The 72,089-nt window shown below is 39.5% G+C and overlaps 1 long non-coding RNA gene across 1 annotated transcript; it reads left to right on the top strand.

Annotated features, from left to right (window-relative positions):
* Positions 1 to 22,021: 22,021 nt before the first annotated feature.
* Positions 22,022 to 50,136, top strand: LOC119714492 (uncharacterized). The gene is made up of 3 exons (XR_005261746.2): positions 22,022 to 22,200; positions 46,288 to 46,390; positions 47,105 to 50,136. It is a non-coding gene; the product is annotated as an uncharacterized lncRNA (long non-coding RNA).
* The last annotated feature ends 21,953 nt before the right edge of the window (positions 50,137 to 72,089 follow it).

Here is a 72,089-nt window from a genome sequence, read left to right as displayed (position 1 = left end):
GGCCTGATCACCTGCTTGCCCTGCAAGTGCTGCATGATGACTCTCAAGAGAATCTGCTCCATGAGCTTCCCTGGCACTGAGGTCAAACTGACAGGCCTGTAGTTCCCCGGGTCTGCCCTCTGGCCCTTCTTGTAGATGGGCGTCACGTTTGCTAGCCGCCAGTCAACTGGGACCTCCCCCGATAGTCAGGACTGTTGATAAATGATGGTAAGCGGCTTGGCCAGCTCCTCTGCCAGTTCTCTCAGTACCCTTGGGTGGATCCCATCGGGCCCCATAGACTTGTGCACATCCAAGTGCCGTAGCAGGTCACCAACCAGTTCTTCACAGATAGTGAGGGCCACATCCTGTTCCCCATCCCCTTCCACCAGCTCAGGGTACTGCGTATCCAGAGAACAACCAGTATTGCTGCTAAAGACTGAGGCGAAGAACGCATTAAGCACCTCTGCCTTTTCCTCATCTCTTGTAACTAAGTTTCCCCCCGCATCCAGTAAAGGATGGAGATTCTCCTTAGTCCTCCTTTTTGTGTTGATGTATTTATAAAAACATTTTTTGTTATCTTTAACGGCAGTAGCCAGATTGAGCTCCAGGTGAGCTTTGGCCTTCCTAATTTTGTCCCTGCACAGCCTCGCAACATCCTTATAGTCCTCCCTAGTGGTCTGCCTTCTTTTCCAAAGATTATAAACCCTCTTTTTTCTCTTAAGCTCAAGCCACAATTCTCTCTTGAGCCAGGCTGGTCTTCTTCACCACCGGCTCACCTTTGGGCACGTGGGGCAGACCGTTCCTGTGCCATTAAGATTTCTCTCTTGAAGAGCGGCCAGCCTTCCTGGACTCCTCTGCCCTTCAGAACTGCCTCCCAAGGGAGTCTACCAACTAGTGTCCTCAGCAGCACAAAGTCAGCTGTCCGGAAGACCAATACAGCGGTTTTACTGGTCCCCTTCCTGGCCTTGCCAAGAATAGAGAACTCCACCATTTTGTGGTCACTCTACCCAAGACAGCTCCCGACAATCACATCCTCCATCAGTCCTTCTCTGCTTGTGCAGAGAAGGTCTAGTGGGGCGCCACCCCTGGTAGGTTCACTAGTCAGCTGCGTCAGGAAGCTATCTTCCACGCTCTCCAGATACCTCCTAGACTGCTTTCTCTGGGCTGTGTTGTGCTTCCAGGATATGTCAGGGAAGTTGAGGTCCCCCACGAGGTAAAGCGCTGATGATTTCACAACTTCTGTCAGCTTCCTGTAGAACTCCTCATCCATCTGCTCATCCTGGTTTGGCGGTCTATAACAGACCCCGACCAGGACGCTAGCCTTGTTGTCCCTGCCGATCCTAACCCAAAGGACTCGACCTTGTCATTCCTAGCCTTGAGTTCTACAACATCGAAAGACTCTCTAATATAGAGAGCCATACCACCACCCTTGCCATGCTGCCTGTCCCTTCTGAAGAGCTTATAGCCAGTCATTGCAGCACTCCAGTCATGAGAGTGGTCCCACCACATCTCCGTGATGGCAACCAAGTCGTAGCCTGCCTGCTGCACGATGGCTTCCAGCTCCTCCTGTTTGTTACCCATGCTGCGTGCATTGGTGTAGATGCACTTCAGCTGGGCCATTACCTTATCCTTTTGATAAATGATAAATTTTGATAAATAATTATTTTATGCTAATAAAGACCATCACTTTTTGTTAATAGTGATATGGATAGGCAAAATGAAATGCAAAAGAGACTAAACATGAGAGTGTAACAGGCTACATTCTCAAGTGAGTAAAGCTGAAATGCTTTTTTTTGTTTGTTTTTTTTGTTTGTTTTGTCTCTCGCTGCAATCACCTGCCTTCATTACACCTGAGGTTATATATCTCCTTACAGGAGAGCTTTGTTAGAAGCATGATCGTGTTAATACAGCAACAGTCACTTAAATTATAGAACGTACATGGATGTTTTCCTCTCAGTTGAAAGATTATAACCAGATGAGATCCTCAGGTAGTCAACAGAACATAGGTCAAATGAATTTGGACCACTATTCCCAGAAAATATTCAAGGAGAGGACAATAGCCCAGAAAACATGCCTTTATCAGGAAAAAGATAAGCAGTAGAAGAAACATTGGGAGGAATTTGAATATCAACTAACATGTAGTGCTTGGTGGGTGCAACAATAGTGCATCAGTAGGTTCACCACAAAGCTCTACCAGTAGAGAGTCAGCGTGTATAGGAATTAGTTTAGGTGGGCGTGGAAACTCAGTGTGGACCATGAGAAAAATCAAATAAAAGAAATCATCTAATATAACATTTCAAAGTCAATTTAATTTAGTAACAAGTTAACATATGTTGATGATAATTATATATATTGTGCTCATTATCTGTAAAGATGAAAGTTGAGCTGATGTAGAGCTTTAACCTGGAAGTTTTAATCTGGTTTGTTTATCACTCTTCTGCTTTTATCTCTCTCCACATTTTAGTTTCTAGGTTTAAAAAGGAGGTTTTGGGGGTAATAATTACCAAATGGTGATAGTCTTATGCCATTATATTGATACAACCAAATTCAAACTTAATTCTATTTCAATCTACTTTTTTTTTTTTTGTCTGCAGTTTACAGTATGTACAAGCCCCCAGTGTTCAGAAGTTTTCTACACTTCTTTGTGCTCTTAATGTGAAGAATATGATTTTTTTTCTACATTTTATTGTCTACAGAGATGACAGATAGAGGATGCAAATGACTGACTACCTCTATGCTGTATCTGATGTGTGGGTGTAAGAGCAGGTTTACACAGAAAAAGCTGCCACCTCTCCATCACATGGCAGATTCATAATATGTAGGCTGCATATGTGGGCAGGCATGAATGGGGCGCAATTTGCTGAACTAACTCAAACATATAATTTGCATATATTTCAGTTCTCTTTGAAGCCATACAAGCATATATGTGTATACCTTACATGCAAGTGCATATAAATTATTTTCATGGCGAGTTCCTTTTGTCTTGAAGGGTTTGTCTTTAGTAAATATTTACAGAGATCCATTTTTATCACTGCTGCATAGTGGGAGTCTAAAGCATCAAAGAGGTTACAAAGTCCATCAGTATCAAAATCTTTGGTAGAATGAATTAAGCAAATCCAGTAAATCTTTAGTCATAGTCTTTTGCTCTCACACAGTGAATTATTTTACCTTTGCACTCAGCCATTTAGTAACAATAATGGTGTTTTTAATATTTGAAAACCCAGATTTAACACCAAAATGTTTAAAAGGGCCTGTCTAGACAGCCCATATGTATGCTGCCTAATCATTCTGTGCCTTAGTTTACTGATCTGCAAAATGGGAATAGGCTGAATCTGGCCCTAACTCAGAGAAAAATTCTGTCAACCCAATTGACTGCATAAAAACTTAAGGATTTGGCCCTGTGCTGACAGTCAGTAAGCTGGAGTGTGAATGTTCTACATGTGCTATTTGACCTCTACAGCTGAGGATTTAAAACTTTAATTATAGGAACGAGAAGATGAGAACAGATCTGAGTTAGCTACTTTTTTTGAATAGATATTCAGACTCCAGGGGGAATAGTGATTTGCAGGCTCATTGAGGGAGAAAAAGGATGTCCTTCCTTTCCTAGGTGTATGGGGGGAGGAACAAAAGGGGGCCTTGATACTGTTCCATTAAAATAAATCTCTTCTCAGTCCAGGCGAGAATTTGTATCAGAATATTTGATAACTGAAACTTTACCAACAAGAGCAAATCAGAGAGGGCATTTGATTACAAGGGGCTGGATCCTGCTAAGCCTCCCTCAGAGGTATCTTGCTGAATTCAGAAAGAGATCAGTATGCAGGAAGTTACCTGGATGAAGCTGTTAGACAGTGGAGTCTGCGAAAGAGAGAGCTACATAGCTGCTTTGTTCTGGGGAGAGTTAGCAGTGGACAAATTACAAGAGCACTAATCTTACAACCTGACCTCAGTTGCCATTGAAATGAGTGGGGGAAAAAAATAATAAAATAAAATAAAATAAATCTCTGACTGTAGCAGTGGCAAGACAGGATAATTAGGGTTGATTAAGTAATTGCTTTCCAGAAAATACGTTGACATCCACAGATGTAGAGATCCTATATAACAACAAAGTTGCTGGTATTCTAATCCAGAGAACATCCTTTCATGTTTAGAAAACTGTCATTCATGAATACTAGAATACTATCTTTATAATTTAGTAAATATGCGTGTTTCCTTCCCTTAGGGTAGAGAGATATTTTTAGGGTTGAAATTGTCTAATCAACACCAGAAACTGTATTCTGGGTACAGGGGAAAGAATGTAACAAATAAAAAAAAATCGTTAACGGGTCTGTATGGAAACAAAATGTCAAATAAATATGCTGAAGCAGTCACATATTTTGCTGTAACATTATTTTAAAAGGGAGAGATTGAGAGGGGTAGGGAAATATTCTAACTGGATCACTCGAATACTTTATTGTGAAATTGAGTTGCACACAACATAGATTTCAAAAAGCAAAAAGCATATTACCATCACACACACACACACACACACAAACACACACACAAAATAAAAAATAAAATTCCCAAAAGATAAACTCCTTTCTTCATAGTCTTTTTGGTAGCATTTGAAGAGAAAAGTAATTTGGAGTACCACAGAGCAATTCTTGTCTTCTTATTACCCTATCAGTATTTTTAAAGTCAATCATCTAGTGTTTGTATTTATATGTACTTGTATGCACATTAATACACTTATTTATGTAGATATTCTCAGACCCTTACTTTCCACGTCTTCTTCAGATTCATAGAGAGAAATTACCTCAAAGCACCCCTAAAAATAAACTCATAAAATTGAATATATGTAATTTTTAGAAGACATACAGAAAGTTAAAGATCCTGCCTGAAATGGTTATTAGCATTAATAAATGGCCTATCTACATTCTCTTTCAGATATACGTTGCAGTATATCTTATAAGCAGTCATTTAATTTTGCCACGCCTTGACAACATAGTGCAACATTACCATTCCCATTTTATAGGTGAGAAGAACCAAGGCAGAACGATTAAACAAGTCACCCAAAGTTATACAAGGTCTGGGGCAGAGCCAGGAATAGAATCAAAGTCTCTCGAGTCCCTGACCTTCATATTAAACACAAGATCATCCTCCCTCTGTTACTGTTAGAGCATTCAATTCACCCCATCTGGTGTGCATGTGTAATTTGTACCGGAGGGGTAATTCATCCCTAGAGGTGGGCAGGCAGGGCTTGCAAGGGGTGTCAGCTGTGAGCTCAGGATTTGCATAGCTTGAACATTCATCGAAATGAGAATTTCTCCCAAGGAGCATTTCTGGCAAACACATAAGAAGAAGCGCTGCAAAATTCTATTTAGACCTCCCTAAGCTTTTAGAAGGTGATTTTCCTCAACTGTTTTATTACTCTGATTGCAAAGCCAGAAATGAAGTCTATCCCTCAGTAACCTTAGGCTTCCTTTGCTACCTCAAAACTGTCATTTGGTGTTTGGGATAGGTGATCATTTAACGTCTTCTTCTTAACCCTGCAGGGGACAGGCTGTTGTGATGATAGAACCAATCCTTTACATGGCCTTCGTGTGCTTAATTAGCCAGCATGAAACAAATCTCTCTCAGCCATCGGTATCATTGTTGGAGCTCAGAAGTGTTCCTGCCAATGGAGTACTAAAGATTTGAGGGAAATACTTACAGTAATATCAGGGAGAACCTTAAATATACTTGTACTTAGGTGTGCATGTACATATGTATACAAAACAAAACAAAACAAAAATTGTTATGAGATAAAAGCTCCCACTTTCTGTTTTAAAGAAATTTCTCTGAAAACTTAGAAATTGTTTACCATTAAAATGATTACTTAGTTGATTATTGTTTCTTTCCATGAAACCAAATAGAACACAAAAATGATCTAATAGGGGAGGTTGTCTGTCCTGGGAAGACTTCTGGAAATATTGCTCAAACTCAGGACCTTCAAATTTGGATAAGAATCCTAACTTTTTGATTCTTATCTAAAGCAAATTTTTCCACTGTTTCAGATTTATCAAGGGCTAAAGATTAAAAGTTCACCTTGGCTGAATGTGGACGGGTCCACTGGAAATTTGAAACATTTAATCTTCTGCATTTCTAAAGTATCAGTCCCAAAAAGTGGGACTGATTCTGTTCTAATCTCACTATGATGATGTAATCCTGCTGCCATCAAGAACTTTCCCATGGATTTATGTCACCATATGAAAGCGAGTACAGAATCAGTCCAGTATCTCTGTGCCTAAAGGAAAAAGCAAGATAATTTGATTTGTTGTTTGGCACTACAAAAAGCAAAGTCACTCACTTGAGTCCTATACGTTTTCCAGTAATATTGGGCCATTTCCTGCTGATGGTGAAGTCAATCAGTGTTTTCCACATGACTTCAGTAGTCAATAGGTGCAGATTTGTTTTAATATTTTCCTTTCCCATGGGAGTGAACCACTTCTGGTGATTTCCCCTAAGGGGACTAATCAAGCGAACTGTTATTGACAATGTGCTTTTCTGAGTTTGGCCCTTAGCAGTGCAGAGCAGCCCAAGGGCAGCTGGGTCTTCTCTCACCTGCATGGAGCTACCTAATCCTTGCCCCTCTTGCAAGCCTGCAACATGGTCTGTCTGATCCAGGTGTGTGGACAGGGGTAAGATACTTTTAGCTTCCTCTAATACCTTATCAGAGACTGCAGTTTGTTATCCAGTTCTTGACCAAGATCACCTCTAGATCAAAGAGGTATCTCAGAGGCGTCATACATTAGGGAGTCATTGCGTAAACTAGTGGAGATTATGAATTCACCCATCTCTTCCCTGTCCTTTCCCATTCTAGGGAATTCATCCCTTCCTCTTCTAGGATCAATAGCTGTGCACAGAGATCTGTAATGACCCCTTCTTAGGCACAAATTTCTTCAGAGACAATGGAGCTACTCACATGAGTAAAGCTGAACTGGATTAGGCCCAAATTCAGTATTAAATCCTGGCAGTTCCAGAACTGTAGCTTTAACAAGGCTTATTTGAGATGAAGGCACATTTTTCAGTGCTCATAACAGCAGCAAGATTCTTATTATACAACATTTAAAAGCAATAATTTCTGCAGATTTAACCTCATAGATTTTCTAATACAATAAAATTAAATTTAAAAAAACCCAAATGCAGCCGATATAACCCTTTCATGTGCAATTAGCAAATTTTAAATAGAAACTTTAATATTAACATTATTTTTTATGCCTTGATGAGTTGAATATTATTTAAATTGATATGACATAAGAGCATATAAATAATTCCTAACTGTAGATCTAAACTAGAATTTCAGACCATATTGAAATGGCAAAATATTATCAATCCCCTATTTTCCAATGTATCATTCATTACAATCCTGATGACACAATTTTTTCAGAGAGGTTAAATTAGTATTACAGTACTGATAAACATTATAAATAAATACAAAAAGCTATTCTAAAAATCTGGTGTAACATATAATAATTGCCTATGCTTCATCAAATTCTGTCCTCTTTCTGTTGGCTGAAAATGTGTTGCAAGCAGGCACATAGGTTAAGAGGCAATGCATTTCTGCTTTCTTCACTGAAGTAAAAATATAAACATTTTTAAACCTGGAAATGTAATTTAATAAAAGTTAATTCATCATTTCAAATGAACTTATAGTTGAAAAGGGGAAGAATTACAATTGACATTTTGACATTTTTGCTATGGAAAATAAAAAAGGTTCTCTGTGCTGCTCTGTAAAAGTTAGATGAAAAAGTTGTTTTCTCCTCCATAAGGTATAAGAATAAGCCATAAGAATAAAACCATGGCAATCTATGACCAGAAAAAGCCCTATGATCCATATATATTTTTTATCAAAGCAGTAAGGTCAGACCTAGAAGATCAGATGTATTGCAGTCTGAGAGTAGCTACTTTTCATTTTCTTCAGTTTCAGGATTGGCTTTTTTTTTTTTTTTTTTTTTTTCACACCCTCCTCTATGTGCCCCATCAAGAAATCTACAGCTAATGACTGTTATTTTTTGTGTGATAGTAGTACATCCAGCAGATACCAGACCTGTGTAGTTTTCATGCTATGTCACTTCAGGCTACAGGTTTTTAGATTCTTTAAGGTGAGAATAGTTCAGGACACAAATCCAGAAATCTTTTGGCAAAATTCCCTACAAATTCATTAGGATTTAGCTATTGCAAAGTGATATTTTATTTCTCATTGTTATTAAGCAGATGGGAAGCAAATGACAATGGTCAGGGATTACCTAAGACTCACCTTCTTCAAGGCACTGAAGAGGGGAGATTATCTGAGTGATGGAAGCAACATCTTGCCTAAAGCTTCTCCATCTCTTTCCCCCAGTGGACTTCAGAAAGCAAGAATACATTTCCTATCCCAAGACTATCAGAGCAGAATAATTAACCCATGGTGAAGTTCAAGATCACTTGATATCTACAGATACAAAACAGAGAGAATATTATTCTCTCTGACACATGATCCTTGCTTTCTCCGCATGCTCAGTTCAAGGTTAGAGTTTTGCCCACTTCATTTTTAAGGTTATCTTTTTAGTGAAAAATCCACTTTATAAAATCCTTCAACACCTGAATTACTTGAAATATGCTGGACTCAGGTCATAACATGAGAAGCACAGCCAAGCAGTGCTCTCAAACAGCCTGTACCTCACCGATGATGTTGAATGGTATGTAGTTTCATGTGACGGGCATCTCATGTACGTGTTTCACCCTTTGATGCTCAGTAAGGCCAGACATGCACACAGGTACTCATATCCCCAGTAATTACATTGCAAATGACTCGTATCCCTTTATGAAATTATAAATGCTGTAATTCCAATGTATTACCATCATAAATTCTTACAGACACCATGGCCAAGTCTTCACCAAGAGTAAATTTCCAGAATATTAATGAAGTTGGTAGGGTTATCCTGAATGGAAAGACTTAGTACCTTCAGAATATGCATGTCACAATAACTCAAAAGAAGAGAAATGAATGCCAAAATAGGCAGGTTAACACAGGACTTTGAAGAACAATAGAAAGAAGATGGTCTCACAAAGAAAAAGAGGCAGAAGAAGGGAGGAAGGAGCTGGGAGTCCTGATAACCCAGACATTCATCTAGATGTTATTTAGCTATATGTGAAAAAATAAATTAATTAAACAAACAAACAAACAGCCAAGCAAGCAAAACACTTGACTCAGTTTCTCCATGTCTTAAATTACAGTGTAAATATATCCTAATATTCATATTTCACAGATGGAAGGAGGGAAAGGAATTCTCTACATCAGAGCTTATAGAAGAACATTCTATTTTTTGTTATAAGGTTTGATAAGAAGGCAGGCACTTCACTGTAATGCAGGGAAAACATTTTTTATATTTTAATACATATAAAATCTTCCAGATTTACCAGTCTCCCTGCTGAAAGAGAGCTGTTCTGCATAAAGCACTTCTCAGTGCTACCACTAGTTTTGGAAGTTTCTGTGGCAAGCGAGTAATGGAAAAAAATAACAAAAATATCCTAGAACCAACATGAACTTTGCCCCACAGTGGCTAAGGGTAGAATGGCAAATAAGGGGACGTGCTTCCAGACACACAAGTTAATCAACCATATACTGTGAAGCATAAGATTTGATTAACCTTAGTGTGTGCAGGTACAAAAGCTGCTCTGAAGATAACTTTATTTTTCTTTTCTACTTCTTGCCTTTGAAGTGATAGTGCCAGGTTTTCAGTCTAGTTCTGGCCACTATTTCCTATTCTGTATGATCAAACATACAGTCTTTGTAATGAAATCCACTATGCCACAGCTCTCTGAAAGCATAAAATGAATCCCTGAACCACATCCAGCTATGGATGGGCACAATTCTTCCTGTTGACCAGGATGAGATTGTGAGAAGTCATCTTAAAATACATACCATTGCCAAAGGTTAGCCTCATAGTATATTTGGAATTGTATATAATATTTATTGCCAAATATAAGGAAGTCTATACTTTTAGATGTTTAAAGGCAAATAAAGAAAATATGCTTATCCTTTTACAATGTTTGGCAAACTAAGATACCTAGCCCTTTCTGGCTCTCTGTAATCATGATTACACCCAAATATACCAGCAATGAAGCAAGTGAGCTGCTCACAATATTAACAGATAAACAACAAAAAAATGAATGTGATGAAAGAATAATGTTTCCAAATTCTTATCTGTAATTTGTCCCTTTCCTGGATCATCATCAGCATCACTCAGAATTGTGCCAGACTCCAAAGCCAACAATGTGTGCTGAAGAACTGTTAGTGTGTTTGCATTTACTTCAAGGCTGCAGTAACGTATTTGGTGCATGTCTGCACTTTAAGGACTACAGATTGTCTTAAAAATAAATAAATAAATAAATAAAAATCAGTCTTCTGTAGATTTGCCTCTCTTAGTCTTAAGGGAGTCTGATAGTTGGCTCCAGTTGTACTGAGTGGATAATACTAAGCGATCATTTAATAAAATATTGAAATGTAAATACTTGGGCACAGTTAGTCACTCAGATTTCCTGAATAATGGTCCCCATGAAGGGAATGAACACAGCTCTACACATAAAGCATTCAAGAGAAAAGTCATCAGAATAGGTGTCTCTTTTTCAACATCATGCAAATTAGTTTCTTAGCTCTGCAGGGAAGAAGCAGATCCATCTCTGCAGTCTGTGGGGGAAGAATAATACTCCTAAATCCTAAACAATATTTTTCTGTGATGTTGGCTGGACTAGTAGATCTAGTTTCTGCAAAAGAATCTGCAAAAATGTGGGAGGAAATAGAAGGAAATTTTATTTAAAAAGGCTTTTTAATCCTGGATAAAGAGAAGGTCACATCCCAAATTATTTGGAGATGGGGGGGGGGGGGGGGAGAGAGAGGAGCGAGGGCAGGGCATGTTGTAATATCGATTGTCTACAGTTCTGCGTTTGGTACATCTTGCTATGCAAACACACATCTATGTAACAAAGAGCTAGCAGCTTATATTACCCCCCAAGAAATGGGTTAGCTGGGTTGTCAGACTGTTTTAAAAAAATTTTGGAACGTGATTTTGCAAACCAATAAGCATTTCCTCAGGCTTTCCTTTGGTTTTGGAACTGAAAGCATCCATATCTGGATGGTCATGGTTGAACTGGGTTACACAAAATGCTCAGAAATGGGTATTCTCATTGCTTCAAAGGCCAATGACAAATAACCATCCAATTTACCAAGGATTCTTGGACATTGTAATCTTTTCTGTTCCTCCAACATGTACATTTTTAAAGCTCATGGGAATATAAGATATCAGACAGAGTGAATAATTCTCAGGGTTTTAAATGAACCTAATGAACTTTGGTCCTTATTTATTTGATTGTTACTTTTTCTTTTCTTTTGAAACTGATCACTAGCCAAATCTCATGATTTTTTATGTCTCACAGTGTTAAAGAATTTGCTTGAAGGCTGAACTTAAAAATTATAGCAGTTATCAGTAATGTACAGAGAGTAATATCTAATTCAGAAAACAGAGCTGGAAGATATGTTGAGAAACCAAATAGTCCATCCTCAAGGACTCAAGTCTAGCTCCTCAAGGAAAGATCAGTTCTACTCACATCATTCCAGATAGATGTTAATAATTTCTTGAAGACCTCCAATGATGAAGAGCCTGCAGATTTCCTTCATTAACCATCCCAGAACTTCATAATCATTAACCCTGTTTTCTATTTTTCCTTTTTTTTTTTTTTTTTTTCAATAAATAGTGTCTCTGTGGATATAAATTAAATTGTATGTTCTTCTGTGTTCTTTATAATGAACAGATCATTCTCTTCCTTTTTCAATTTTATAATTATAATTAAACATTTTCTGCTTTTTATTGTTTGCTCTGCTAAGTGCATATGTGCATATATGCTCACACAAAGTGGAGTCAAAAGGGCTGAAAACTAGAATCAGTTCAGAAGTTATTTTCTAATTCAAATAAATATTCAGAGCCTTCTCCCGTCTCCACCAGACTTTTCTGCAAAAAAATGTTTGCAGTATAAAACCCAGCACACTATCCTATTTCTTCTTCTTTTCCAGATTTTTGTATAATAAACAAAAATTCCCAAATAAATAATTAACAAAAATGACTTATTTATAATCTGAAATGTTTGGCTACCAGATGGTCCAGAGTATATCTTCATATAATAGGATCTCGAGTATGGTTTTAACTCTGCGGGAACAAACAGCAGAATATTAATAAAATGTCAATTAGTTTAATTTAGTCTCATATCTATTGAATATATATATTGGCACCTACATGGTTTTAATTTCATTTTGGGATTCCAGCTGCTTTTGAAGGCAGAAAACTTTTAAATGAGTAAATTAAAATAAAATGCAAAGACAAATAAATATGTCAAAGATGGAAAGAAATAATTTTAAATGAAGCTGACAAGATATTTCTCTGGGAATGTAAGATTTATTTTTTTTTGTGCATCTGTATTGTTAATGTCCTTGACTGTTTTCTCTCTAATTTTTAATCTGAAAGTCATATTGTAATTATCCTAATGTTGGTCGTCCTCAGTCCTGTTTTTAGACTCCTAACAATTTTTGGTACATAGATAGATTTTTGTATAATTCATGCAAGTTCTTTTTCAGATCAGATCCTAGGCTGAAAATCACTATTTTATACATTTTCCTGAATTACACTAATTGTAAAGGCATTTCAAAAAATTAAACACTTATAATTAAGTCTTTGGGATTTACTAATGGGATTATACTTAGACCTCTCTCCAATACAAGATATCTGAAGGATCAAACTGAGAATCGGTGATGGATAATATATCAAAAACTGAGATTTAACTTAAGGTGTGGCACCTGGTCTGGTTGGGATGGAATTAACTTTCTTAATAACAGCGTGTACAGTGCTATGTTTTGGATTTGTGTCCAAAGGAGTGTTGGTCATACACCATTGTTTTACCTGAAACACCAGAGTTTCAAAACTTATACGAAGGTGTCTCACTCTCACAGAGATGAGAAAATTTAATTTGTTCACAGCGATTCAATTCTCAGTTAAGAATAAACACAGATCTGTGTTTAAATTACAGAGAAGGAAGGAAAGAAGGGAGGGGAGGAGGGAGGGAGGGAGGGAGGGAGGGAGGACTAAAAATTAAATTAAGAAGAAAGGATAATGGATAAATAATATCCTCATGGATATTATTTATGTAGATTGCTCTCTATTACTAGGCTTCATTTTCTTTTATTTTTGCTCAGTTTTGTGAGGAGTAAGTACACAATTTCACACTCTTTGGCTATAGTTATTTTCTTCAGGGAAGGATGAAGTACTGGGTAGAATACAGCTGCTTTAACTGAGGCAAATGCATGCACAGTATGGACGGAAGTGCTAACTGAAGGGATGCATTCCCATTTTTCAGTCATACAGTGTTATTGAACATCAGACTGCTTCTTTTCTTTTTTTTCTTTTTTTTCTTCTTTTTTTCTTTTTTCTTTTCTTTTCTTTTTTTCTTTTCTTTTCTTTTCTTTTCTTTTCTTTTCTTTTCTTTTCTTTTCTTTTCTTTTCTTTTCTTTTCTTTTCTTTTCTTTTCTTTTCTTTTCTTTTCTTTTCTTTTCTTTTCTTTTCTTTTCTTTTCTTTTCTTTTCTTTTCTTTTCTTTTCTTTTCTTTTCTTTTCTTTTCTTTTCTTTTCTTTTCCCTTCCCTCCCCTCCCCTCCCCTCCCCTCCCCTCCCCTCCCCTCCCCTCCCCTCCCCTCCCCTCCCCTCCCCTCCCCTCCCCTCCCCTCCCCTCCCCTCCCCTCCCCTCCCCTTCCCTTCCCTTCCCTTCCCTTCCCTTCCCTTCCCTTCCCTTCCCTTCCCTTCCCTTCCCTTCCCTTCCCTTCCCTTCCCTTCCCTTCCCTTCCCTTCCCTTCCCTTCCCTTCCCTTCCCTTCCCTTCCCTTCCCTTCCCTTCCCTTCCCTTCCCTTCCCTTCCCTTCCCTTCCCTTCCCTTCCCTTCCCTTCCCTTCCCTTCCCTTCCCTTCCCTTCTTTTTTTTGTTTGTTTGTTTTGTTGTTGGTGGTGGTGTTGGTGTTGTTTTTTTCTTTTTCTTCTAACTGTTATGTATTTCACCTCTACAGAAAATCCCATATATATGTATTTTTATTAAGGCCTTTTTTTATTCTTCTTAAGGCCTATTATTTGTTTTATTTATTATTTAGTTTTTCCAGCAGCACTGGAATTGCTGATGACACTGAAATCCTGTGTTGCCAGAGGACAGCTTTCTTTGTTTGTATGTTCTAGATACTGAATGTAACCCAGAACCATCTGCAGACACATCAGATGTGAAAAGGTAGGCTAACATTTTCTTTGACATGTCTATCTCTGAGGTTTGTTTCAGTTATTATTTGTAAGATATTCCAACAGAGAACAGAGCCCCTTTGCACTTGGGGCTTTATAAACATGCAACAAGGGATGATAGTTACTCTAAAGGGCCTACAATATAAATAGACAACAGAATAGGGAGGGAAAGCTTGCTCTGAGATTTGCCTAAAGTCACACTGCAGGGAATAACCGGGAATAGTATCTAGGTCTCCTGACCCCCTCAAGTCTGTTGCTTTATTCACTAGGCCATGTTGTCTCCCTCCATTTAATTCCTTTTTTTTTTTTCCTATCAGATAACATTCATCAGCACAGGTTTGTGCAGACAGACAATCAAATAAAAGAAAAGCAAGCAAAAACACACATACACACACACACACAAATATATCTGAAATTATGCATGGAGGAAAACCACCCCTTCTAAAGATTTGTTACAGTGGTCCGTGAATAGGGTAACAGCAACATTCATGACTTTGCCTATGGGATAAATAACCCATATCCTGTATAAGGAAAGTGAACGTATGTTTATTTGTAGTGTTTGAAGGATTGGCAAATTTAAGATGATATACAGCTTAGTCTGTTCTGTATGTGTATATGTTTGCTAGGGCAGTGTCATCTGTGGGGTAGAGGTAAAGAATGGCATTGGGGTGGCAGCAGGAGAAAAAATATCTTTCAATATTTCTCATTATTTCTTTTAAATCCAGTGCATGCCCAAAATCAATTTAAGCAATCACCCCTAAGTTAAAAGATAATTTGTATGGTATCCCTGGAAATCTCCTAGTTTTGCTCTTAAGCTCGTGGCAGATTATTTTTTTTCTCTTTTAAAACAAGATGACAATTCAAGCATCTTTAAGTAAAATTTCTATGATATGATACATGTGTGACTATTGGACATTCTTCATTCCCGTGCCTTTTCTGCTTATTTAGTGATCTACATGAGTGTAAATAAAAATCACGTTAATGCAGAATTGTTTTATCAGCTAGGGATCTCATACAGTAGCGAAAACAGCAGACTGTAAATCAAGCCTCTTGAATTCCTTTCTTATCACTGGAAAAGACTTCATTGGCAACCTTTGGAGAGGACATTTAAGGTGGTACTTTTTAATCCCTACAGTGCAAACCAGAGTCCTTTGTGACATTGATGTTGAGGTTTTCTGAATTCTGTGTAAGCAGAAGCATAAAGTAGGGCCACTTCAGAGCTTTGTCCCTAACACGCTATCCTAGCAGGTGCTGAGCACACCTGTAATGAAGTCTGTGCAGTGTTGAGCTTTTTTTTTTTTTTCTTTTTTCTTTCACTTAGAAACATGGTCCACAATTTGCATCAGAGGTTCCATAAAACCCTGTGGATATTCTATTCTAAAACATGTTTGAATGCTATATCTCGGACTGTTAGGCATCACAAGTGAAATCTTTCCATGGGCTTAGGGATACCTGTGTGAGAAAAATAATACTGTTCATTGCGCTGGTGGGAAGAGCTACCTGTAAATCAGAAATAAGATCTCACAACTAGCTCATTTGTTACCTGAGTTCAATACTGTCTCTTCCCACAGATTTGTTGTGTTACCTGGGACAAGCTAGCTTCCCTGTCATACAGCATCTCTGTTCCCCCTGTTGCAAAATAGTGAATAACAACTACCTCTTGCCTTGTTTGCTTAAACAGCAAGTTCTGCAGGCAAGATAGAATTCTTTATTATGCATATGAACAACATCTGGCCTAGTGTGCCAGGTGCACAAATCATTTATTTATGTAATTAGTTAAAACGTGAGCTAAACTGTGATAACAAATCCATGTAGGCACTCTTAGTCCAGGATGAATATAAGGTATATAGAGTGAATTCTCTTTCTTTTTTAGAGCTTATTGTGTATCACCTCATATCTGCTACAGGCAAAACACATGTGAGTTGTCCCGGATGAACTGATATAGGATCATCTGTTACTCAGATGATCTAGCTACTTGTTCATGTGTAGTACTTTTTCAATGCTTTTAGTAAAGTAAGTAATGTTTACAGTGTCAGTTGTACTAGGCTTGACTTTGAAGGACAATTGAACCTCCTTGCCCACGTTTATGCAATGCTTTTTATTGCCCCTGCAATCCCCTTCAGGGATGAGGAAGTTTCAGGAAAGCTCCAGAGGATCTTTCACTGTCTGACCAACTAAATATTGATGGAATAGGCAGAAATTTGGGGACTTGCGGGCTGGCAAACAGTACAGTGACTACTTGTTCTGCACTGGTAAATAGATGGGTGTTTATTTATCTTCTGATCCAGAACATAATCAAGCAGGTTATCTGAAGACGTCTGTGCTTTGCATTAACCTGTCTTCAAATTAGAACAGAACAGGAGCAACAAGCTTCCAAATCCACATTATGTGCTCAGTTGAGATCTAGCAACAGAAAACATCATTTTCCAGAGATTACGGTGAATCACAGAATTTCTAGGTTGGAAGAGACCTCAAGATCATCGAGTCCAACCTCTGACCTAACACTAACAAGTCCTCCACTAACCCATATCCCTAAGCTCTACATCTAAACGTCTTTTGAGGACTTCCAGGGATGGTGACTCCACCACCTCCCTGGGCAGCCCGTTCCAATGTCTAACAACCCTTTCAGTAAAGAAGTTCTTCCTAACATCTAACCTAAAACTCCCCTGGCGCAACTTAAGCCCATTCCCCCTCGTCCTGTCAGCAGGCACATGGGAGAACAGACCAACCCCCACCTCACTACAGCCTCCTTTAAGGTATCTGTAGAGAGCAATAAGGTCGCCCCTGAGCCTCCTTTTCTCCAGGCTGAACAAGCCCAGCTCCTTCAGCCGCTCCTCATAGGACTTGTTCTCCAGGCCCCTCACCAGCTACGTCACCCTTCTCTGGACCTGCTCAAGCACCTCGATGTCCTTCTTGTAGCGAGGAGCCCAAAACTGAACACAGTACTCGAGGTGCGGCCTCACCAGAGCCGAGTACAGGGGGACGATCACCTCCCTAGCCCTGCTGGTCACACTGTTTCTGAAATGCTTGCTGCATTTCAGCTGAGATGTGTGTGCTGTAGATATAGCATTATATATAGAAGTCATATACAGAAGCATATATAGAAGTCATTAAACCAAGGGCTAGGCAAGCCCAGGACAAACACAAAGTATGCAGAACTGTTAGAGTGTTTCCAGATATTTTATAGAATAAACAACTGTATAATCTCAGGTTGATGAATCTGAGATGCAGATAATCTGCATCAAATTCTGCTCCTGAGTAGGTAATATAAATCTGGAGAACTACACTAAATTTTACTGGATTTTCCTGGTCATAACAACAAAACATGATTGTGTTTTCTTGCCCACATCAGCCACAAATGCTTAGCAGCAGCAATAAATACTTGCTTTGATTCTAGAAATGCAGTAATAGCAGATTCTGTGTGTATCTTTTATTCCCCTTTGTCTTCCCTAATTCAAACTAAGTATGATTTTAATGAAATTAGATCATTATTTTTCACTTGAACTTCCTTCTGCACATGTAGATATGCCATAAATTTGCTTTTTTTTTTTTTTTTTAATTTTATTTTTATTGTCAACCACTATTAGGTGTGACTGCCTTTGCTTTGTATCTTTACTGACAAATCTATATTAATAACAACATCAATATTGTATTAAATCTGAACTATGGGAATAATTTGTAATCACACTGAAATTAATAATGTCACATATCACATGGAGAGTCATAGTGTATGGAAAGTAGAACTACTATTAGCTTGGGTTATTATTACCTTATTATGGCCATTTAAATAGGATGTAATTCTGAGAATTTAAAGGTCATTTTGATTTATTCAGTTTAGTTTCTTATGTGTTTAGAAAACTAATTAAAGAACAATGTGCTTATATCAATTCTTAATGGCAAATATGTGTGAATGGGCTACTTATTCTGAAACCCAACAGAATAGTGAACATTGTTATAATTTTCAACATTCAGTTCTACTTCAGCTCAAAAATGATCTTCCCTTGCATTAAAAGGATTTCATGTAATTCTCCTCTTCATATTTTAAAAGGGATGTACTACGAATATTTCCCCCCAGGCCTGGAAGACTAAATGATCTCTTGTTAGTTTGAGCTTTCAGAAAAATGACAAAAATAAATAAATAGGGAGAAATATAATAATCTCTGAAATAGCCTTTAATCCCCATGACTGACCTACAATTTGTTCCTGAAATAATGACTGTCAATTGCTAAATGTTTCCATGTTTCCATGAAGTCTTAGACTGTGATGATAATCACAGTCTTTTTTTTAAAGAAAAAAAAGAAAAAAGAAAAAAAAAAAAAAAGAGCTCCTGATTTTTCTTTCCAAAAAGTAATATTTAAAAAGTTATGACATAAATAATGATGTATTTCTGTGTTGTCTTGCTGTGTCAATCCTACTTGCACTTAACCATAAGAGGTCTTCTAGAATCATAGATATTAAGTCTGAAAGTGATCTGGCATGTCAATCCATTCCATCTCCCTGCAAATGTACAGTCAATATTCAATATGAACCCATTACACAACACCTGATGCAAAGTCAGTCAAATACTCACATGACCTTCCATTTTCTTTTGGAAAGGGCTGCCTTCTGGAAAAGGCAGCCTCCATGCTGAGAAATATGGAATATGTGGTAAAGGTCTCAAGGCAGTTTTGCATCCAGATGGAATTACAAGAGGCTGGATGAGTGCCTAATTCCATTTCAGTTTTGCCAAGGCCAGGAAATCTATAGCTAACACCATTAATTATTCAATGTCTGATCTGGAAGGTGTTGTTTCTTGAAAGCTCAACATTCTCGTGCTGGTGCCAGACACCTTCAGCAGTGGAGAAGTGGAGGTCCCTTGTGTATCTCCAGAAGCATTTCGTACAAAGTTAGGGGATGTCACCATATCTCTTATTCAAAAATCGACCCTCCTGGCTTATCCAGGGAGAACTGACAAGGTTATCACCAGAGGCAGGTTGCTGGGGGCCTGGGCTGGCAATAAAAATGAGAACATGTGGAGGCTCATATCCAAAGAGACAGCTACCTGCTAGAAGCAGTTGCCTGGAAGAGGTGCAGGGAACTGAAGGGAGTGCCTGTATAAATATAACCCTCTCTTTGTTACATCCCAGAAAGTTTTGAGACCAACCCATATGTGCAGTTGGTGGGATCTAAAAGGAAGCAACTGGATTGTCCTTTTGTTATTGTGCTCTAAATAAATTTTCCAAGTGGAAACTTGTTAACCCTGACCATTGCTCCTATGTCTGCTTATATGCAAGACCTCCTCCAGCAAATCAATCCTTACATTGTAATGGCACTCACTTGACAAGATATGTTTGGCTTAGTGCACTGCTGCTATTTGTTCTGTGTGCAGCATCACAGAGGGATGTGATGTGTAAGAAAACTGAACAGAGGAGCTCATTGATATTCACGAAGGGCAAAGACAGCTGGCTGTGAAGCACAGTAGTGAAGTGAGGAAGGACTCAATTGCCCTCATTGCTCTGTGATGTACTGAGGGTACCCAATGGAAGTTTAAAATAAAAATAGAGATGAACACTTCTGAGGCCACTATATCTTTCATAAGTATTACTCTTCATCAACAGTTCTTTGCTGATGTTCCTTTGGCTTTCTTTGTTCATCCTTGCTATTCCCTTTTTCCCTAATGAGAGCCCCTCAGCCTCCCAAATAAAGGAGGGACCAGACAGTAATCTTAGAGAATCACAAGGCAGGGGATTTGATTAGTGAGTGGATGTCATGTAGGTGCATTGCCCTGAAAAATGCTCTATGTAAAAGCTTCCCTGGTCCAGGAGGCACCAACCCTCAAAGACATTTCCCTGAAGCACTGTCTCTCCAATGCTTCTTGCTTGGTCTGCCAAGGGGAGGTGAAAATAGAAGAGGAGAAACTTCACATTTGGAAAGGTGAAGACTACCATCCAGCTAATTCAGCTCAGTGGCTTTGCAGCAGTCTGGGGTCAAAGGTTTGGATGGGTCAGAATACATCCACCATCCTCTTTCCCATCAGTCCAGAACCAAAACAGTGAGAGAGGAACCTTTAAACAGGATATTTTAAAATTTCTCCTTCTCCTTTTTTCTTCTCCTAGTCCTTCTCCTTCTCCTCCTCCTTCTTTTTCTACTCTTCTCTTTCTTCTTTTTCTTCATATGACACTTGGGATGACATTGGACTGAAGCTAGAGTTCAGAGCTTGACTCTGAAGTTATTTGTTCAGCACATTTAATAGAGGTAGTGTAGTGCAGTGCACCAGAATTCCTTAGCCTGGCCTTGTGTTTATGCATGCAACAAAATACATTGAAGCACAGATGAATATTTGTAGAGAGCTGTGGAAATAAAAGCAGAAACCTCAGTTCAGTTACCATTTACCTACAAATATTTTCTTAAATAAAAGGGAAGGAGCAGATCATACACCTTAAAACCATTTCCTGACAAAACTCAAAGGGTTATAGTGTTTGGTATTACATTAGGTTTGTGGCCAGTTACTAGTGGGGTTCCACAGGGCTCCATTTTAGGGCAGTTCTCTTCAAAGTTTTCATAAATGATCTGGATGTAGCACTTGAATGCATACTAAGTTTCCAGGTGACACAATACTAAGAGGAGCCATTTACTCCCTCCAGGGTATATAAGCCTTGCAGAGAGATCCTGAAAAATTAACATACTGGGCAATCACCAACTGCATGAAGTTTAACAAGAGGTGGATTCTGCACCTGGGATGAGGCAATCCTGAATATACATTCAAGCTGGGGAATGAGAGGATGAAGAGCAACTCCATGGAAAGGGATGATTTTTGTAGAATCATATAATTATTTAGGTTGGAAGAGACCTCCAAGATCACCTAGCCCAACCTTTGACCTAACACTAACGAGTCCTCCACTAAACTGTATCACTAAACTCTACATCTAAATGTCTTTTAAAGAGGATGGTGACTCAAGCACTTCCTTGGGCAGCCCATTCCAATGTCTAAAAACCGTTTCAGTAAATAAGTTTTTCCTAATATCCAACCTAAACCTTCCCTGGTGCAACTTTAGCCCATTCACTCTCATCCTATCACCAAGCACATGGGAGAATAGACCATCCCAGCTTCATAATATTTGGCCAGTAATTCTCTTCAACCCCAAGAAATTCTAATCTCTGCTTTGGTTTACATCCCACTGCAACACTAGTGGAATTCATTGTTGCAATCTGATTCAGCTGCATATATACTGTATAAAAATTTCATAGCCTCATGAGTATGAGGCTTGCTCATTACAACAAGGTGACCTTGCTAGAAATATGCCCTATGACCTTTTTCTTTTCTTTTTGAAGTCAAATAAATAAATAAATACACCAAAAATAAACAAACAACAAATAAACAAACAGAGTAGTAGAACAAATGTTGGAATCAGTGGAACAAACTTACCCCTAGGTAAGGATATCCAGTGTGACATAACTGAGAGGTATATTCAGAGGGCAAAAGACCTTTTCTGGTCTTCTGTTCTGATTGTGATACATTCCTTTCCTGACATAAGGTTGTGGACTATATTTGTTTCCCTCTGCCCTTTTAGTACCTAGGCTTGTTTTTATCTCTGTCCCAGAATCAGAGTTCATGACACCACACATTACAACTGAATGATACCACATGACATCTGATCATACAGCACACTGGGGCTGTTTCTCTGATACTCTACATTACACCTCCAGATATGCTTACATTTTAAAAATTTATATTTTATTTTATTTATTTTTTATTTTTATTTTTTTACTGTGTCTTCAATCTGAGCTGACTAAGCCCAAGTCAAGTTCAGGCTATGGGTGGCATCTGTTTTGGTGGCCTCACACTTTGATCTGCACAATAGAGCAGGTAATAAACTGTTTTAGTACATCTCTACCCTATCCAGGAAGCTCAGAGGACAATGAAGGTAAGTTCCCATCTGTCTCCAAAAGACTCTATAGACTTCCACTGAGTCATGAGCTGGACTTTGCTAATGTGTAATGAAATTAATTAAAAACTCTCCCTTCCCCCATTATTGGTTAAATATTATGACTCACCTGGTTGCTTTGTGAGGATAATAAAACTTGACAGGATTGGGGAGGGGGGAGGGGGGGGGAAGAGAAGGGATGCAGAGGAAGGAGAGGATGCGAGATGTTTCTTCTTCTTTGTGTCTTTTTGGCTTCTTACTGCAAAGTCACATTCTGTCACATTATATACACACCAAAATATTTAGAAACACGTAGGGCAAAGATCAGCTTGCAAACATGAGTTCATGAACTCTGCCAGCACACAGATCTCTCTGTCAGAGCAGCACAGCATCCCAGAGGCAAGTCAAACGAAAACAGTCAGAATAATACTGTAAGGTAACAGAAAAGGCAATTGTATGTCCAAGACCAATCCTGAGCAGAATACATTTTGGCATGTATCTGAGACCTTGAAAAAAAGGAAGCCTCCAAGGTTACCAGCAGAGTCCATTTAAATTTCTATGTACCTTTTATTTGTTTTATTTATTTATTTATTTATATATATATATAGATTTTTTTTTTTTTAAAGGAGGAGTGTTTAATTATCAGTTCTCAAGCAAGTGGTGGTTCGGCAAAATGTCAGATTTCCAGCTGAGACGCCACCAGTTTTGCTTGGGATTGTGTGCCAGGCGGCTGTATGGACAGGCAAAGACCTCCGACTGTTCGCTGAATGAATTTCCACTCGTGCCTCTCGACATTGATTGAAAGCGAAGGCTGCTGTTGGAGCCCTCAGGCAGTCTTAAGAAATCCATCCCTCCCTATGCTAGATCCTTGATGAGTGTAACTCTAGCTTCAAGAGAGACCGATGGAGTGGGAGGAATTTAACCCTTACGTCCCCTGGAGGCAAAGTGCTGTCATTGGTCTGAGCTGATATTCAAAGCAAAGGTAAAGAAAGAAAGGAGAATAATGAAACCAGAATAGGCCCAGCTAGAATCCTATTTTTTCCTTGTCCTTTTTTTTTTTTTTTTTTTTTTGTCCCAGCAAGAAATAAAAGACATCAGCACAGAATCCATTCTAAGATGTTCTTTTGTTTTGCTTCTGAATTCATTTTAATATTGGAACAAAAAAAAAAGAAAGGGAAAAAACTAGCCTATGAACTAGGCGTTGAGCATTAGCTGCAATTGTTGCAGAAGGAAGATCCAGATTGGTGTAAATCTATCCTACAGTATCCTAGAGAACCACTCTAGAAGTGGTTCCTGAACTACTTTTACTCTCTGAATTTATGATTTAGTAGCAATAAAACTGGGATTGTCAAATACTGATTTTAATAGTGTTCCACAAGGTTAATGCGTATAGAAGCACCTGACAACCAGATCTTACTGAGGCATAAATGGGTGTTGTCTCATTAATGCCATGCCAATCCATTCTTTGCAGAGATGTAACCCATCAAATATAGCAAAAGTGTTTATTCATCACAAGGAAAAAAAAAAAAAAAAAAAAAAAGATTTGCTTTTTTGCCACTCTATTTAGCATTTTTCTTAGAACTGAGAATTTTGCAGTATATTTTTAATATCAGGAATACATTGCTGTGAGAGCTAAATGAGACTGCAGTCTGTCATATCAACCAACTGAAGTGTGTGTTGTTTGTTGTTTTTTTTTTGTTTTTTTTTTTCTTTTTTCTTTTTATTTTCTCTATTCTCTATTCCCTTTTCTTCTCTCTCTTCCCTGCCTCATATTTCAAGGACCATATTTTGATTCAGTTCTTGTACATGTCATGTAGCACAGTGGGGTTCTGATACGTCACTTCTAAATATGACGGTAACAGCACTAACAACTGGAGGCAAACTAAGAAAAGCACTGCCACTGCAGATCTCAGAAACATCAAGTAGAATGAAGAGTGAAACATTAAACAAAAATTCTCTCAAACAGTAATGACAGAAAAAACACAGTTCATTAACATCCTGTATTTAAATAAAAATAATAATATACATATAATAAATAATAAATAATATACAATATATAATATGCAATATATGATAAATTAATAAATAATAGTAATATGTAATGATAAATAAATAATAATATATTTACATATATCCATCTGTCTCAGTGCCAAAGCTAATCAAAACCACCATTGATTACCATGGGATTTTGTTTAAATTGTTTTGTTTATAATTGTCCCCTAAATTCCTGACACAGGCATTCCCTTCTACACCAAATTGCGTAAAATCTTCTTTGTTTGTGCTGTTGGATTTTGGTTAAAAAAATAAATAAATAAAAATCCCATTTTCCTTTCTCCTAAATATAAAATACATATAAAATATAGTTTGCAAAACAATAATTTGCTTGGAATAGCAAAATGAGTAAATGAATTATTTTTTTTTAATTCCATTAAATATTTTTATTTTTAAAGTTTTATTTTTATTTCTGTCTCCTCTTTCTCTAACAGAAAACCAGGAAAGTTATATCAAAGTGATCATTTTCTGTCAAAAGGGAATGTTTATTTTGTAAATAGTCATTCAGTAGAATACCAAACCACTTGCTTCACGTTGTGATGGATACAGTGCTAATTAATGTTCTCCCAACTTGTGAGGCTTGAATTACCCCTTACTGAAAATAATGAAATGCTTACTATTGACGTCAGTGCATGCTGGATTGTTCCTCAAAACAGATTGATGAAAAGAGAAGGGAATCTAGCCCTGATTTCTGAAGTCCCTGAAATTACTGAACTCTCTGACATTTACTTCAGCCTCTGGACCATCAGGTTCTGCTCATCTATTAAGTTCAGTTAACTTCACCAAACTAGAACTGCATGTTCAGATGAGAAGGAGAAGCCTTTGTGCTGTTATTCACTGGTGGAACCCTTTCCTCAAATGCCTAAAATCACAGTACCTCCCTCTCTGACCAGAAGGTTCACCCAGAATTTTGCTTTCCTCTGCCACAGTGTCACACAGTCAGGATATGAAGCAGGAAGATATTTCATCCCCTGCAGGTGCTAATGGAAATATCTGACCCCTCTCCCACATCCCATCTCTGAAGAGGACACAGCTGTAGTGACTTCACTCCCCACTCGGGGTGTTTGTCCTTGATAAATCCCTGTGGTGGCTTCTGACTCTATTGTCTGCTCTCAGAATTGCTTTAGTTTTCCATCTAAATGGCAAAATACATGTATTGCCTTAGGCACCAGAACTTTCAGCTTAGAAGTGTCCTGCACTCCCCATGTGCATGCATGCTCACCTTGCAGTCCATAGCCCAAGGGGTGGCTGCTGCAGCAAGGTGCAGAGCATCAGAATTGAGATTTTAGGTTTCTGGAGAATGTCATAGACACTGAGAGATCAGAAGAGAGGTGTGTGGTAAAACACCCCTTGCCTCCTTTAAAAGAAGTGAGCCATATGCATTTAATTCAAAGTAGAGATGTATGAGACTGCCCCTGACGAGGAGTCCTGGGTACCAGACACCAAACAATTGAAGGCAGCTACCTGCAGTCTTGATCAGGAGTCTGAGCTCGACATATGGCCAAGATTTTCTGACAAACCCCAGTATTCTTTTTTTTTTTTTTTTTCTTCTCCTTTCTCATCCCTTGAATTTTCTTTGTGAAAACGCTCTTTGAGGTGCCTTATACTTTTATTTCATCCTACGGAACAGCTGAGGTGCCCTAGAGGTCCTATAGTCTGTTCTTTGAGGCAAGGACTGTTAAGTTAGTGCCTCTTTCTCTCCAGCACCTTCCACTCTAAGTGTTTTAAATGGCAGATAGAATGACACTGCTACAGACTGGTACCTGACAGTAACTAGCACACATGTGCCATCTGAGTTTGTTTAAGGAAATAACATGCACTATAAGTGCAGCTCACTGCTTCTATTTTTTTCCCTCCATTGCTGCCTGCCTGTACATATGTGAAAGGCTTACTCCTGTATAAACCACATCAGAATATCTTTCAAATGGTTTCTTTGGTATTTCTGTTGTAATAATAATAATAATAATAATAATAATAATAATAATAATAATAATAATAATAATAATAATAATAATAACTATAATAATACTTTATCTGTTTAAAAGATAAAACAAAAGAAAGATCCAGTAAGATCCAGTAAATTCATCATGGGTATCGATTCACCTTGGGAAACCAGGCTATTTTCATGACCACATCATACATCTCTGTTATTTGCTATCTGTGGCCATCAGAAGAGCCATACCAATGAGGACATGCAAAGTAAGATCTCATCCAGGCAGTGCCTTCAGTTTCTGTATGAAATTTGGCATGTGATTATTTTTTTTTTTTTTTCCTGATGAAAGTATTTTTTCCTGCTGAAAGTATTTTGCAATGGTTAAGGAAAAAGAATCACAGAATTGAAGGGATTAGAAGGGACCTCAAAAGATCATTGCGTCCAACCCCCCGCCAAGGCATACACACCTCTGAGCCCCAGTTTTTAAGGCCTATTTGGGAACATAATAGCTGAGATGGTTTCTTGCCTCCTACTTTAGAGATAACTTGTGCCCTCTGGCTCATAACATGGTTTTCAAAGTATGATGAAGACGTATCTCTAGAAGTAGTCCTGCAAATGCAAACTCCTGTTATGTGCTTACGTGAAGGTTTAGTTGTACAAATAGCCATAGATGGCATAAGTATGGCCTAAACATGGTATAAAATACTCCACACCTCAGGACTGACTCCACCAAGAAAGACAGAAGGATTATTGTTGTGGGAGACTCTCTTAGGGGAACAGAAGGCCTTATTTGTCGGCCTGACCCTACCCGTACGGAAGTCTGCTGCCTCCCTGGGGCCAGGGTCAGGGACGTTGCCAGGAAGCTTCCCAACCTGGTACGCCCCTCTGACTATTATCCTCTTATTATAGTCCAGGCAGGTAGTGACAACATTGAAGAGAGAAGCCTGAAGGCTATCAAACAAGACTTTAGGGGGCTGGGACGGTTAGTAGATGGAGCAGGAGTGCAGGTGGTGTTTTCATCCATCCCTACAGTGGCAGGGAGGGGTACAGAGAGGACACAGAAAGCCCACCTGTGAAACACGTGGCTCAGGGGCTGGTGCCAATGCAGAAATCTTGGGTTTTTCGACCATGGGGTGCTTTACTCGGCACCCGGCCTGATGGCCGCAGACGGGTCCCTATCTTTTAGGGGAAAACGGATCCTGGGCCAGGAGCTGGCAGGGCTCATTGAGAGGGCTTTAAACTAGGTAAGAAGGGGGATGGGGCTGAAGCAAGGATTGTTGGAGCTGTGCCAGGGGGAACAATAGCAAGGTCGGGGGATAAGGCAATGGCCCAGCTGAAGTGCATCTACACCAATGCACGCAGCATGGGTAACAAACAGGAGGAGCTGGAAGCCATCGTGCAGCAGGCAGGCTACGACTTGGTTGCCATCACGGAGATGTGGTGGGACCACTCTCATGACTGGAGTGCTGCAATGACTGGCTATAAGCTCTTCAGAAGGGACAGGCAGCACAGAAGGGGTGGTGGTGTGTCTCTCTATATTAGAGAGTCTTTCGATGTTGTAGAACTCGAGGCTGGGAATGACAAGGTCGAGTCCCTTTGGGTTAGGATCGGAAGGGACAACAAGGCTAGCATCCTGGTTGGGGTCTGTTATAGACCACCAAACCAGGATGAGCAGATGGATGAGGAGTTCTACAGGAAGCTGACAGAAGTTGTGAAATCATCAGCGCTTTACCTCGTGGGGGACCTCAACTTCCCTGACATATCCTGGAAGTACAACACAGCCCAGAGAAAGCAGTATAGGAGGTTTCTGGAGAGCGTGGAAGATAGCTTCCTGACGCAGCTGATTAGTGAACCTACCAGGGGTGGCGCCCCGCTAGACCTTCTCTGCACAAGCAGAGAAGGACTGATGGAGGATGTGATTGTCGGGAGCTGTCTTGGGTAGAGTGACCACAAAATGGTGGAGTTCTCTATTCTTGGCAAGGCCAGGAAGGGGACCAGTAAAACCGCTGTATTGGTCTTCCCGACAGCTGACTTTGTGCTGCTGAGCACACTGGTTGGTAGAGTCCCTTGGGAGGTGGCTCTGAAGGGCAGAGGAGTCCAGGAAGGCTGGCCGCTCTTCAAGAGGGAAATCTTAATGGCGCAGGAACGGTCTGTCCCCATGTGCCCAAAGACAAGCAGGTGGTGAAGAAGACCAGCCTGGCTCAAGAGAGAATTGTGGCTTGAGCTTAAGAGAAAAAAGAGGGTTTATAATCTTTGGAAAAGAAGGCAGACCACTAGGGAGGACTATAAGGATGTTGTGAGGCTGTGCAGGGAGAAAATTAGAAAGGCCAAAGCTCATCTGGAGCTCAATCTGGCTACTGCCGTTAAAGATAACAAAAAATGTTTTTATAAATACATCAACACAAAAAGAAGGACTAAGGAGAATCTCCATCCTTTACTGGATGCGGGGGGAAACTTAGTTACAAGAGATGAGGAAAAGGCAGAGGTGCTTAATGCGTTCTTCGCCTCAGTCTTTAGCAGCAATACTGGTTGTTCTCTGGATACCCAGTACCCTGAGCTGGTGGAAGGGGATGGGGAGCAGGATGTGGCTCTCACTGTCCACGAAGAACTGGTTGGTGACCTGCTACGGCACTTGGATGTGCACAAGTCGATGGGGCCCGATGGGATCCACCCAAGGGTACTGAGAGAACTGGCAGAGGAGCTGGCCAAGCCGCTTACCATCATTTATCAACAGTCCTGGCTATCATGTGGGTAGTTAGGGTCTGGTGGCTGGAAGATGTGGCGCTGTACGGAAAGGTGGAGCCCCTCCCTTGATGGACAGTAGCGTGTGGCCTGTGATGTAAGCAAGCGGAAGTGACGCTACGGGCCTCGGGTATATAAGCCCATGTGACTCGACAATAAACGCCATTTGCCATCCACCACATTGGTGTCTGTGAGCCGATGGACCGAGCGGCCTGGGGTTGGTCGCCGTGCCGTTCCTGAACCAGGTCGCCACTGCCCCCTGAAGGCAACAAGTGGTGCCGAAACCTGGGAAAACTCCTGATTCGGGTGAACGGCGGCCGGAGCGGCGGGACCAGCCCGGTGGGGAGGAAGCTCCCGGACCAACAAGATGGAAACCCTTGTGAAGGTCGTATCAAAGTTGTGGAAGCTATGGGGTGGCTCGGCTGAGGAAGCCAGGGGTGCCGGTGGGGAACCAGAGCCTGGGGAAATCTGGGAGAGACCACGGCCATGTGTGCCCCAGTATGGTGCTGAACTAGAAGACGAAGAATCAGGTGAAGAAGCCTCCGGCGGGAACGGGGATGAAGTGCTAGGTTTTACTAACAAGTGGAAATGCGAGAAAGAGAACGGTTGCGGGGACGACCGGGGAGGAGGTAGAAGCGTGAGAGAGGGGCAGAGAGCCGATCGGAATGGCCATCCGAAAACACGCTCCTGTGGCGCAAACGCCTCGCTGAGAAGGCGGCGGGGCGAGCCACGAGGCAGAGAGCGGCCCGCCCGCAGGGGTGGGGGGCGGGGCTGGAACTCGATGGGAGGGTACCGGAACTCGGAGGTGAGCAGTCAGTCAAGCTCTGACTCCAGATCAGATACCGATTCAAATTCGGAGGAGGAAATGGGGACAGATAGCAAAAATATCCCCATCCGAAATAAAGCTGCACCGCGAGGCGGAGAAATTCCTCTCATGGATTGGAGGAAAATTAAGATTGCGTGTGCCGTCTGGGCTTTATCGGCCATGTTAGCGTTCCCGGTCTGGGTGACAGACGGGGGGCAGAGGGTTCACTCACCAACAAACCCTAAGGATGTACAAGCGATTGTTAAAGCCATTGTGGATAAAGGGCTTCATTCTGCAATGGTCTCCACCCTCATAGATGGTGTTTTCAGGGGAGACGACATGCTCCCGTTTGATATAAAACAAACTTGTAGACTGATCTTTGACAGGGGTGGGATGATCATTTTCAAACGAGAATGGGGGGACAACTGTATGAGACAACTGGCCCAAGTAACTGGGGTGGATCACCCGCTTTATGGCTCTAGCCTGCAGTGGCTAATGGGTACGGACCCAACAGTGATCACCCCACAGGCGCAAGTCCAGGGCCTGAGGGCCCACAAAGGTATGGCAACTCGTGCGGCCAGAGAAGCTCCAAACAGCTGACGCCCTAACTTCAGAACAAAACTAATGAAAACTGAGTTTCTGTTCAGAGGAACGGATCATCGGGCACCCCCGTAATCTGTATACCCCGGTGACAAGAGAAGACAATAAGTCAGCAAGCGTCCTGTCTAAGCCTGAGAGTTCCACACTGGCAGAATCCAGACAACAGCGAAGCGGCCTCCATGGGTGGGGGGCTGCAATGCCTTTGTGTGATCTTATCTTTGGACCTTGTATACTAAATATGCTTGTGTTGTTTGTTAAAAGTTGGTTAGAGAAAGTTAACATTATGTTGGTAGAACACCAACAACTACTTTAAGAGTGTATTTACTCAGGGTTACCAGTTACCTCTTAGTTTTCTCCTGGTTATTGTGCCTTATGTTTTTTAGTTAAGTTACGATGTCTACGTCTTAAGATTGTTATATTTTAGCTAATTTGGTTGTGCATAGGGAGGGGGGAAATGCGGGTAGTTAGGGTCTGGCGGCCGGAAGATGTCGCGATGTTCGGAAAGGTGGAGCCCCTCCCTTGATGGACAGTAGTGTGTGGCCTGTGATGTAAGCAAGCAGAAGTGACGCTATGGGCCTCGGGTATATAAGCCCATGTGACTCGACAATAAACGCCATTTGCCATCCACCACATTGGTGTCTGTGAGCCGATGGACCGAGCGGCCTGGGGTTGGTCGCCGTGCCGTTCCTGAACCAGATCGCCACTGCCCCCTGAAGGCAACACTATCAGGGGAAGTCCCAGTGCACTGGCGGCTAACAAACGTGACGCCCATCTACAAGAAGGGCCAGAGGGGAGACCTGGGAAACTACTGGCCTGACAGTTTGACCTCAGTGCCAGGGAAGCTCATGGAGCAGATTCTCTTGAGAGTCATCACGCAGCACTTGCAGGGCAAGCAGGTGATCAGGCCCAGTCAGCATGGGTTTATGAAAGGCAGGTCCTGCTTGACGAACCTGATCTCCTTCTATGACAAAGGGACGCGCTGGATGGACAAGGGAAAGGCTGTGGATGTGGTCTACTTTGACTTCAGCAAGGCATTTGACACCATCTCCCACAGCATTCTCCTCAAGAAACTGGCTGCTCTTGGCTTGGACTGGCACACGCTTCGTTGGATTAGAAACTGGCTGGATAGCCGGGCCCAAAGAGTCTAGGTAAATGGAGTCAAGTCCAGCTGGAGGCCGGTTACTAGTGGAGTTCCCCAGGGCTCGGTGCTGGGGCTGGTCCTCTTTAGTATCTTCATCGATGATCTGGATGAGGGCATTGAGTGCACCCTCAGGAAGTTTGCAAATGACACCAAGTTAGGTGCGTGTGTCGATCTGCTCGAGGGTAGGAAGGCTCTGCAGGAGGATCTGGATAGGCTGCACTGATGGGCTGAGGTCAACTGCATGAAGTTTAACAAGGCCAAGTGCTGGGTCCTGCACCTGGAATGCAATAACCCCAAGCAGAGCTACAGGCTGGGAGATGTGTGGTTGGAGAGCTGCCAGGCAGAGAAGGACCTGGGAGTTATGGTTGATAGTCAGCTGAATATGAGCCAGCAATGTGCTCAGGTGGCCAAGAAGGCCAATGGCATCCTGGCTTGCATAAGTAGCAGTGTGACCAGCAGGGCTAGGGAGGTGATCGTCCCCCTGTACTCGGCTCTGGTGAGGCCGCACCTCGAGTACTGAGTTGGGCCCCTTGCTACAAGAAGGACATCGAGGTGCTTGAGTGAGTCCAGAGAAGGGCGACGAAGCTGGTGAGGGGCCTGGAGAACAAGTCCTATGAGGAGCGGCTGAAGGAGCTGGGCTTGTTCAGCCTGGAGAAAAGGAGGCTCAGGGGTGATCTTATCGCTCTCTACAGGTACCTTAAAGGAGGTTGTAGCGAGGTGGGGGTTGGTCTGTTCTCCCATGTGCCTGGTGACAGGACGAGGGGGAATGGGCTTAAGTTGCGCCAGGGGAGTTTTAGGTTGGATCTTAGGAAGAATTTCTTTACTGAAAGGGTTGTTCGACATTGGAACGGGCTGCCCAGGGAAGTGGTGGAGTCACCATCCCTGGAAGTCTTTAAAAGATGTTTAGATGTAGAGCTTAGGGATATGGTTTAGTGGGGACTGTTAGTGTTAGGTCAGAGATTGGACTCGATGATCTTGAGGTCTCTTCCCATCCAACCTAGAAATTCTGTGATTCTGTGATTCTGTGAAAATCTCTGTGAATGTTCACTTATCCCGGCTTTGTCAAATCACAGAGTTTTTGAAGCCTGTAAAATGCTTTTTTCAGTCTCAATGACTGATCCTACAGTGCTTATGCAGGAAAAGGGGATTTCAACAACTTCAGTAAAAGTTTGGGCCCATAATGTGTTTAATCCCAAACAAGTAAAACTGAGCCTTGTCCTCCCCTCTTATGTGAGTATGTTAAGCTTCTTGCAGGACAGCAGAAACGATTCTGTTAGCTCTTGCAAGGCTCCTTGAAGCTTCCTTTGTAGGTACATGGCAGGGTTGTGTATCATACTACAAAGCGAAGCCTGTTTCATCCAGCAGAGAAGCTTTTGTATTGCTACTGCTGTCTGTATACAACACATTTTTCAGCTCAGTTTCTCTTCAGAAAGTTTCATTTGGAACAAGAAGAAGGAATTATAGCTAAGTGCTAGACAGACTGAGGAAACTTGCATTGTTAGCTTTGCACTTCCTATTTTGAGCCTCCCGTTTTTCTCCTAGCCCTTGCCTTCCACCTCTGTTTAGCTCAGCAGTTATTGAGCATGGAGAAAGGAAAGTTGAATAGAAAGATTAGTACTTTTATTTACCCTGAGGAGGAAACTGACAGAGTTTCTCCTTCCAGAAAACAGATATACATTTGGACCTTTTCACTCCAAAGAAGGAAGGAAACCTAAATTTCCTGTCTCCTAGCAGGATATTATGCCACAACTCATTTATAGAACCTAATTTAGGAAAATAAGATCAGTTCAACTTGTAAGAGATGCATTAAGATTTATTTTTTCCTTTTTTAAGCTTTTACAGACTAAAATCCATGTGCTGTGGAGGTAAAATTATTGATGTTTAAGATCTGAGAGGTCTGTATAAGAAGTTTATCCTAACTAAAAGGACATTGCTTTCAGCTAAAAGCTAGAAGTAATTCACCTGGTCCACCATTTCTCCAGAGGACATCAAAGTTACATTTGGTTGTCCAATCAATTTGTTCAATCAATTTGTAAATGTTGTCACGAATGGAGAGCCCACAACCTCTCTACAGTTTCAATGTTGTTTTTGGTTGTTTGGTTGTTTGTTTTGTTTTTCTATTTCAATGTTTCATCACACATTACATTTTTCCCCTATATTGCAATTCCACTTGATGGTTGTTATCTCTTCTCCCTTCACTGGACACTTCTGAGAACAACCTGACTACAGATTTTTCTAAGTACTCATGAGGTTGTCAAAGAACAAAAAAATATGTCTTTTCCCCAGAGAGCTCAGCCTCAGCTCCACCAATGTCCCTATGCACATTCTCCAGTCCTTTGGCAATAACGATGGTCTTTCGCCAGATTCCCCAGTGTACCCCTGTCTGTCTTGTACTGGGGAGCCCAGCACTCCAGGTGTATCTCACCAATGCTGAGAGAGAAGTATCACCTCTTGACCTGCTGGCAATGCTCTGCCAAAATGCTGCACAGTAGGCTGTTCTTGTTTGCAAGGGCACATTTTTGGCTCCTGGTCAACCTGTCCACCAGGACCACCCCAGGTCCTTTTTTTTTTGGAAAGCTGTTTCCTAGCCCCAATTAAATAAAATCCCAATTATAATGATAGAAAAAGCACACAAAGAACTCTCATTAGCAGAGTTACATCAGTGTATCCTTTACTGGTCAGGAAGCCAGATACTTGAGAGCAATACCACAGGATGGACATGTGGCCCTCCTTCCTGAGCCAGGACTGCAGGGGAGAGAGGTGTGGCTGCCTCCTGTGTTTGTTTTTCATAAGGGGAAGGGAGTGTTTGCTGATCTGCTGTGCCTATGTTTAAACTGAGTTCAGGACTCTAATTGCCTGGTGTTTTCTGGAGTGTATTTGCTTGCTGTCTTGACTGGCTTTGGACTGGAGTGTGTTTGTTCTGAGTGATTTTGGAGTTTGTTTGCTTTGAGGGAAAGTGGGGATTTGTCTAGACTGAAACTTGTGGTGTTCCTGTGCCAGCTGTTTCATGTGAGGCACTTCTCTTCCCTCGGGGCACTACTTTGGAGCTTCAGCCTTATTTTTCCTCTGTGCAGGCAGGGGTACCTCATGCTTAAAGGGGTCACTGCTTTTTCCCTTATTTCAGCTGTGTTGCAAAAGGAATTCTTTAGGAAAAACAAATAAAAAAAATCCCTTTAAGATCATATCTAAACAACTCCGTGAGTTTTTTTTTTTTTTTTTTTTTTTTTTTCAAAAACAACAAAATGGATACATTAATTTCTTATTTTTAGACATAAGCACAGTCCCTATAGAACTGAGCAGACAGCTACAAATGCATTTCCTGGAAGGAAAATGCCAATTACAACTTACAAGCAGAATGTTTAGGGTTAATTATATATAGTCAATGGATTTGCATCAGCAACTAACCTGCCAAGGCTAGGCAAGACTACTTTTTTTTTTCAAAACCAAATTTCAGAACCAAACAAAACCTGCACAGTGAATTTGGACAATTTTTTTTTGGTTAAAAAAAAAATAAATAAAAGTGGCAATGTGGTGTAAAGACCACACGGACATAAGGGCTCTTTTAGGATCTGTGACTGCTACTACCTTATGGATGACATAACTTCAACTCTCTCTTATTATATGCTATTAAGGGCAAAACTTCATCCCATTATTGAGGACAGGCTCCCTTCTTACACTATTTGCCCCACAGCAGTCCTTTTCCACTCATTTCAGCAGTCCTCATCCACTCACTTCCATTCATTGGTCAACAACTTTGCCCGGCAACCACAAACACACAGCAACTTCCATGCCTTAATGGCTAGAGAACAAGCAACCCGAGACGGCAAGGCCTCTCATGAATCGCCCTTCTTTGTTCTTTCTAAACTCTCTACATTCCTGATGGCCTCATCGTTAAGAGTCAGATGTTAATCAACAACCGGTCGGCTTGCCGACCCCCTTGGCCACACTCTCACATGGAAAAACAGAAAGCAGTATTTTTATTTGCTCATCAGCAGCAAAATGACAGGGGAAAAAAATAAATAAAAAAAGGAAACAAAATAAAAGAAAATGTGAAAAGAAATAAAAAGCAATTTATATTGTTATGAGTGTAACCTTAGCTCTATAATTCTCCACGGTGAGAAACTTTTCAGGGTCAGAGAAAATACGCATCAGTTGTTTCTGTGTAGCCTTTTCATTTTTGTTTGTTTGCTGAAATGCATTTTGAGTGGTTAGACAGTAATATACTAGGCAAAACATAGACCAAAGAGGCAGAAGAGGAAACCTAAACTGTCTCTCTAGAGAATTAGAGGAAAGGAACTCTGAAGCGTCACTTGATGTTTGGTGAGTAGAGAAAGGTTTCTTTCAAAGGGATGAACAGTGTCCTAGTATCCCACTTGTAAAAACCGGGAGAAAGGAGTCCTTGAAGAGAGCCAGAGAGATGAAGCTATTTATTTTTTGTGTCTCGAGCGATTATTAAAGAACTGTGTACTTATGCTTATCTGCAGTTTATCAGGCAGCCACTAGATGTCTCTGATTATTGCACACAGTTTCAGGACAATTCAGTCTGCGGTAAACAAAGGAGACAAAACTGGATCTAGAGAAGTATGAAATCTTACGTAGAGCTCGACTTACATTTGCTGTTAGATAAATGTCCTATTTTTAAAACACCTATCATTCTGCATATTGCAGCAATATCAATGTTTCATATATACAAACTGCCTTTTATCAGAAAAGATCCAGGTGAGAACCCTTCTTGTAACTTCCATTTGTCCTTTTTGTAATTTTCATAATTGTGTAAAAAAATGATTTCTGATTTTTCACAGTAAGTGAAAACAAGTCTAATGCTCTACATCATAGCTAGTCTATCAGCATACCAGAATACAGCAGTGTGGCATGCCCAAGTCACACTATTTACAAATGAGCCAGTCAATGAATGAAATATCTTTAATAAATACCATTTGTGTTCACTGAAAATACCAAAGCAGTTTTTGTGCATGCACAACAAATAGTTGTGAATACTGTGAATGAAATTCTGGCCACATTTTAACCAAGAGCATAGTGAACATCACCTATATAAAATCTCCTGGAGCTTTTGACTGAAAAGACTATTTTTCCTAAATGGAGTACGTTTAGGCCAAGCCTTTTCAGCACAGAATGATGATGAAAAAGAAAACAGTGTTTTATACAGAAGTGCACATTTATTGTTTTGTGTAATATATAGCCTAATTTCTTGCCGTCTTTTCCTTGCAAAGTCATGTACAGTGAGTTTCAAAGTGTATGTGAGATGGAATTAGTCTGGAACAGAGCTACACCTTTATAATTTAAAACACCTTTATAATTTAAAATGAGGAGGAAACCTAACCATTATACTGAACATAATAGCATGTCTACTTCAGGAGCTGTTCAATGTGTAGCTGTCTTTTTTTTTTTTTTTTTTTTGTCCCCGGTAGGTCCAAATGGGAACTGATGTCTAATAAAGGAAGGAGACAGAGCTGGTACTTTGTAGAAACTTGTAGTTTAGCTGTTTACTTTTCTAAAAAAAATCCCTCAAGAATGGAGAGAACCTGAGACTGACAACCCAAGTGCCACCTCCAATTTCACCACCGCCTTAATAATGTTCTGAAGTGGGTTAAGGCCTCTGGGATCTGTTAAATATATCACTTCATCATTATAATGATCATTGGAAAGGTTTATTCATTGCCATTGTTGGCAACAATTTTTTCTCTGTGCTGTGCCAACCACACTGAAGGAAAGCTTCTCCCTATTCCACATTGTGATTAAGTGTGCTGGGATGTCAAACAGGAAAAGGACTTCTTGGTAGAGAGCAAAAATGATAGAAATAGGAACTGAGATTCTCAGGGAGATAAATGAGTAGGAGAGATTTATTGATGAAGCATAGATAGTGCTAAGAGTAGAAGTTAAAATAGCAGAAAACGAGGTTCAAGGGAGTAAATTGAGGGAAGAGATTTGTACTTCAGGGAGAAGCAGCAAATGGAAAGTGTATAGCCATGATAAAAGAGCATGAAGCACACAGACAAGAAACAGAGATGTGAAGCCATAAACATCTTCTGGTCCTCCCATGTGGGTAACCCATTTTAGCTATCTACCTGCAGTGTCATTACTGGAAATGAAACTTGGTATTTACATGATGGCTTTGAAAGGTGGTGGGCCATGTGTATTTCTGTTGCAATCCCACTGGTGTCACTACAGGCTGTGAAGTTCCTCTGGGGAGAGCACACTTAGATGTTACACCTGCAGTTAATAAACCTCAGCACATCTCAGCCCCTATTTTCTGATCAAAGGCATGTGGTTCATGATAAGCCAGACCGAACAGCTGGCTTGAGGCTTTTGTGGCTGCTTTTAGGAACCAGGCTCACTGACAAGGCTGGCTCCACTCTTTAGCTAGGTTAACTCTTGCCCTATTCTTCAGCACCAGATTTGACCTATTCACCTGCACCAGATTTGACACAACGCTCTAAAAACCTAGCTTGAACAGCTTTTCCTCTATTTAGAACAATGATAATTATTTCTGATGGTTTTACATTCAGAGTTTTAGAAGAATAAATTATTGCATTTGCTTAGATCTATCTCAAATAAGGTATGTAACACATTTGTAATGAAATTTAATCGAGATGGTCTTAGCTAGTATTGCTCTATTTAAAGGCAAAAAATCAGGGTAGAAAAAGGGGATCTGATGGGATACATGTCATCTGAACTATAAACATAAAAGCATTGATTTTTCTAAGAATAAAGTCTGATGGATAGACAGGACTTTGGGTTATAAGAGCATAAACTTTTTGTAACTATTTTCTGCATTGATGAAGCTTGTTTCAGGCCTAGCTGGACTTTAGATCTCATTCAAGTCGAGGGCATGAATCTTGTTACAGTGTTTGGAGTTGTATGGCTCCAACCATTCTGTCCATTTCAGATGATGGTTTCAAAGCAAGCCCTAGCCATATGAAGGCCTATTGAATTACAGGCTATATGAGGTGTAATGTTATTTATCAGCTGGCAAATATTATTATACTATACTAAACTATTCTTGATTAAGCCAAGGGACATGGAAGAAAGACTAAACTCAAACATGACTATTCAACTTAGTAACTGTGTCATCCACACAGGGAATAAACAAATAAATCAATCTTGTCAGCAACTGAAATCAATAGCTCAGGTCCTGAGTTCTGTTCTCCATGATCCACAGACATTGGGTTAAGCAGAAATAATGAAGATAAGAAATCAGCCTTCTATTCAGTAATCACTGCAATAATAATGTGGAAGATCCCTGGATGCATATTTCTGTCTGACCAGTGACTTCCATCAAATTATGCTGGCCAGCTCTTTCAGACAAACCACTTTCAAATCCAAGTACAAAGCTCAACTTTACCTCAATAATTTCTTCACATAAGCACCTACGGAAAAACAGACACAGCTTGGAAAATCAAGTAATTTCCCTCCTCTGGGAAAGAAGAAAAAGAAAAGGATTATAGCTGTCCTTTTTAATCTGAAATATTTGAGACATGCTGAATTACCGCACTGATGAGACTTACGATTTCCATGAGAAAATGAGACATGTAGTCTCCCTCTGGGAAGGTGTTTGACTTTAACAGAAACATCCATGTTCCCTCAGGCTGGGATGTGACTGGCAATGTACCATCGATCCTTAAACTGACTGATTTCTTATCCTGCTTGCCATACATAGTATTATCACCAAAGAAGCTGTTCCACGTTTGCAGCAAGAAGCCATTGCAGACCAGCTCCGGTGAAAGACTGCGTGTGTACCTGATATCCTAGATGCTGTATTTGAGGAAAGGAATTGAGGAAAGGATTAATGCCATTCAGTTGCCTATGCTGCACTCATTTCAACACTTCTGTGGGGTATGTCAGTCCTCTCCACTCTTTGAACACAGAGAAGTCAGAGAAAGGGGTGTTCCATCCCAGATCCTCTCCTTCATCCACCTCTACTTTCTGTAGCCTTCAAATATAGGAAGAAGTCTAAGACAATGTCTGGGTGACTCTGCAAAATCAGTTTGATGCCCTTCTGCATTAAGAAGGCAAGAAGGATAGCAAATTAAAGAATATTGGGGACCTCAGGGTCTTGCTAATTGACAAGCCTCGCACCTGGTCTGGTCCCACAACAATTTTGTCTCTCCTGTAATCCTCTGCTCTGATTGACCCATTACAGACACCCAGCATCCTTAGACGCCTCTTTCTTCCTACAGCAGTGGAGGAGGAAACCTATTCAGTAACCCTACTAGGTCTTTAATGACACTTGATAGTCTGTCCTGGAATTTGGGATGAAATGGATGAACAGAGATGAGCAACTGAAAAAGAAAAGAAAAGAAAAGAAAAGAAAAGAAAAGAAAAGAAAAGAAAAGAAAAGAAAAGAAAAGAAAAGAAAAGAAAAGAAAAGAAAAGAAAAGAAAAGAAAAGAAAAGAAAAGAAAAGAAAAGAAAAGAAAAGAAAAGAAAAGAAATAATAAAATAAAATAAAATAAAATAAAATAAAATAAAATAAAATAAAATAAAATAAAATAAAATAAAATAAAATAAAATAAAATAATAAAATAAAATAAAATGGAAACCTCCTTGTAAGAATACAGTCAAGCCCTAGTTCTGTTAGATATCTTTTACAGGTATGTTCATAATCTCTGGTGAAGAGCATAGCATTGCGTTATAGCACTCACTGATTCACTGTTATTTCACTATTTGACTCCAGTTAATACACTCCATGTCTCTCTCTGTCTCAGATTCCTCATCAAAAAGAAAAACAAAACCCCAAAACAAGACAGGTAATAAATCTCATATCCTATTATTGGAACTATCTGCAAAATGCTTTAACATACATTGACAAGGTTTTATTTGATGCTGGTAGGTTAGTGACAGTCCAGGTACCATCCATGCTTTCATTTGAAAACCTACAGACAATGGGTTTGATATAGAGTGAATAATACACTTGAGGAATGAGTGAATGGGGAGAGGGACAAACACTGGCTGTATAAATTAGTAAGAGCTGTTTTTCATCACTGGAAGTACACAGTTTTCCCTTTAACCTCTGGCAAACAAATATGTATGTGTACAGGTTTAAAAAAAAAAAAAACAAAAAAAACATGAAGTGTAGGAACTTGTCTTCCAGCCTATTGTTCAGATGATAGATGACTTTGTAAATGTCACAGAACTTTTTCCCTCCCATATGAAAAAGAAAGAATCTGATCAATTCCTTCCCACTCCCCAGTGCTTCCCCAGGCAACTTCTGCAACCGATGCAAAGCATAGCATTCAGTGTCAAAGCCTGTTACATGCTGCTATCTCCTAATAATATTAAAATGAAAATGAAAGTAGCTCCCAAACAATCTTTAAATCAATCCTAATATGATCAAATTTAATATCTCCCTCTCTCTCTTCCTCTTCTCCACTCCCTTCCCTGTCTCTTGAACGTTTACTACAGCATTTTGTCTGCAACAATGGATTCAGTTGTCACATTACTGATTGGTGTCCAAACTCTAAAGTTTGACATAGTTGTCCTGTTCAAAGGGTTGCTGTACCTATCTTTTTAATTTGATTTCTTTCTATCTGTTTTGTTTGTTTGTTTGTTTGTTTGTTTGTTTTCCTGATCTGAAGCTGCAACATGTTTTCGGTGTAATTGAACTGACCATAAGATAAGAATTTTTACTAAGTCTGGGAAGAAAGTAGCTTCTGCCTAAAGATGGCCTTTTTATCTTTCTATCGGCTAGCCTAGATGTTTACCAGAACTGTTATTCCTGGTGGATAGTGCCTCCCTGTCCTTTGAGAACTTTCATAATTCTTGCCTGAACTTGATTTGTTCTGGGAAACTAAAGAAAATAAAAGGCATTTGAAGACTGATGGAAAGGCGAATTAAACTAAATTCATTTTTAGTGCTTTAGTCATTATATCTTTGGAAGCCTGGTGTAATGGGATGCAAACAAAAACTTCAAAGTCCTGAACAAGGGTTGTCTGATTATAAGAACATTCTTGCAACAAGAAGTTAAAGCAGTTCTCTGAGAAAAAAAAAAAAAAAAAAGAGGGGGGTTGGGGGAAGAGGGAGTTCATGGTGCCAGTTTTAATAATTAATATAGCTTACTTTGCACAGATGAAAAAATACTGAGTATTGGATCCCAAAATATCACATAAAATGAGCAATCAGCCCTCAAAAACTCCTTTCAGTGGAATTCCAGAGAGGTGTTGGTTCATACCTATGATTATTAAATAGTTTTAACAAGGACCTAGGGAAAAAAATAAACAGAAAATCATTACAGAGAGTATTTTCAGATGACATAAATTTGGGCAGAGTAGTAAATAATGAGCAAAATAGATGACTTAGTTAGAGCTCTCTGGATTGCTTGGTAAGCTGGGTGTAAGTGAACAATTGGGACCAAGTGTGCCATTACAAATCCAGGGGAGAAAGAAGTATTAAAGCTGACTATACAAACAGAAGGATAATGCAAGGAGGTAGTGACCCATTTTTTAAACATGGCTATAGCTGCTGCTCTTCCAGATTCCCTTTGTAAAAATCTTTTGCACATCAGGGTTCAGACATAAATTATTCTTATGTCTCCCTGTATGAATTCAGTATTTCATTTGATCTGGCTTGGCAGAGGTAAAACACACGGGGAGATTTGATTAGTCTGTAAGTATCTACGTAAAGAACATTGTGGACAAAGCTGTGGTGTTGTTCAAAGGTTGGATGTTAAAGCTACAGAAATTCAAACTGAAAATAAAGCATAGATTTAAACAGCAAGATGATTAACCACAGGAACTATTTACCAAAGAAGGTGGTAGATTTTCCATCTCTGTGTGTTCTTAAAATGGGTTTGCTACTTTTCTTACTTCAAACATACAATTTGGACTCCGTGTAGGAATTAATATAAGGAACTCCCAGGGCTTGCTTTGTGGAAAGAGGTTTCCTTTTATCCATAGTGCTAGAGAAATTACACTGCCAGAAATGCCTTGTTTGGCCCAATATTTAACCAACTGTAAAAGTGAGTGTGAGACATTCAACCACATGCATTATCCACAAAGCTCAATTCTGATAGCTCTGTGGACATTGCCCAGAGGACCAATTAATTGTCCATCTGCCTTCAATATAGCACCTATTTTGCCTGATATACTCAATTTTCTTCAACTCTATCCTGAATTTGTCACTACTTCAATTTATTTATTATGATTTAGAAATAAATCCTCAAGTCTCATGACACAGCTGAATTTGTCACAATAATCACCTGAGCACAACATATTCCTGTTGTGAAGCTTGATAGGTTAATAGAGCTTCACAAACCTTGTAATGGGGTTTGAGATGCTTGGATAAAAGTGATAAGTATTGGGTAAAATCACCATTAATATTTTTTTAAAACCTTCAAGTATAGTGGCACCCAATTAGACATGCTGAGAACATTATCAGAGTATTAGTCAAGGTATACACCAGCTACCTTTCCTCAAACCTTTTTTTTTTTTTTTTTTCTACAAGAACAGAGAATTATTTTTGTCCATAGATTCAGCACTGAATCATTAGGGCTGGAAGAGGGACCCTAGTGGGTGGCATATCTTGTGCTTCTGATTCACAGCAAGACTGAATTCATTTTCTTTAAGCCATTACTGTTAGACTGATTATAAGTCCGCCCTTCAAAGCTTCTAAGTGAAAGTGGTTCTGTGACCTCCCTTGGCAGTTTGTTCCATGGCTCTAGCTATCCTAATAGTTATAAAGTTTGTCTTAATCATTAACTTAAATTTCCCCTTTGTTGCAGCTTCATCCCATTACTGCTTATTCTGACCTTGGTGACTAATTAGAATAATTGGCCCCTGACCTCCTTCTATTGTTCTTTATGTATTTGGAACAGAGATGGGTGTCAAACAGAAAATGTGGAACCATATCCTAATGCCCTGACAGCCTGGGGAAAACATACAGCCTTGGGACTTCTGTTTGACCTATAGAAAGGGTAAAAGCTATTAGAATGTTTAGAATAACATTTTGTCTTTAAAGAAGCTCCATTTTACTAGAGTTTTTATGCAATTACATATTAGCAAGCCAAAAACATCTTGCTGAACTGGCCAGAGCTACCTGGTTAATCAAATCACGTCTGTCCTTCCTCAACCACAAAGGTAGTAGTGAAGCATTAGTAGCTCAGGGTGGTTCAGAGGTTTCGATCAGGGCAACTCATTTGGCATACAGTGTTATAGTTCCTGAACAGTGCCAAATTTTAGCAGATCCATTCAGCAAGACTGGGATTTGTCAGCATCCCTGCTTTATGGAGGAAGAACAGAGAAGATCAGATTAGACTCCCAAAGATATTTGAGGAGATCCTCTTACTGGTTTGGGCAGAAAAAAAAATGAATCCAGTTCTCTCTAAGATATAAATTTGCATGTTAATTCCAGCCTTTGCCTCACTCTGGAACATATCTATTGAATATAGGATTCAGGATCTTCTCCATGATTACAGCTGTAGGTTGTTCTACAGGACATGCTTATTTCTGAGATCTAGGATTGTTCAGATTCAAAATACTTGTCTTTTCAATGAGTATTTTTTCATGAAATGATTGTACACTTTTACTATATACATTGTCTTACTGGAGTGGATCATGTGTCTTGGAAGGATGTTGGATAGGTCTGAAGAGTTCATTTCTTTTCCACATAATTTTTGTTCCATACAAACTAACATATACTTAATGCTATTTTCCAATGTCACAAACTTGCATCCAAAAGAGACTCATGACTTTGAGATCATAGCAACATTAGTAGTCTCTTAATGTAGGATGATTTTAGAAGGAAAGGAGCTTCTTTTTTTTTTTGGGTGTGCACCAGTGGTTAGGTCACCTGTTGATATTGTATGAAGCTGCCTTCAAATGCTGTAGAAATTGGGTCTTGTTAGTAGGATTCATAATAAATTTATCAACAGCTCATTATTAAAAAATCTGTTTTTTAGAAATAAATACAGTCATTATGTATGTAATTTATACTTCTGGTTTCTAGGACAGTCTGTGGCAATAGGTTCGCAAGATTGGCATATAATACATGCAAAAAAAAAATTTATATATATATATATATGTGTGTGTGTGTGTGTGTGTGTGTGTGTGTGTGTGTGTGTATTTTTTACCCTAATGCCTAATAATTTTATTGTGTGCTCCAGAATTATTGGGCTGAGAATAACCATTTTTTTATAAATGTTTTTGGCAGTTCTGTTTTAAAGACCTTTGATTCTTCTCCGTTATCTATGGAGATCTAATATTATTGCATTTGTGTGTATTTCTTTACCACGTTTTTATTGCTGGTGTTGGTGAAATCTGTATCCCATTGATTTCAAGAGGAGTATATCAGAGCAGACACTTTTTTTTGCTCTGATAGATAGATTCTTCCTCTAAATGGCAAAGGAAAAAGAATTTGGTACATGGAACAGCACACCCAAATTTAGGGCTAAACACACAACTGATGAGTAAAGAAACTGAAAAAGATTCCCTTACCTTCTGCTCTGTTAACATATTTCCCTGGGATAGTGCAGCAACAGCATATTGAAGTCCTTGTCCTAAATTAGTTAGGTAGATAACTAAATTTTACCATTGGGATCTGATTTCATGTCCTACTTGACAGTTGTGACAGGAGGTAACTTCTGAGTTACAACACCTTATCATTCATGGCATGTCACAAAATATTAATGCCCTTGAGTATGATTAAGTGACACATCATAATAACTTACCATATATCTCAAAGGAAGTCAGAATACAGTGCTGGCCTTTTTTGATGTTCTCAGATTCTAAAAAAAAATGGAAAAAATTATACATTGCTTGCAATTTAAGACCTAACATCTCATTAAGACATCCAGTGAGAGGGTTCTCCAGTAAAATTAAAATGAAATCAAAGTAGTACTATCAAAAGGAAGGAAGTATATAGCCATAACGTAATTCTTACTTGTGCAGTACACATTGCTTTGAAATACAATGACAGGCTTTCCATACAGGTCTTTTAAGTTGAGCATGAGAGAGGGTCAAAAGGCCTGAATTCCAATTGGCTAGTGGTCATTGCCTTTTCATGGAAAGAAGGTTGCCAAACTGATCTGTGATTATACAATTATGTTGGCTACAATTAAAAGTAAATGTAACTAGAGGTAGAATATATATATATATATATATATATATATATGCTTCATTCACCATATTTTTGTAGGGCTATCAAGATGCATTTAATGAAGAAAAATCCCTTTCTGTCAAAAATGTATTTTCCTAAAATATTTAAATTCTGAAAATGTTACTTACAAGGTCAGTATTTATTAAAACAACACTAGTTTTTCTTTTTTTCTTTTCTTTTCTTTTCTTTTCTTTTCTTTTCTTTTCTTTTCTTTTCTTTTCTTTTCTTTTCTTTTCTTTTCTTTTCTTTTCTTTTCTTTTCTTTTCTTTTCTTTTCTTTTCTTTTCTTTTCTTTTCTTTTCTTTTCTTTTTCTTTTCTTTTTATTTTTAAATCAAAATATTGATTTTTTTGTTGCCAAAAATCGATCCTGTGCAGTTCCTGGTCTTTTAGAAATACTGCAAGTTTATGGATTTTTCCACAACATAGTGCAGACAACAATTTTGAAGATTTTTTTTGATGAAAAACATAATAAAATATTCATTTTTCCAAAAAAAAAAATAAATCACTCACACCGAAATGCAGACTGTCCCAACAAGCTTTTATCTCTATTCATTTGAAATCTTCAAAAGGAAGTATCAAACAGTCTTAAGAGTGTTTTTTTTTTTTTTTTTTTAATCATTTACATTAGTTATTTTGCAATTACACGTTTCATTATTCTATGAAGCTTGTATCAGGTGTCCTGACATTCTTTCCCTTTGTATTATAGAGTGTCTTGATCACAGTTCATCTGAGGTAGAAGATCACTTAGCTTTTCTTCACAGGACTGCAGCTGAGATCCACCGCTCCCAGGAGATGGTCGGTGATACAAGGTAAGTGACTCCCAGGAGGGCATCCCACAGATTTACATCAATTAGTATTTTCAGTTGCAGAAATATCTCATAGATCATGAAGAGGAGTTAAAGGAAAAAAAAAAAAAGCCCTTCCTCAAGATTCGTTAATGTCCCCTTTGAATTACCCTGAAGGACTATGAAGCTGTAATGGAGAACTATGACCATGGAAGAGACAGTGCTGTTGCCTCTGTATACTCCTGAGGCCACCCAGGCATATTTCCATAAGTTTAACATGGTTCAAGGTTCTTATATTTAGACAAGGTACAGTGTATTACTCTCTCCAAGGCAAATAACCTTCCCAACCCTCCAAGGTTTAAAAATGGACAGTTTATTTTACAGTTTAATAGTATGACAAATTTTGAGTTGAAGACTGTTCACTGCCAGGTAGAGGCAGTCAAAGAATGTGTAGACAGAGGCAGAGATAATCACAAATGCATAGTCCTCCAGAAGGAATTTCTATCATACCAAAAAAATTAAGAACCAGAAATTTTGTGCTCCTCTGTTTGAAAAGTCCCTAGTGCTAATCCGAAGTGGGTAAGGGTGAAAAAAAGTTAAGGTAGGGAAATGTTCAAGTAAAAATGTGTCCAAGTTCAAGCAAAAATAATACACTTCTAAATTTTGTATTTTTTACTTTCACAGAGTCTTCCATTATTTCATTTGGCCTCACTCAATTGTTGTTTGTATGTTATATAGGTAGAGATTTCACCCCTGAATACTGAAGAAAAGGAGAAGAAAGAAAAAGTCTGTTGGAGAAGTACCAAATTACATATCGTTCAGAAGTGAAACAATCTTTGCTGGTTTTAGAAAGCAGCTCTATTGCAAATATCGTTGTGGTATACGTTTACCCTCCTAGACTTCTTTTATACCATTTCCCTAGAAGGTAGCAAAACACACTGGTGCTTTGGATAAATAGAAACCCAGAACAGATAGAATAAGTAGCATGGTCATGGTTATACAGAAGATATGTGGCTAAGCAGGAGCTTGAATAAGGATCTCAGCATTACAGCTCTGCTAATCTGAATACCTCTGCTTTCTGCGACAGCAGACAGACAGGCATCAATGAAGTAAACTGGAGATACAACATATTAAACAGAGTCTGCATGGGCTCAAGCTAGGGAAATCAATTGCTTAAACTGTTGAAAGCAGAGAGATAATATAGGCAAAATCTTCACTTTAATTATTAACTGCTTTCAGCTTTTTATTTTTTTTATTTTTTTATCAGAATGGAGGAAAGGGGAAAAAAAAAAAGAAAAGAAAAAGATTTATCAGAACTGAGTGATCAAAAAGATTATTTCTTTTTTTCTTCCTAAGAAAAGCTGCAACAATTCTTCATCAATTATAAACCAAGAAAGACAGGGGCAAGAAGAACACTTTGCATGCAGGCCTCCCGCGCTTCCCCCCCTTCCCCCCTTCCTTTTCTGTCCCCCTCTCCCCCTCCCCCCCCCCCCCCCGTTCTTCCTTTGGTCTCTTTGCTCTTTTGCTCCTTCCTCAACCAAGAGCAGTTCTGCCACTGTGAATACATACCTGGTGTACAGCAATGGTTCATGGTTAGGTGATTTTGATCTGTGCTTTTTATCTGGGGGGGGGGGCGGGGAAGGAGGCTGCGTGGTCTCCATGCAGATATAGGAAGAACTTTCTGCTTCTGTGGTCTTTTGCCTCTGAGGGCATACTACTATGCCCAGCCTCTGGAACCATGACACGCACACAATTCACACCACTCAGTATTGAGATTTAATGACCGATATTAATAGTAGTCAGTTAAAAGGGAGGGAAAGTGTCTTTAAAGATCTGAAGATGAGTTCTCTTCCTTCTGCCTGCACCACGACTGCTTTCAATTCTGCTGAGGAACTAGTCTACTCTTTCTCAGTCCAAACCTCCCTTTTCTTCTCTTTTCTTCCTTTTCTCCCTTTTCTTTCTTTTCTTTTGCTTTTGAGTTCTCATTTCTTTTCTCTCTTTTTTTTTTTTTTTATCTTCTACCTCTTTGTTCCTCTTCTCTGTGGACCTCACTGCAAAGATCAGATTTCTTTTGTTTTTGCCACTTTCATTTTCACTTTCTAAAACTCATTATTTCTTTTGATGACCAGCATTCATCCTTCTAATAATTCAGATATAAAGAAAGAGTATGTAAAGAGAATAGCTAATAACTTCCCCTCATAATGTTTCAGTCTGCAATAGGAGCTGACATCCTCATGAGGGCATGGTAACAAGTTTTGGAGAAACTTGTGAGGGACCTGCCATGGAAATTAACAGGAAAGATGGTAGCCACAAAGAAAAGAAAAACAAATTCTTCCCTGGGCTGGTGACAGCCCCTTAACTCATTTGTGTTTTCTTCTCAAAGGCACAACTGAAAAAAGCCTACAGATGGGAAAATGGGATGCAAGGATTGATGTTTGAATATCATGAAAATGGACCAGATCCTCAGCTGGCATAAATCAACACAGCCCCACAGGAATCAATGCAGCAATGCCAATTTACACCACATGAAGACCCAGCCCAATAAATCTATCATGCTCTGGATAAAGGGGTGAATGGGGAGAAGGAATGTACTATGAATTACTGTCTAGGAAAATATGCAGCGAAATAGAAACACAGTTCCTGTTCATTGCAGAGGTGTAGCTATAGCAAATACTTCCTTTGGTACAAAGCATGTCCCTGTCGATCCCCTGCATCTTTCATTCTTGCTCCCATGAAGGAGATTGTGGCTGATGCAGCATCATGAGTGTTTGCCCAAAGGTTTGAAGGAAATTAAGACATTGATTCTATGTTACACAGGGGGTTATTAAGAAGTAGCTGTTTAAATGTAAAATAAAGCAATGCTCCTGTAAAGGCTCTACCTCATACACATTAGTCTGCACCATGAAAATCCCAGACAGTGTCCTGAGTTTGCACTCAGTCTGTGGTATCTCCCCTACAAGCCATACTGTTATTAACCTGCAGCTCTCCCATATCTGAGCATTTTATAATGACAAAATAAAACACCACATCTGTTTTGTCACCTTTGGTGTCTCTTTAGTGTTTAAAATAATGGTTTGGGGCTTGGTAGTGGTTTTGTTGTGTGATGTGAAAAGTATGACATCTTCTGAGGTGTGGCTGAAAGTCAAATAAACAAGGATATGAACCTCTTCTCTTAATTTCTTTCCACTGTTGCTTTCCTAATATTTATTCGGCCTCAGTTTCTATCCCCCATGACTCTACATTTAGGAAGATAGTGGGAAATAGGAAGAAAAGAGACTGAAAGAAAGTGCTTTCATTTCTGACTTATCACAGAGGGCATTTTTTTTCTCCCTCTGAGGAGTAAATCAAGAAATGTTTCTTCTGTCAGAAAATATAATGAAAAACAAACAAACAAACAAACAAACAAACAAAACAAAAATAAATAAATTAATAAGAAAAAAACAAGCAACTCAAATCGAAGGTAAGAAGAATAGAAAGTTTTTCTCATTTCTCAGTGTACTAGGTTGATATCTGCTTTCTGAGAGCAAACGCTAACAGCTTACAGGAAGATTACTGAGTAACTCTCAGATATTGTCAGTGTCCCCTGTAATATTTGAACTCTTCTGTACATTTTGCTTGAAAATGCTTTTGCTTTTATTTTTTTTTCTTTGTTTTTAGCACAAATTCAGTGTAGCAAATTAATTCAAGTTCAGTACAGCAAAAGCAATACATTGCATACCAGCAAATCCAAATACCAGCTGGTTGTCAGAAGCTAACAGAGAAAAACAGTTCTTTTCCCAGTGACAAAAGTAAGCAATTTCTCACTTTGCATAAAAAGGGGAGGGGGGGGGGGGGGGGGGGAAGAAAATATCAGATCTAACGGCAGAAGAATGAAAAGTGATATATATAAAATAGCAAAATTATATTTGGACTCCAAATGAAAAGATTTTGTTTCTGTTCATGTCTGAGAAAACTCACTGGGGGATGTAAATAGGTAATGCTGCCATTTGTCTTACTGATAAAGTTTGAAAGAGCAGCAAGGTTCAAAAATGAACAGTAGTAAACCATCAAAGCAGAGAAAATCAGGCAAAATCTGAACAACAGAGCAAACAAGATACAGACAACAGTGCTTAGCAGGTCATGAAGATTTTTAACAATTAAACTAAGAAGACAACAAAGGAAAGTATGGAATTGACCTGCGTAATCATTGAAGTCCTCTCCAAAATTATGTCTTTGTTTCTAATAGACAGAAAGCTGCTTTTGTCAAACCAGTTTGGGGTAAACCTTTGCCATTGGCAACAGGCAGACTTGGATAGGCATACCCAGGATAAGATTTTTGCCATGTAAATGGTAACAATGACTTTCCTTCAGGGCCATTGCAGGGATGGAAAGAGCCCAGTCAGGGTCTCTGCAGGTAAAAGAACTACATGATAGACAGAAACCCATATATCTACCCTTTGCAGAGATATCATAAAAACTCATTCTTCTGACCAAAACAATTCATGAGGGTATGAATAGAAAGGAATATGGTGTGTCTGGATCTTGTTTAACTCCATGGAGAATTTTTTTTTTTTTTTCCCCAGTTTGTTGATTTGAACACATGCACAACCTTGATGTTTGAAACAGAAGAAGTTTGGCTGTGGAAGAAATTTTATTAGTTTCTATCTTTTCCTATCTTTAAGACAGTTCCTTTCTTAGAGGGGAAGACGTATGAGGAGCGGCTGAGGGCACTGGGCCTGTTCAGCCTGGAGAAGAGGAGGCTGAGAGGGGACCTCATCGCAGTCTACAACTTCCTCACACGTGGGAGTGAAGCGGCAGCTGACCTATTCTCCGTAAACACCAGTGATAGGACCCACGGGAATGGTGTCGGTCTGAGGCAGGGGAAGTTTAGGCTGGACATCAGGAAGAGGTTCTTCACTGAGAGGGTGGCTGCACAATGGAACAGGCTCCCCAGGGACGTAGTCACTGCACCAAAGTGACTGAAGCCTGTCTGAATTTAAGAAGCGATTGGACTGTGCACTTAGTCACATGGTCTAAACTTTTGGGCAGAACTGTGCGGTGTCAGAAGTTGAACTTGATGATCCTTATCACTTATCCCTTCCAACTTGGGATATTCTACAATTCTATGATTTTGTCAGGGCATCGTCATACTCTTTCTCCTTTTCTTGTGCCTTTATTTATTTGTTTAATTATTTATTTAATTATTTTTGTTATAAATGAGGTCTCAATCTGAATTTTGTAATATTTATAAAACAAATATTTCTAAAAGGAATAAAAGGCAAGTAAAACGGAACTGGGTGTGCGGGGAGTCTATGCTCAACCAACACACACACACGAACATCAAATATTCTAAATATACAGAACATTGCTTTATATACTAAACCCGAGTATGCCTATACATACGTACAATCAAAAAAGGTAATAAAGAATCCTTTAAGTTCCATATGTGGGAATAGAAATGTTGTTTTTGCAGAGTTACATTGTTTAGAAGGAGGGAATGTGGTACTGAGATATGCTTACAGTGATAAGAAAGTTCAGCAGGCGACCTAGTAAAATGCAGACAACCAGACTCCTTAGGACAATTAGGTGAAAATCACGGTGTCAAGTCAGATAAGTGAAGAAACATTACCACTTCAAGCAGTAAAAATGTCAAAAGAAATTTGAAATTTAGCAGGCCGGCAACTGAAGGCCATGCGTTGTTTGTGAAGCATCAAATAGATTGTGAACCTGGATTACTCACTCAGTGGGGAAACAGGGGAGGGTCCTGCCATCAAAAGGTATATAAACTGTGTTTTGGAACTAGTAGATGCGCTCTCTCCTGCTTGTGGGGCACCCGCCATTGCAATCGCAAATAAATTACTACTTCACTGAGATCCTCGCCTGAGCCTAAGTTATTGGCTACGGAGTGTTTCTCACACATAACTTACTAAAATCGCGTACACCTAAATATATGTACAATCAGAAAAGGTAACAAACAATCCTTTAAGTTTCATGACTTAATAGTCTCCATTTTCTATTCCTTTTGAGCGATATGTCTTGCTTTAAGTTGTCAAGCAACTTGGTCTTCAGGCCTTATGTCTCCCGTTTTTCCCAGATAAAGCATATTCATCTCCTTTTCAAGGCCAATAGGCCTGGGTCAAAAGGCATGTTCAGGTCAGCAAGGGGCGTAACAGCAAAAGCCTTCGATGGCTGTAGCAGCAGAGGGGCCCATGGCGTAGCAGTCGGATGAATAAAGGAGCCCACAGCTCCCTCACTGTCTGGCAAACCACACGTTTCTGCCTGTGGCCCCACATGTCTCATTAAGGCCTCAGAGATTGCTCGCCAGGTGCCGAGCAATCCCACCACAACCTTGTCATTTTTAGTTGCAGAGTCCCACACCTTGACCCCAGTTTCGTCCCATATTTCAGGCTCATAAACTGTCCGATTGTTAAGAAGGAGAATAAGCTGTAAGGTTACCAGGACTGTCTTTGTTTCTAAGGACGTATGATTCCCCATAATGCGCAACTGCTTATCAGTGAGGGGCAGATGTGTGCACAGGTCCTTCTCTCAGCTCGAGCTTCTCTCCAGCTCCAGTGCGCCTATTCCCAGCGACTTTCTGTCCGAGCTTCTCTGAGCAGTTTGCTGAGTTTGGCTGAACCTATCTTCATGAGGCAATCAAAGTGCCTGTTCCCGTCCTCGTCTCCATTCTGCCGGCCTGTTCCTCTTCATTTCTTTTCCCTGCTTCTTTATTGATGACATAACTTCATCGTGTTGCCTTTTTTTTTTTTTTTTTTTCTTATCTTGAGTGCAGTTTCCCCTCTTATACCTTTGTCTCCATAGCAGTTCTTTTCAAAACAACTTTTCATTGGTCAAACAACTTTGAATGTAACAACAGCAAACACCCAGAGACTTCCATGCCTTAATGGCTGGAGAACAAGAAACCTGAGACTGCATGGAGTCTCCTGATTCACCCTTCTTTTTTCCTTCTAAACTCTTTTATATTCCTGATGGCCTCGTCGTTAAGAGTCTAATGTTATCTCAACCACGGGGCTTTCCAACCCCCATGGCCATATTCCCAAATCTCCCCCTTCTTTATTAATATCAACCATTTTCTCGACACAAATTACCACTCCGTATATAACATTTTCCTCATAGCCATGTTTTCAGGCCTTTTGCGGCTGTCTGGCCGTATTTACTTCTATTTCTGTATCTGCCCCTTCAGCCTTCTCTTCCTGCCCTTTCTCTGCAGAGCTGCAAACAAAGAAACTCTCCTTCCACCCCACTGCTGATTCAGACCACTGTGAATATTTCCACCCACATATTCCATATTTATGTGTGGCCTGCATTTGGGGTGGTGGCTCTCATTGTTTCAGCTGTTTCTAAACAAAGGGCCCTTTGTTCCTTCATTTAGTCCAAGAGTAGGTGGCTGCTGGGCACCCTCACTTCCGTGAGGTTTCCCCCACTGTAACAAAACTATTTTGTTACGTTCTTCAAAATAAAAATGCTGAGACCAACAGGCTAAATATATTTGGGCAGATGAAACTCCACGTAATGAATGAAATATAAAGTGTTAAGAGAAGGAAAGTGAGAGAAAGTGACTACTGAATAGAAACAAAAATTTAAAGATAAATGCAGATTTAAGTTATAAAAATGATCTAAAAGGTCCCCAAGGAGAGATGCAGGACTTTATTCAGAAGAAGGAAGTCTTATCAGGGGTTACAGTGTATAAATATTGAAAAGCTCCCTAACAGGTTAGCCACACTGCTAGATGTCAGCACGTTCTTTTCAAGATCCAACTTGCAGCAAATTGACTGTGAAAGGAAGGCTGAAAAAAAAAAAAAAAAAAAAAAAAAAAAAAAAAAAAAAAGAGAGAGAGAGAGAGAGAGAAAGAAAGGAAGCACTACTTGAGAGAAGGCCTTCAACCTCCACCCCCCCCCCCACCTTTTTTTTTTTCCTTATTCTTCCATACTGCATATAAATGCACTTAAACATCTCTGAAATGCCTTGCTCATACAACCCCGTGCAACTTCTGTCTTGGACTATGATTTTCGCAGAAACCTGCCACTTTCAATTCTGGAAGAGAGAAAAAAAAAAAAAGAAATCTCCCTGCCAATAACACCTCTGTGAAATCTCCTCAAAGGACAGCAGTTCTTGCACCTATGCTTTTCCTCTACAAGCTGCCATCTGCTGTAATGCATCTCTATTTTAAGCTTTACAGTCACGTGATTTAAATCCACATAAGTGTTGATTGTACATGATTGCCTTTATTGATTCTTCCTGGGACACAACTTGCTTGTATCCAACTTTATATATCCTGGACTTTTCTTCCACTCTTTCTCTTATACTTTTTTTATTTCCTCGTCCTTCCTATTTTTTTTTTTCTGATTACTCTTTTTACTGTGGTAGTGGCTTGAAAATTCAAGTAGTTAGAAAGTGCCCTGTTATCCTGTGTGTGCAACAAGCATTTCTCAGAAAAAGTGAAGAATGGCTCTTTCTTGCTTTTTTATTGTAAGAACAGCAAGTAAATCTGAAAAAAAAAAAAAAAAAAAAAAAAAGGCAGCATATGTAATTTCAAATTAGGAAAAAAAATAATAGGAATAATGTCACAGAGGAAACAAAAAAAATATTAACTTATAGTATTAAGCATGTTGCTGTAGTTTTGGTGGCGATAAAATTCATAAACCTTTTTGTCTTGGGTTATTAGATTGCAGTGCAAACTAGTCATCTCATTAATTTAACATTTTGTGTTTCTACCTGTCCTTGCCGGAATAACTCCAGGTCTTCTGGATATCTCTTATGATACTGAATTTAGATATATAGACCAACTGTTTGGGGTTCTTCTCTAGGTCATTTTTTCTGGTCATCAGAAACTAGCAAAAAATACTAAGTTATTCCTCTGATTTGCTTTTGTCCTTCCTTATCTTTAACAAATTCATTGGCTATGATTTTGCTATACCACTTTCAACATTGTGCTATTTTGGGTACAAATGTATAATATATGTATGTATATATCCTACATTGATCTGAATTTTAATATACAAACTCATGTTCAGCTTCCTTAGAATATTCTTAAAAATAAAAACTGACTAAACCTTTCATTCACTGTTTATAATTTGCATCCCTTTAGCATGCAGGGATTGAGCAGGTATCCTGGGTGTCAGAGCAGCCCTGTTTAATTCAGTGCTCACATGCTTAGAATTAGGCACCTGCTTACGCAGTTTGCCTGCGAGCAGCTTTGAGTGAAATGGCTCATGAACATCCTGAGAACAAATCTCCAGATTTATCTCCTAAAATAGTTGCTAAAGCTTTAAAAACACCCATGTTCAGTCAGGAGGGAGTATGACTCCTCTTAGGCAGGATTTTACTTTATCAAGTAAATAATCAAGTAAATAGACACTTGAGAAGAAACATCCATTTTATTTATTTATTTATTTATTTATTTATTTATTTATTTATTTATTGTAAATGATGGACTTGAGCTCAGATCATTTGCAAGACTTTTGGATACAGATCAGCAACTATACACAGAGAGCATGAATCTTGAATCTTCTATTTCACACTCTGCCTGAACAGGGTAATAGCTTGAGGTACTGTCAGGACCTTCATCTGCAAGAAGTGATGAGAGTAGCAAACTTTCTGTGATTACACAGCTGGGGAACAGGACACAGGATCTCTGGATGACTGAAGCAGGGAGAACTAAAAAAGCATTTGATTTTTACTGATATCTACCTATGTGCACACTGGAGCTGATAAATTAAAGGATGAAGGATTCTACATTTTTTCTCTGTACAGGAGGGAGATGGGAGGATAAAATTCAGGGCTGCAATTCAGCAAAGTCAGGGTGTGGCATTGGTATTGACTGCTTAATAGTCTTCTTTGAGGATGGGACAAATGGTGACCCCAGCTGTGGTTGAAGGTTGATAGGAAGAGTTGAAGAAAAAGGAGAGGTCAAGAAAGTATGCATGGCTGTTGGTGGAGTGATTTTTCTAGTTAAAGGGATTTGGGGGTTTCTCAGGTAGAATAGGTCCTGGAAGGGTGGTCAGGAGCTGGGCTGGGGTGAGGGGGTGTGTGTGTTACAGACTCTTCCTCTGTCCTGGGAAATCAATATATTCTGTCTTTTATACCAAAGGATTTCATAGAGAATTTTGCTCACTGTTTCTTTATAGATTAAATTTAAACAAAATCAAACACTTCTGATATGAGTGAAGAGATCCTGTGGAGTTTAATGCAGAAGACAACTGATGCACAGAGCTCAAGCTGATTGCCTCCAGAAAGATGCTTTTCCCCCAGATTTCTTCAGCCAACACTACCATTTTTATGAGTAGGCAGTATGCTATCAAAAATCAAAACCAGCTAAACAGGGAAAAGGAAAAGGAAAAAAAGAGGCTATCTACATTTAGTTAAATTTGTCTGCTGCAGCAACTGGCAATAGGATTTTTATTTTATCTTTAAGGTGGGAGAAGCATTAACATTAAGTTGGATTCAAGAGAAACCTCTGAATCACGTCCCTGTCTTTGGATCACCATTACACACTAAGGAAGGGATTGTAGAAAGCAGTCATGGATGCAACAGGCCCAGCAGAGCATTTGTGATTTTTTTTTTTTTTTTTTTTCTGTAATTTAGAAGAATGCAATTAAAACTGAACTTGATAATTAATTCTGAACCGGTGAGAACCAGTTTCAGAGATTATGACTATAATGCTATGTAGCCATTGATATAAATATTCATGAGGTTTCATTGTTTTATGTGTTTTTATGAAGCACACAGCTCATCTGAAGAAGTAAAATTAAAGTACTGTTATTTAACATTACAGTGTAAATAAGACTGGATATATAGAGAAAAATATACACACAGTGAAATGGAACATACATATCCTGTAAAGATGTTTATGAGTATTTGTGCATTGAAATGTGTGTATTATGTACCTCTCTCCATTATGTACAGATATTGTATAGCTGGATTCACAGATATTCTTTTACAAGCACATAGAGGACCAAGAACATATAAAATTGTTGCACTCAAAAGCATAAGTGTACCTACTCCCAGAAACTCCATCATCAATTAAGAAAAAAAAAAAAAAAAAAGGGAATGAGAAATGAGTAAAAAAGTTTGGATCTTAATCTGATCACCACTGGGATGACTGAAAATCATAGGAATTGACTTATCTTACCACTAAAAATCAATCAATGCATAAAACTAATCATGTGTAGTTGATGACAGAGAAAGAAAGTGTCCTGCCTCATTTTATCTCATTCTAGCTCATGATGATCATCTTAGCTGCCCCCAGTGCAATTGCTTTTTAAACATGGAATCTTCAAATATCCTAGAAAAAATAAAAATATGCAGACAGACAAGGTAAAAAAGTAACAAAGAAAAGAAAACAAAATTGTAAAGGAGAGGTCTGACCTTAAATGTAGTGTTTGAGCCGATCTCACTTTTTTTTTTTTTTTTTTTTAATAAAAAAGTAGCTAACACAGAATTGCTTCATGTAGTGTTGAAGACCTGGGGAAGATTGCTTTAGCTCAGCCCCTCCAGTCAGTGAACACAATATTCAAATTGGAACAAGATTTAAATCTCCTGCACTGGTATGTTCAGTTCATTTATTGTGAGGCACTGAAAAGTCAAATTCAGTATTATGTGATTAAGCTACATCTGTCTCAGCACAAGCAGTAACCATATTTCTTTAAGTTCAGCAGGTGTTTTGCAAAGAATCTAAAGGATTTTGCACAAAATTAGTGCCTATAATAAAGTGCCGGTGATGAAGAGACAGCTTTTTATATCACTGATATATTATAGTTTTGTTCTAATAAATGTCATTGCCAGATATTTCAAAACTTAAAACAGGTTTGCTGACTGAACTGTTTTGCAAGCATATTTGCTATGCCTTATTGCAAAGATGTTCTTTTATAGACATACAGTTTAGAAATTTTATTTGACACTGCTGACTACTAAATTAGCAGCTTTTCAACTTTGCCAGACTCGTGCAAAGCAATTGAGATAAAAGGTAAAATGCATAACTTCCGTATTAATTCTTGTTAGCAATGTCATAAGAATCCTCGAGATGTGTTAATTGAGCCTAGAATATGTGAAACAAATGATAAAGCCCCCCTCCCACCTTGAGATCCTTTTTCTCCCCTTACTGTCTCCCTCACTTTGTCTGTTTAGTCTGCACTCAGCCTCTCATTACGATACATGAATGCTGCCTGAGTACAGCATGGTTTGCAGAGACATGTGCCTCTTCAGAAAGAAAACAAGTCTTTGGTATACTGTGCTACTTGTGAGCATGTCTGAGAGAAAAGGAGAGCCATTTACAGCTTGATGGTTGTCATTTCCTGCATTTACTGCTGGAGAGTTTCTTTGGGCTATGATTTCAACCATGTAAATGTACAGCTTCATAACACATCAGGGTCTGGGATGCATCCCTTCAGACATAATCCTGATGAATTTCCAATGAAAGGGAGCTACAAGGATCCCACAGAAGTTTACAAAAGTTTCAGGGCACAGAAATCAAGAGGTATTGGTCTTTAAATAAAGGCAGATATGTTTTGTTATTGATTTATACATAGAAACCCCCAAATTGAGATGTAATTCCCAAAGAGATTTTTTGGATCCTTTCAATGAAAGGAGGGAATTACTAAACAGACACAAGCAAAATTCACTAAATTTTACAAAAGTGTAAATCTTTGCAAAGAGAGAATACAGAATATGTTTTCTGTTCCCCCCTACCTCCTCACTGGAATCCTGGGGCAAACATAATGACAAATTTTTCAGTCATTTGTGACAATACTTTTGCATCAATGCTAAGAAGTCTGAAGATGATTGAGACCTTGTGATGATGAGTGTAAAACTAGAAAAGTAAATAATTAAATGGGAAGCTCTGATTGCATGATGTACTTGGCCAGCTAGGCCTTGGATTCCTTTAAGTTCATATTGAAAAATGCTTTTCCTTCCATCAGGAGCTTCACTGACTCTCATTTGCCTCCTAAAATAATTAATTTAGGACAAATTAATAATTAAAAATTAATAATTTCTAGGTGAGAAATCTAACTTGCAAAGAAAAAAAAAAAAAAGAGAGAGAGAAGTGCAGCTCAAAACTCCAGAGCTGAAATGTAAAAATATGCTTCAAACACTCAAACACTGCCTTGAGACTTACTCAGTTCAACTTTTTTTGTTGTTGTTTGAACAACTTATATATAAAGACCCCCATTTTACTGACATAACACAAATATCTGAGGTATTTAAACTAGGAATGCAGTAACTCTACATTCACCCCATTGTCATTGCAGTGAAATAAATGTTTCTCTGTTCATGGGTGACTCCAGAGGTACCTATTTCTTTCAATTGATTACAGAGGGAGCCTACTGTGGCTGTGCTTCTAACTTAGGCATCTCAGTTAGGTTCCCATCGCTAGTTAGGATGAATCCAAGCCAAAATCAATAGCAATAGCAAAATCTATGTCAGTCTTCTGGAAAGAAAAAAATGCCAGTCTCTCTGTTTCTCTTCTCCCCTCCTCCATTATCCCCTCCAATAACTTCATAAACCAGAAGCCTTCCTTCTGTGCAAAATTCCTTTGCAGTGCTTCACTCTTCTGTGTGGATAATGGTGAAAGCAAGGAGAGCATGCACAGCATGGAGATCCTGAAATGGTCTCTTAAAAGTGTCCTCAGAGTGCAGCTCCTTCTGCGGAGTGCCTTTCTGGAAAGGTGACTGCTGGGCAAGTCACCATTATGGGGGTTTCACACCAACAGACAGCTAAGCTGTTGCCTAAGAACCATACTGCTTCTTCATTCCCCTTCTTCAAAAGAAAAGGGGGAGAAAATGTGCTGAAAGAAAAGGCTCACAAGTTGAGAGAAAGAGCAGTTTAGGCTGCGCAGAAGCAAAAGGACAGAACAACTGGTCTCTACTGCCCATCTGCACATGATGTTCAGTTACATCTTGGGTAGCAGGATCCCAATCCCTGTAGTGGTTGTTCAGGAATATAAATGGATAAACGTTTTCACAATGAGAGTCCTCCCTTCTTCTTTTTCCCCTCCGGGTTTTCTTGCTGCGCATGATGTCACATGGTATGGAATATCCTTTTGGTCAGTTTAGGTCACCTCACCTGGTGACATCCCTGCCTCACTTCTTGCCCATGTCAGCCTACTGACTTTTGTGGGGAGGGGTTTGGAGAGACAGCTTGAATGTTGTGCCAGCACTACTCAGCAATAGACAAAACATTGGTGCAATATCAGAGCTGTTCTAGCTATAACAGTTCTAGGAGAGCACAGCACTAGATGGGCTGTTATAGGGAAAGTTAATTTCATCCCAGCCAGACACAGTGCAGAATTCTTTGGTGTATTTTATGTTTCTGCTGCCAATGGGTTCCTAGAATTTAATTTCAAATGGATTTAACTGATGTGACCCTGCACTACTGAGCGGGAAGTTCCTTGAGTACCCATTTCACACCCAGAGTTTCATTAATACATACAAAAATGAGCACCAGAAAACCTTGCATTTTTGTTATTGCTCTTCTTTTAAGAACAAAAATAAGCAAGTTGAAACAGAATGCCAATCAAAGTCAGTTGTAAGCTCTATTCTCAGAAATGTATTTTTTTTGTAAAATTAATCACTTTTTCAAATATGATTTTTTATTATTATTATTTTTTTTAACCTAGAATATACATATGGAAAGGTAAAATACTGTCTTTTAAAAAAATGAAGACTTGAAGACTAGTTAAGTATTTTGTTTCTTATGAATTAGGTCTTATCTGTTTTTGTTTTAAACCATTTCCAATAATATTTTCAATGAACAACTCTTTCTAATAGAAAAATACAAGTAGAAAACACAATGAAACAAATTTTTAAAGAGATTTTCATTCGTTACTTCTATCAGTGTTGTGCCTTGATAAAGTTTTAAGAACAGGATTTGATTGTCTCAAATCTTCCTTTTTTGACAAGTGGAAAGTCAAAATTTTTGATGGGTTTCATGTACATTCCAACTGTAGTTGGTACTCCTGCAAGAAATGCTATGAAATATGAAAACTAAAGCTATAAGAAGTTGGACATGTATTAGAATTAATTCATTATTTCAATGCTACAATAACTTCAATAACAAAATAGTAATCTCATGAATTCTGCACCTGCTCGTAATACAGTGTGTCGGGGAAACATCAAATAGGTAGATAATTTTCTCTCTGTAAGGCCAGAGTTTGCAGTTTAGATGAATTTTTCACTTTGTTTTCAGTAAAACACTTCAGGAAATTGGTCTACCATCTGGAGAAATTTTAGAAGAAGAAAACAGTAGAGAGCTTAGAAATATGCCTTAAGTGGTGGGGTGGGATGTGAAAGCATTTTCAACTCTTTTCATACAAAAAGTGGAATTATTTTTATTATTATTATTGCAGATCAGGCAAGAAATTATTCATTTAAATTGGTGTGAGAAACATATCGATTACAAGTTAAGGATGTTTCCAATGGTCGATCTAGCTAGGGGCTAGAATATGATTTCGTAATTGTGGGAATAAAAATGTTGTTTTTGCAGAGTTACATTGTTTAAAGGTAAGGAATGTGGTATTGAGATATGCTTGCATAGCATAGGTAGGCGACCTTGTAAAATGCAGACAACCGGACTGCTTAGAACAATTAGGTGAAAATCACGGTGTCAAGTCTAGTCAGGTAAGTGAAGAAACATTACCACTTCAAACAGTATAAAAGTCAAAAAAACCCTGAAATTTAACAGGCCAGCTACTGGAGGCCATGTATTGTCTGTGAAGCATCGGGTAGGTTGTGAACCTGGATTACCCAGTCAATGGGGAAACAGAGGAGGGTCCCAGTCATCAAGAAATAAAGTATATAAACAGTACTGTGTGACTAGTAGGTGCATTCCTGTTTGTGGAACACCTGCCATTGCAATCGCAAATAAATTACTAAATTACTAATTTATATATATAAATATATATAAATTATATCTATATATCTATATCTATATCTATATCTATCTATCTATATATATATATAAAATTAAATAATAATTATATTACTAAATTATCACAAATAAATTACAAATAAATCACTGAGATCCTCACCTGAGCCTAAATTATTGGCTACAGAGTGTTTCTCACAATAAGGATATGATGGAGTTTCTGACTTTGACGGTCTTGTAAAAAAATTTAGACAACTGTTAATTTAAAATGTTTTTGAAAAAATGTAAAAGACAACTCAGAAAAGGGATTTTGAGAACACGTTTAAATAAATATTTGCAGTAGGTTAATTTAAATGATCACTTTTATGAAACAAGTCGGATAGAATGAACAAATATAACAAATATTGATGCTGGTGGTTAATTTTCACTTATTTTAAAGGGCAGATAACTGTAGAGTTCTTTCTCCCTTTAGCCAGGAACTTCAGTAAACATCTTATTCCTTAACATCTTTTCTGAGAGCCCAGGTCCATTGGACCTAACTACTTGAACTATGCCTAGCCAACGCTACCTGTGTTTCCCTCCTGCAAATGCAGTGCTCAGATCTCCTTCATAGACTCTTCAGGCTGGTGAACAACAGGCACTCTTCATTGAAGTTCAGAGCTTGCAGGTAGTCATTTAACACCCTACATTGAGTCTTAGTGACCAACAGTGAGAAAAAGGGGTGGTGTATGAATGAACTAGGTTTCCTTTTGGAAAGAAAGTGAATCTACATTATTATTTTTAATGAATGTTTTTTGTTTTTTGTTTTTTGTTTTTTCATTTTTTTATTTTTTTTTTCCCTAGAGGTATGAATGCTCTGTTATTTATGGAATACTGGCTACATAAAGGGCGTATGAATCAGACTTCCAAAACCAGGAAAAGAAAAAAAAAAAAAAAAAAGAAAAGAAACCGGACCCTCTGCATGTTATCATAGATACAGGCATACTCATTATTTAGCAGTAAATAATGGAACCCAGGCATTGAGTCACCACATTAGAATGAGGTAGTGACGCCTCTACGAAGTGCAACTAGAGGTTCATTATAGACCTAATTCTGAATCACTTCTCCCACTGTTTCTCCCCCTACATGTATAGGAAATGACATGAGAATAGCTATATTTACTTTAAAACTATTTTACATGTTTTGATGGTAGAGAGATTTTCTCTATTTTGCCAACTTTAAGTTTAATCAAACAAGTTCCCTTAAAGACATGAGAGGATGCTGAGCCATCTTCCACGTTAGGGAAATGTCTCCTGGTGTTTGTGTGGAATATCAAAGACCAAAAATGACCCCATCCTATGACAGGAAATGTGTTACACTCAGGTGTCTGCAAGAAATACCAGTGACCTGGACTCTTGAAGAAAAAGAGCTGAATCTGTCTGCATTTCCTGTGGAAGAAACGATCTAGAAAATTCTCAAATTGTTGTCTACTGCCAAACTTATAAACACATAGCTTGGCAGTAAGATCTATTACTTTCTTGCATAGTCACAGAAATTGTATTTAAGCTCTGAATCGATGTATGTGGATTAAAAAATAAAAATAAAATAGAGAAAGAAAAAGATTATAAAGACAGCTCTACCAAGTCAGAGTATGCACCTACCCTATCTCTGTCACTGAATGTCAATTTCCCTTAATGGTCTTCTAGCTTCAAAAGGTTAGTAACTACAGAATTTTTTTCAGAGAAGTGATATCTGTCTATTTAATATCCTGAAAATTACTCTTCATAAAATTCTCCTACTGCTGTTTGAAACTATGCAAAAAAAACCTTCTTACATGTATATTATATGAAGAAAATTGAGAAGAATATTGAAAAGAATTTGTTATAAATGAAGATACAACTCAATCTGTATTTAGTAATATTTATAAAAGGCAAGTAAACAGTGCTGGGTGAGCGGGAAGTATATGCTCTACCAACACGCACACATGAACATCGAACTTTCTAAACATACAGAACATTGCTTTTACATACTAAACTTGAGTATGCCTATTTGTATGTACAATCAGAACTGGTAACAAACAATCCTCTAAGTCTATTACTATTAATGTCCATGACTGGAAGAGCATAGTTGGAGTTGGTAATCCTGGTTGAAGTGCTCCCATACCTTCCATGACTTCATTAATTTCTCTCAGATCATATAACAGTCTCCATTTTCCATTCCTTTTCTTGGTTACGAACACCAGAGAATTCCAGGGCTAGTCGTTGGAACAATATGTCTTGCTTTAAATTCTCAACCAATTCGGCCTTCAGGCCTTAATTATCCCGTTCTTCCCAGATCAAAGGTGTGGGAATAGAAATGTTGTTTTTGCAGAGTTACATTGTTTAGAAGGAGGGAATATGGTACTGAGATATGCTTACAGTGATAAGAAAGTTTAGCAGGAGACCTAGTAAAATGCAGACAACCAGACTCCTTAGGACAATTAGGTGAAAATCACGGTGTCAAGTCAGATAAGTGAAGAAACATTACCACTTCAAACAGTAAAAATGTCAAAAGAAATTTGAAATTTAGCAGGCCGGCAACTGAAGGCCATGCATTGTTTGTGAAGCATCAAATAGATTGTGAACCTGGATTACCCACTCAGTGGGGAAACAGGGGAGGGTCCTGCCATCAAAAGGTATATAAACTGTGTTTTGGAACTAGTAGATGCGCTCTCTCCTGCTTGTGGGGCGCCCGCCATTGCAATCGCAAATAAATTACTACTTCACTGAGATCCTCGCCTGAGCCTAAGTTATTGGCTACGGAGTGTTTCTCACAATTTGGGGGCTTGTCCGGGATCCAGTCACCTACTGGGGAGCCCCACCGCCGCAGCAGCAGGAAGGCATGCCCTGCTGATTTCAGCGGTCCTGTGCATTGACGGTGGCGGTTCTGCGGGAAGCTGACAGAGGGCCCAAGACTGGTTAAAGAGGCAGGATCCATGAAGTAGTGGGGAAAGGAAGAAGGTAGGCACTCCGGGTTTTTAAGAATCGATCCGGTAACTCTGTGCACAGACCAAGGTAAGAAATATTAAGTATTGCCTTGGGGGTCGGGTGATCTGGTGTATGGTAAGCCCTTGCACGGGGAAGTGCTGGCACTACACCAGGGGAATCTGGTGTACGGTAATCCTTGCACAGGGAAGTGCTTGGAAGTACACCAGGGAATCTGGTAAACTCGGGTGTGCGGTAACGCTGACACGGGGAAGTGCTTGGCGGTACACCCCCATTTTTCAGTACGTTGGTGTGTGGTACACTGCAGAAGGGAAATTTCTGTAGCACATACTGGCGAGGGTTAGGAAAAATGGGAAAATATGAGTTCCAGGGGACAGGGAGATATCCCTGGGGGAGTGCCTACTAATAGTTCTTCCTGAAGAATTATAAGAAATTGGAAACATAATCCCAAAATTAGAGGGATTGTAAAAGAAAAATAATTAAAAAAAAAAAAAAAAAAAAAAAAAAGGTTAAATATTGTGTATCAGTCTGGACAAAAGAACCAATTAAGGAAACAGCAGTATTTTGGCCAAAATATGGGTCTGATGAAAATTCAGGCTTTAAATTTATGTGTAAACAAGAAGATTGCTTTTTTAGAGGAGGAGCCAAGTTATGCTCCCTATAATCTTAATATTGAACTGGTGGCAGCAGCAGTCACTCCAGGAAGGGAGACAGGGATTGTAATTAACACTGTCCCTAAAGAAGGATCGTACTCTAGGTTCTGGCAAGAATTAGAACAAGGTAGAAGAGATATTGAGAATTTTGCCTTCCCTGATACTAACAGCACTAACACTAACTGTGTATCCTCTTAGGTGAACTATCCCCCCCCCCTCCTTACCAGCAGAGAGGAGGTTAGGACTTTTAAGAAGGAGAGGAAGTCTTTATTCGAGGACTCCAACAGCCTAGTTGAACAATTAGACCAGTTCCTACGACCTGATTTATACTCTTGGGGGGAGGGAATTATGTCTATAAGTATGTTGTTTACAGGGAAAGAAATAGGAATGATCAGGAGGAGAGCTGCTATACGAGAATGGGAAAGAGCTCATCCTCCAGGACCAGGGATAATACCAGCAGGGCAGAAATACCCACTTGCCAATCCTGGCTGGAATAATAATAGCGTGCAACACAGAAATCATATGAGAGACTTGGGGTCAGAATGAGAAAGTACTTGGGGATGAGACCTGAGGACCCAGTATCCCAAGGACTCTTGAAAGTTCATTGTGTGATTAAAGCCTGGCAAAATACGCAGAAAATGCTTCAGAAGGTGGGCGGATGTAGTGAACACTCACTGGGGGACCCTCCTGCGGGAGGCCTTGGAGTTGTGTGTCCGGAGGGGAGATAATAAGGAAAAAAAAAAATGAGAGTGAAACTAATGGTATTGACAGTGCAGCGGGTAGTGAGGCAGAGGGTTGGAGAAAGAGGAAAAAAATCTTCAGAGGGAGTCAGGGCCAGGATGGAAAGGAGAGGAAGAGAGATGAAGGAATGGCAGGCAAAGAAGGCTGCCTGTGTTGTGGCCTGAGTCCTAGCAGCGACAGGCTTTGATAAGATGTTTTAAGTGTGGCCAGGCTGGCCACTTCGAATAGGAATATCTGGAGTGGAAGAAGGAGGAAAGAAGGAAAATGGAATGAAATATGGTATACTGATATGTTGTTTAAGCATCCTGGAGGGAGAAAGGTATGGAATTAAGTTGGCCCTTGACTGAGACTTTGGTGAAAATACAGGCTGTAGAAAGAAAGATATAAAGAAGTGTTAAAAAAAAAAAAAAAAAGGGTTACTAAAGGTATTAAAGGTGTGATATGTAGCATTTGACAGAGCTGTTTGAAATTGAATGAGCAGGGAAAGGGGATGTAGGCATTATCTAAGTAACAGTGTAGAAGTTTTGGTATATTTGCTGTGGTGTTTGGTCAGTTTCCGAAGTATCGGGGAGGGGGATGGTGAGGGGGACAGCCTGCTCCACCAGGAGCCGCAGGCCTCAGGGAGGCTTCGGCTCCAGCACCTGGAGCGCCTCCTCCCTCTCCTTCTGCGCTGACTTTGATGTCTGCAGGGAGGTTTCTTGCTCCTTGCTCTCCCAGCTGCTGTTGAGCAGCAGATTTTTGTTTGTTTCTTTGTTTGTCTTCGTCGCTGTGCTCTCACAGAGGCACTGACTGTGTTGCTCATGGCTTGGTTCTAGGCAGCGGTGGGCCCCTTTGGGGCCGGATGAAATTGTCCCTTATCTGCCACGGGGAGGCCTTTGAATTCTTCTCATGAAGAAGAATCTTCTCCCTCCCCCCCCGCCCCGAACGTTACCATCGAACCCAATACACTGGGGCAGCTAGGTCATTACTGGCTTGTAAAGTATCAGGGATTAAATTAACTAATGAAACCCTAAAAAGTGATGGGGGTAGAAGGGGCTGGGATAACAGTGCTGCTTTTGGGGGATACCAAGCCGAGACTAGGGGATAAAATGATCACCGGGCATTTATTGCATGTACCCAAGGCAGGGACTAACTTGTTGGGAAGGGATTTGATGATGAAATTGGAAATTCAACTAGTAAATTGTAAGACTGGAATAACAGTTAATGGAATAATTATTAATGGAGTGCTCTCAGGCCCTGAGAGCAAAGATATACTCACCTCTGGAAAGACCCTGAAATGGGGGCGGAAGCAACAATACAGATGGATGATTTTACCTCAGGGGTTTACAGGGCCACCTATTTATTTGGGCAAGTTCTAGAACAGATTTTGGAGCAATTCCAACCTCCCGAGGAGGTGTTACTGTTACAAATATGTGGATGATCTTTTATTGTCAGAACAAGAGAAAAGAGTTGTGAAGGAAGCTACTAACAAGCTATCTAACTTTCTGGGAAAGCAGGGCTTGGGAGTATTGAAAAATAAATTACAATATGTAGAAAGAGAAGTCAGGTATTTAAGGCATCTAATGTCTAAAGGAAAACAAAGAATAAATGCAGAGAGAATTCAGGGAATTGTTGAAAATGAACTAAAAAGTTTTAAAAGAGCGATTTTTTTAAGGAATCAGGAGCCATGAAATCTGAAGGAAAATGGATACTCCCTGATGGGAGAGAAATGCTGAATAAAGTGATAATGAGGCACATATTAACTGTTTTACATCAAAAGAGTCATTGGGAGGTGCAAGCAATGTGTGATGTTGTGCTAAGAAAGTATGTCTGTGTAGGAATATACACTTTAGAGAAGCACATATGCAGAGGATGTACCTTATACCAGCTGGTGGAAGGGGATGGGGAGCAGGATGTGGCCCTCACTATCCACGAAGAACTGGTTGGTTACCTGGTACGGCACTTGGATGTGCACAAGTCGATGGGGCTGGATGGGATCCACCCAAGGGTACTGAGAGAACTGGCAGAGGAGCTGGCCAAGCCGCTTACCATCATTTATCAACAGTCCTGGCTATCAGGGGAAGTCCCAGTGGACTGGCGGCTAGCAAATGTGACGCCCATCTACAAGAAGGGCCGGAGGGCAGACCTGGGAAACTACAGGCCTGTCAGTTTGACCTCAGTGCCAGGGAAGCTCATGGAGCAGATTCTCTTGAGAGTCATCATGCAGCACTTGCAGGGCAAGCAGGTGATCAGGCCCAGTCTGCATGCGTTTTTGAAAGACAGATCCTGCTTGACGAACCCGATCTCCTATTATGACAAAGTGACGTGCTGGGTGGATGAGGGAAAGGTTGTGGATGTGGTCTACCTTGACTTCAGAAAGGCTTTTGACACCGTTTCCCACAGCATTCTCCTCAAGAAACTGGCTGCTCTTGACTTGGACTGGCGCACGCTTCGTTGGGTTAGAAACTGGCTGGATGGCCGGGCCCAAAGAGTCGTGGTAAATGGAGTCAAGTCCAGTTGGAGGCCAGTCACTAGTGGCGTTCCCCATGGCTCGGTGCTGGGGCCGGTCCTCTTTAATATCTTCATTGATGATCTGGATGAGGGCATTGAGTGCACCCTCAGGAATTTTGCAGATGACACCAAGTTAGGTGCGGGTGTCAATCTGCTCGAGGGTAGGAAAGCTCTGCAGGAGGATCTGGATAGGCTGCACCAATGGGCTGAGGTCAACTGCATGAAGTTTAACAATGCCAAGTGCTAGGTCCTCCACCTGGGATGCAATAACCCCAAGCAGAGCTACAGGCTGGGAGATGAGTGGTTGGAGAGCTGCCAGGCGGAGAAGGACCTGGGAGTGATGGTCCTTCTCCACAGCTGATAGAGAGAAACACACACAGGAACACTCACAACAAGATACATAGATAGCGGTAGATGTAGATGTATATGTTTGCGTACCACGATCCTTAACCTGATATAAGGTTAGCTGCTAAGAAAACACAGAGACAACTTGGTAAGAAGTTATATCCAGAGTCTGTTTTTTGCTTAACATAGCTATTTGATCCCTAAGAGTTCTTTCACAACTAATTTGAGTCTCTTCCTTATTAATTCCCTCCCTTTTCTGAGGTTATATAAGAATGCATTATTTCAGATTTAGTTTTTAGTTTTGTGTTGATATTTTCTTTTTAATCTTCCTTTCAAGCACTGCAGGCTACTCATTGTGTCCTACTACATTATATACTGCACCTAGCACTGTGGAAATGTGGTATTATCAGGGGATTCTAGACATTACTGAAATGCAAATTATGGTAGTTACAATATTGCAGCTGCTCAGCTGGTCTTTTAGTTTAGAGGAAAAAAAGTTTCCTTCTCCCTTCCTCACACCCTATTTCCATCTTCATAGATTTGCAGATGTAAAGAAGAAAGAGAAACAACAATTAAAAGCCCTTGTGATTGTTTTGTGGAAAGGACAATACTTTTATAAATCCCCCTTGAAGCAGTACTTGATTTCATAATAAGTTTTTCTTTCTCTTCTGGAAACACTCTTCTGAAGGAACTGCACACATTTCAGGGAATACAAGAGAAGTTGCATAGGACAAAGGGAGAGGAAGGCGGGGAAATGGAGGTTGATAGCTTTGTAACTAAAAATGATGTCTTCAAATCCTTTTGAAAAATACCTTCTGTGCCCTCAAGCACCTATTGCAGATCAGATGTTTACAGACTTGAGTACTGAACCAGCCATGCTCTTTTGCAGCAGATACTTTTTGGAAGTTGCCTGCAATGTCAGTGATTTCAGCATTATTCACGTCAGGAGGCAGAATTTAATTCCTCAGCTCCTGATGGAGCAGGGAGAAGGCTAGAATTTACCTACCGTTGTTAAAGCATAGGGTGATAGCAAGGCTGCAGCTGCTTGGCTCCCTCTTAAACAAACCTCCTAACCAGCCACCATGGAGCACCTTTCACTCTGTTCCCATGGCAACACCTCTATCCTCTGGTGCCCATGGTGTCTCTAATGCTTTCGACTAGTTGGATTCCTTGGCACCCGCCTCCAGTGCCAGGTCTTGTCAAACCTTATTAGACTGAGAATCCATTTCTACTGTACTAGTGGGAAAAGAAAGTAGACAAATTTAGTTCACCTGAGATCTCTTTCAAATCCCCGTAAAGTCAATTTCACAAGTTTCTAACTAAGAAGTGAACTTGCCTAGGGCAAAGACCTTCACTTGCACACACAAAAATACATTAAATCTGTCTGCTTCACGTGTGCTGTTTCTTCCTTCTGTAGAGTGTACACACATATATGATGACACTTGCTTGTGCTCGCAGACTAATACAGAGGCTTTTTCTTGTATTTGCAACAAGAGAACACTTAAAAACTTGTCTTTTAATACATAAACAAACTGTCACACAAAAATCTAACCTTCGAGTTTTTACACATTATCACATCACAGGCTTTCTTCCTTGCACGTATGTAATTATAACTACTTATCCCTCCTCTTGCACAGAAACTTTCTGTTTTACAAGCATTGAAATGATTGACACATGCAGACTTACAATACAATGCACTATTATTGATACACAATTCTACTTTGTATTTTCACACACACTCATCTTCTGCACACAGGATAGCTCCCATATAGTCATTATGCCTGTCTAAATATAGATAAACTTTACCAGTTTAGTGGAGAAATAAAGGGCTCATTCTTAACCAACATGCATGCTTACTGACTAGGTTGAATAGTGTTATGTGTGCACCTGGATGTGATTATATGCAATGTTCTCAACCCTTATATATAAGTACCTATATGTGTGCAAACATATTAATATACAGGAATGACCTATATGCTGATACTGGCAATGCATCTTTGGTGGGCATGTTTTACCTGTTAAGGGAATATTTGTTTTTGCTTTGGTCCCAAGCTGACCTCTGCAGTCAACATCAAGCTCAGAGTCTGAATATAAGTGTTTAACAGAGACATGTGGTTAATGTGGCCTCCATCTGTATTTAATGCTAGTAGACTGATGACTTTGCTTAGCCAATGCTGAACAAGACCTTTCTAGTGTTGTCTAATTTAAATAAGACTTCTAAGCTTTTTCTGCAGAAATAGAAAAGACGTGCAGAAGATGATTCAGTACACTAAACTTCCTATTAAACATCTTTTTTTTAACAGAACTTAGATGACTGTATGCTTTATAAAGCGTGTGTTACATGTCTAAAAATTATTCTGGGGCAAAATGAGTATGCATTTGATTTATTTGGAGAAAAAGAAGAGTATTTTCTTCAGGTTACCTTCCAGTGTAGAGGATTCTTCCAGGAAAGAATACATCAATTTTCTCTGTTAATACCCTCCCCAAAGCTGTCTGAGCAAACAATAGCTCCTTAGAACCGGGCCCTCAATCTATTTGCTAGGGCATTGCCTTTACTTAGCTGAATAACAAACAGCTCCTGATCTGTCAAAACAAATCTATTTTGTTGAAGAACTTCCTATCTTTTGAAGTTGTCTACACTACTACATGTTTACGTGACATGATTCAAATTTC

This window comes from Anas platyrhynchos, chromosome Z (genome assembly GCF_047663525.1).
Source record: "Anas platyrhynchos isolate ZD024472 breed Pekin duck chromosome Z, IASCAAS_PekinDuck_T2T, whole genome shotgun sequence".
In the NCBI taxonomy this organism is placed as follows: Eukaryota; Metazoa; Chordata; class Aves; order Anseriformes; family Anatidae; genus Anas; species Anas platyrhynchos.
This window is presented reverse-complemented; position numbering and strand designations above follow the sequence as displayed.